This window comes from Lotus japonicus, chromosome 2, assembly GCF_012489685.1.
Source record: "Lotus japonicus ecotype B-129 chromosome 2, LjGifu_v1.2".
NCBI lineage: Eukaryota > Viridiplantae > Streptophyta > Magnoliopsida > Fabales > Fabaceae > Lotus > Lotus japonicus.
This window is the reverse complement of record NC_080042.1, coordinates 40,660,016-40,732,104: the sequence shown is the minus strand read 5'-3', so window position 1 is coordinate 40,732,104 and position 72,089 is coordinate 40,660,016. Positions and strand designations below refer to the sequence as shown.

Below are 72,089 nucleotides of genomic sequence, written 5' to 3'. Positions count from 1 at the left end.
TGAGCCGGACTGGGAGGGTAGGTTAGGTAGCGTCATTTTTTTGAGTAGAGCTCTAGTTCGTCTTACTTTTGGGACAGGGTAGGTTCCCGATGTGTGGTTCTTTTGATGAGGAATCACAGAGAGTCTGTCGGAGTATAGGGGTCTTTTGTTCAGGCCATTTTTGGAGCCGACTTTCTCTTGGATGACTGTACTTTTGATACTTTTACTTACATTACCGGTGCTGTATATATTTGCCTACGGGCACACTACTTTGGAGTCACTGCGAGTGCGCGTGACGTGGGAGTGCAGTTGAGGCTGTACATGTGTATATATTTGTATATCGGTTAGTTTAGTCGTTGGGTTATGTCTTTATTTTTCAATCGCTTTTATTAATTAAAACGAAAAAAAATTACCTGTTTTCCGCGTAAAGTTTATTTTTAGTTACTAAAGTGACACCTGGAAATCGGGGTGTTACATTGTGGTATCAGAGCTTAGTCGAGTCTTTCGGGAGTCTTTGGGGAATAGGTCTTCTGTGCTAGGTTGTGTGACTCTGCAAAGAGTGAAAATTGATTGTCTGCAGAACGATTTTTCGTTCTAATTGATTGCATTGTTACTTAATCATATGGAGTAGTGTTGGTGCTATCATACGATTTGGACTAATAATTTCTTGGGGGTAACAGACGATGGTGAACACGAATCAACTGGCGGAAATGATGGCCACTATGGCTCAAGCGATGACTAATCAAGCAAATGACAATGCTTTGAGGCGAGCTGCGGAGGAAGCGCGTGATCAACACCAGCGTCAGAGGAAGGTGACTCTGGATCAGAACAAGGGGTTGAATGATTTCAGGAGACAAGATCCACCTAAGTTTTCGGGAGGTACTGACCCGGACAAAGCGGATCTCGGGATTGAAGAAATAGAGAAGATCTTTGGTGTGTTACAGACTGCTGAGGGAGCCAAGGTGGGGATGGCAACCTTTCTGCTGTTGGGTGAAGCTGAGTACTGGTGGAGAGGCGCCAGATGTAAGACCTAGGTAAGATTAAGCGTTTAATTAATTAGATATTTATCGGCATAAGAGCGATAAGCGCGATTAAGCTTAAGATGATATGTTCTTTGTACCCTGTATGCTTTATATAAATTAAGTATTATTAATATTATTAGTATTTTCTCCCAAACTAGATAAAAAAGAAAGAAAGAAAACAAAGTAAAAAGAAAGAAAGAAAAAGATCACGTAAGGACCAATTCAATTTGTGGAAGAAGAATAGGAAATGATAAAAGAATAGTAAGAGACCAATTCAGTTTGTGAGGGAAGAATAGAAAATAAAAAGTAAAAGATAAGAAGAAGAATACTACGAAGTGTAAGAATAGATATATATGGATATCTAACTTGTTAACACTTCTACACTTGATCACTTAATTATGCTTAAAGTGATTTTAAACTATATCATATAGTTTCTCATAATTTTTGGTACAATAATATCTCATCCTTATATTTTTCTCTTAACTCTATGAGTTAAATCCTACACTATCCAAAATCATCTCATTATATATATATTTACCTTCATCACTAGTACCTTATTTTTATTTTTCTTCAACTTCTCCCTTGCGTGGCAGAGAACCACGGTCCCAAGGTGTCATTAAGCATGACACTTCCATTCCCATGCTGAATCATTTTTCTATTTAAGCATGACAATGCAATTCAAGTGCTGAGTCAATCGCTATTCTCTTAAAAGTCCTACACGTATGTAACTATCCTAACAGCTCATGATCTGTGTTTCCCTCGTAGACATCCAGTGCTTGCGATTTCTTCACCATTAAGTTTCATTATTTTATTAAATTTCAAAGCTTAAAAAAGGCAAACCAAGTCGTTAGTTTGAAATATCAACTTACTATGACTTGAAATGCTGAGAATGGAAAATACATGCCTTGTCCAACAAAAAATTAGTTTAGGCCGTGGGCACCAAAGTGTTTCTTCATTTTGGCGATACAAAGACTAAAGCACATTTTATCGGAACAAAGAGCTTAAGGAAAGCGAGCCGGTACGAGGGGCAAGGTCGTGATCGGTTTGAAGTCAGAACTTTGGGAGGAAAGCGGCGAAGGTGAGGGCACTTCGCTTCGGCTATTTACATTATTGAATATATTCTATGTGATTGTTATGAGCTATTCGCTTAGGCTATTTATATCATTGAATATATGTTATATGAGTGTTGTGAGAGCACTTTGATGCTAGCTACTTGATATAATGGCTTGTTGTGATGATGTCTATACTTCTATTGTGAATTTGATTATCTGTTGACGACATATTGTTTTTGTAACCGTAGGGTTTTTCTGAGTGTCGGTTAGAGGAGATTCTAACGATGTTTTTGATCTACTTAGGTTTTTGATTGAGAGGTTTTCTCAAAAAGTATTACACAGGGTGGGAGCTTTTATTTTCACCTATCAAAGTTTTCGAAAAAGAACAAACGTATTCATGATTTACTTATAAACTTCATCTAAAATAAATAATCGAACTGTACACATATTTTGAAAATTAAAAGAAAGTTTACTTGCAACGAAAAGCTTCTAAAGAATGAGAAAGATATTTTCAGAGGGGACTTCAATCAATTCTTTTTAGAAAAGAGAATTTCAATGGGGAACTTTATTTGATGATTTTTGAGAAAAGAAAGACGAGACTCGATGATACGGTTACTTGGAGTGGAGTGACCTGTCGTTGTGTAAACTTCTGTCACTTGGAGTGGAGTGCAACCGTTGATGTTGAATCTAGATTTGGTTTTCTAGTATGACCGTTTTCTTAGAGATAGACGTGAACACTGGAGAGGGTGTTCCCGTTTGTTTGGCTAACCATGATTCATATCATGCATGCATACATTTTGTCAGGATGGTGGAGTGGCCATGCCTGTCTTCAGAGGACGATGGAGTGGTCGTACCTTCAGATGTTGATAATGGAGAGGTTATCAACCATGTTGATACTGGAGTGGGTATCAACTAAGTGGCATTCACTAGTCAGAGGTCGATACTGGAGTGGGTATCAGACCGACTAAGTGTTGTCCCGCCGACCTCATGGAAAAGGCGTTTATATCCGGATCATTTGATGTGCCTATGTGGCATTGCATTTGCACGAGCATATAGACTAACCTTAGGGTTGTCGATTGAGCTTGATGATGAGGTAATATGTGCTATGAGTTTTGATATGCTTGAGATAAGCTAAATGTGATTTAACTGTTATGTGTGTGGGAGAGGTTTGTCATTGATAACCCTCGTATTTTACGTAAGCCACGAGATCGATAGATCTGCGTGAGTAAGCGTGAAATGTAAGTATGTGATTATGTGTATATTGTGTGACCTACTATTATATATATATATACACCTATATTCTAGAAGTTGACCCTCGCACGCCATTGTATGTATTGCTTGTGTTTGGGCGGCCGGCGACTGCCAGGTGATGGGTGCCAACATGATCAAGCACCATGCTTCTGGGAAAGTTGCTGTGACGCTGCTTATGAGGAGGATCCATGATGATCGGATGAAGTGTCATGTCTTTGCATTAGTTCGGTGAAGCGCACAGTAAGTCGTTCGTGGGATTGACTACATGTCTGCTGATGCCAGAACCTTGTTGCAGATCTTATGAGAGATTGATTGTTCGACTGTCGAGGAGAATCCCTCGGAGGAGGAATAGAGTCTTGTGTACGGCTTGAGCCTTTTGGGTAGAAAGCTTACCGTTATTGGTTGAAGCTTGTAGGATGATCATAGGAGTTTGTATTCTTTTGGCTTTAGAGAAATGGTAGGTCCTGATGTTTTGCTATTTTGTGGTCTACCCAGTATGGAGATCACAAGAAGCATGTTGGGCATAAGAAGTCTTTTGATATTTCTCTTTAAAGACTCAATTGTACCCATACTGTTGGATATAAAGTTATACATTATTGGGTAATTACTGTGCATTCGCTAGAGCATGTTTTGGAAAAAAAATACTTGGTTATTATTGACTTCGAAAGTTTAGTCAGCATATTTAGTTTTTGGAAAGGTTACTAAAGTGACCCTCGAGAAATCGGGGCGTTACATTGTGGTATCAGAGCTTTGGTTGAGATTACCAGAGCTTGTTGGGGAATAGGTCTGTCGAGCTAAGCTGTGATACTGGGCTTATAAGAGACCAATGAGGTGAAAGTTACAATGTCGCTTCCTTTGGGTTAAGGATATGTCCTGCATAGTATGTCAGGTTTTGATCGAGAGTCTAAGTGTGAATGAATCCTTGAGATTGATTTTGGAGGTAATGTGTTAAGGTTGGCAAGTGAGATTACTAAGTTGAATTAGGATCTTAGGGCTAAGATTGACCTTGTGAGTTGAGAATCATGTTCGAATAAGGGATTTCGTGGTTGTAGTTGTGACAATAAGAGTTGAATCTTTGAAGATTGAAGATCTGAGGATGAAATGTCAAGTTAAGTTCCTTTAGTTATAGTATAAGAGTGATCTTAAAGTAAATGAATTCTGAGTTGTTTAGAGTGTTAGGACTTGAGATAAGTCTGTAATTCGATTTGTAACTAAGTGGAAGATTAATTTATGGTTAGTATGAGGATAGCTTCAAAAAGGGAAATGACGTTAATGGATTGCTAGATTTTAAGATGATACTTTTGAGAAGTTGTTGATTGAATGATATCGGATTAGAGATTGTTGGCTAAAGAAGCCTTGTGATGAGTTTTGAATGGTGTTAGCATGATGATAAATGGATGTATGTTTCATGGTTGGGTTGTTGATGTGAGAGTATGACGACAACTACGAGACCGATCATGTAGGCGTTTGAGCTAGGATTTGGATCATGGTGCCTAGAGCAACAACATGACCGTGATATCGAGGCTTAATTGAAGATGATTGCTAGAGATGTAAGTGTTAATTTTATCTTGTATGTCACCTTAAGGTGAATTTGTTGTGACATCTCCTAGGTTTTGGGACGCATGCTAACGCTACTAGTGAGTTGGAAGGAAACCAGAGGGGGATGGTACTCCCAAGCTTTCTCTGACTCCGAGTTTCGAGGGCGAAACTCCCTTTTAGTGTGGTAGTAATGTAAGACCCAGGTAAGATTAAGCGTTTAATTAATTAGATATTTATCGGCTTAAGAGCGATAAGCGCGATTAAGCTTAAGATGATATGTTCTTTGTACCCTGTGTGCTTTATATAAATTAAGTATTATTAATATTATTAGTATTTTCTCCCAAACTAGACAAAAAAGAAAGAAAGAAAACAAAGTAAAAAGAAAGAAAGAAAAAGATCACGTAAGGACCAATTCAATTTGTGGAAGAAGAATAGGAAATGATAAAAGAATAGTAAGAGACCAATTCAGTTTGTGAGGGAAGAATAGAAAATAAAAAGTAAAAGATTAGAAGAAGAATACTACGAAGTGTAAGAATAGATATATATGGATATCTAACTTGTTAACACTTCTACACTTGATCACTTAATTATGCTTAAAGTGATTTTAAACTATATCATATAGTTTCTCATAATTTTGGTACAATAATATATCATCTTTATATTTTTCTCTTATCTCTATGAGTTAAATCCTACACTATCCAAAATCATCTCATTATATATATATTTACCTTCATCACTAGTAACTTATTTTTAGTTTTTCTTCAACTTCTCCCTTGCGTGGCAGAGAACCACGGTCCCAAGGTGTCATTAAGCATGACACTTCAATTCCCATGCTGAATCATTTTTCTATTTAAGCATGACAATGCAATTCAAGTGCTGAGTCAATTGCTATTCTCTTAAAAGTCCTACACGTATGTAACTATCCTAACAGCTCATGATCTGTGTTTCACTCGTAGACATCCAGTGCTTGCGATTTCTTCACCATTAAGTTTCATTATTTTATTAAATTTCAAAGCCTATAAAAGGCAAACCATGTCGTTAGTTTGAAATATCAACTTACTATGAGTTGAAATGCTGAGAATGGAAAATACATGCCTTGTCCAACAAAAAATTAGTTTAGGCCGTGGGCACCAAAGTGTTTCTTCATTTTGGCGTTACAAAGACTAAAGCACATTTTATCGGAACAAAGAGCTTAAGGAAAGCGAGCCGGTACGAGGGGCAAGGTCGTGATCGGTTTGAAGTCAGAACTTTGGGAGGAAAGCGGCAAAGGTGAGGGCACTTCGCTTCGGCTATTTACGTTATTGAATATATTCTATGTGCTTGTTATGAGCTATTCGCTTAGGCTATTTATATCATTGAATATATGCTATATGAGTGTTGTGAGAGCACTTTGATGCTAGCTACTTGATATAATGGCTTGTTGTGATGATGTCTATACTTCTATTGTGAATTTGATTATCTGTTGACGACATATTGTTTTTGTAACCGAAGGGTTTTTCTGAGTGTCGATTAGAGGAGATTCTAACGATGTATTTGATCTACTGAGGTTTTTGATTGAGAGGTTTTCTCAAAAAGTATTACACAGGGTGGCAGCTTTTATTTTCACCTATCAAAGTTTTCGAAAAAGAACAAACGTATTCATGACTTACTTATAAACTTCATCTAAAATAAATAATCGAAGTGTACACATATTTTGAAAATTAAAAGAAAGTTTACTTGCAACGCAAAGCTTCTAAAGAATGAGAAAGATATTTTCAGAGGGGACTTCAATCAATTCTTTTTAGAAAAGAGAATTTCAATGGGGAACTTTATTTGATGATTTTTGAGAAAAGAAAGACGAGACTCGATGATACGGTTACTTGGTGTGGAGTGACATGTCGTTGTGTAAACTTCGGTCACTTGGAGTGGAGTGCAACCGTTGATGTTGAATCTAGATTTGGTTTTCTAATATGGCCGTTTTCTTAGAGATAGACGTGAACACTAGAGAGGGTGTTCCCGTTTGTTTGGCTAACCATGATTCATATCATGCATGCATACATTTTGTCAGGATGGTGAAGTGGCCATGCCTGTTTTCTGAGGACGATGGAGTGGTCGTACCTTCAGATGTTGATAATGAAGAGGACGATCGGTATCAACTATGTTGATACTGGAGTGGGTATCAACTAAGTGGCATTCACTAGTCAGAGGTCGATACTGGAGTGGGTATCAGACCGACTAAGTGTTGTCCCGCCTACCTCATGGACAAGGCGTTTATATCCGGATCATTTGATGTGCCTATGTGGCATTGCATTTGCACGAGCATATAGACTAACCTTAGGGTTGTCGATTGAGCTTGATGATGAGGTAATATGTGCTATGAGTTTTGATATGCTTGAGATAAGCTAAATGTGATTTAACTGTTATGTGTGTGGGAGAGGTTTGTCATTGACAACCCTCGTATTTTACGTAAGCCACGAGATCGATAGATCTGCGTGAGTAAGCGTGAAATGTATGTATGTGATTATGTGTATATTGTGTGACCTACTATTATATATATATATACCTATATTCTAGAAGTTGACCCTCGCACGCTATTGTATGTATTGCTTGTGTTTGGGCGGCCGGCGACTGCCAGGTGATGGGCGGCAACATGATCAAGCACCATGCTTCTAGGAAAGTTGCTGTGACGCTGCTTATGAGGAGGATCCATGATGATCGGATGAAGTGTCATGTCTTTACATTAGTTCGGTGAAGCGCACAGTAAGTCGTTCGTGGGATTGACTACATGTCTGCTGATGCCAGAACCTTGTTGCAGATCTTATGAGAGATTGATTGTTCGACTTTCGAGGAGAATCCCTCGGAGGAGGAATAGAGTCTTGTGTACGGCTTGAGCCTTTTGGGTAGAAAGCTTACCGTTGTTGGTTGAAGCTTGTAGGATGATCATAGGAGTTTGTATTCTTTTGGTTTGAGAGAAATGGTAGGTCCTGATGTTTTGCTATTTTGTGGTCTACCCAGTATGGAGATCACAAGAAGCATGTTGGGCATAAGAAGTCTTTTGATATTTCTCTTTAAAGACTCAATTGTACCCATACTGTTGGATATAAAGTTATACATTATTGGGTAATTACTGTGCATTCGCTAGAGCATGTTTTGGAAAAAAAAATACTTGGTTATTATTGACTTCGAAAGTTTAGTCAGCATATTTAGTTTTTGGAAAGGTTACTAAAGTGACCCTCGAGTAATCGGGGCGTTACACCAGAGGGATAATGGAAGCAAATCATGTTGAGGTGAACTGGAATTCTTTTCGAACTGCTTTTGTCGAGAAGTATTTTCCTGACAGTGCTCGTGACGAGCGTGAATCACAGTTTCTGACTCTTAGACAAGGGAGCATGACCATTCCGGAATATGCTGCTAAGTTGGATCTTTGGCAAAACACTTTCGATTTTTCCGTGACCAAGTTGATGAGCCCTACATGTGCAAGCGCTTTGTGAGGGGACTGAGAGCTGACATTGAGGACTCAGTGAGACCGTTGGGGATCACGAGATTTCAAGAATTGGTTGAGAAAGCCACAGAGGTGGAATTGATGAAGAATAGAAGATTGAGCAGGGTTGGAACAGGAGGACCAGTGAGGTCGACACCACAGAATTTTCAGGGAAGGGGGAGATTTCAGGCGAGGAAGCCGTATCAACGTCCTGCGGGGAGAGGGTTTACCCCGGGATCTTACAAGCCGATGGCTGCTGCTGCTACTTCTGGAGGGTCGGGAAACCGTACCCCAAACCATGATGTGACTTGTTTCCGATGTGGAGCGGTCGGGCACTATGCAAACAGTTGCACAATGCCACCAAGATGCTACAACTGCAATAAATCCGGGCATCTGGCTGTGGATTGCAAGGCACCGAAGGCTGAACCGTCTGTGAATGCTGTTAGTGGGAAGCGCCCAGTGGCGAAGGGAAGAGTGTATACAATGGATGGTGAAGAGGCTGAAGGAGCGGATGGATTGATCAGAGGAGAATGTGAAATCGACGGTAATCTTCTAACTGTACTCTTTGATTCTGGTGCAACTCATTCTTTTGTCTCTAAGCATTGCGTATCAAGACTGAATCTGCCTATTACTACCTTGAGTTTTGATCTTATGGTAACTACACCTGCTAGGACCCTAATTGCTAATGCCCCATGCATGCACTGTTCAGTAGTATATAGAGATAGAACTTTTCATGCCAATCTAGTATGTCTACCCCTTAAAAACCTAGATGTAATCCTAGGGATGGATTGGTTATTCCACTACCATTGTCTGTTGGACAGTAGTCGAAAGAAAGTGGTGTTCCCAGACTCCGATCTTTTCGAGTATCTTTCTACTAACCACATTAGTGCATCGTTGAGCGAGGGCACTCTGAAGTACTTTTCATTGCTAAGTCTGGAGGGGAAGAAGGATTCGGATGTTCATGGTATTCCGGTGGTTCGAGACTTTACGGATGTTTTTCCTGGAGATGTACCTTGACTACCGCCAGTACGCGATATAGAGTTTGTGATCGACATTGTACCCGGAACCGGACCGATTTCGATTGCACCTTACCGTATGGAACCTGCAGAGTTAGTAGAGTTGAAATCTCAGTTGGAGGATCTTTCGGCAAAGGGGTTCATTCGACCAAGTGTTTCACCGTGGGGAGCGCCAGTGCTTTTAGTTAAGATGAAAGACGGAAAGTCGAGATTGTGTGTGGATTATCGACAACTGAACAAGGCGACGATCAAGAACAGATACCCGTTGCCGAGGATAGATGATTTGATGGATCAATTACGAGGGGCTGCCGTATTTTCCAAGATAGACTTGAAGTCAGGCTATCATCAGATCAGGGTGAAGACTGGGGATATACCGAAGACTGCATTCAGAACACGTTACGGACACTACGAGTGCCTAGTGATGCCGTTTGGAGTGACAAATGCACCTGCTGTTTTCATGGATTACATGAACCGCATCTTTTATGAATTCTTAGATCGGTTTTTGGTGGTGTTTATTGATGACATATTGATATATTCGAAGGACGCAAAGGAACATGAAGGACATTTTCGCCAAGTTTTACAAGTGTTGAGAGGGAAAAAGCTGTATACGAACCCTTCCAAGTGTGAATTCTGGCTGGAGGAAGTCAATTTCTTAGGCCATGTTATCTCAAAGGAAGGCATAGCTGTGGACCCAGCGAAAGTGGAGACTGTTTTGGCTTGGGAGCAACCGAAGACAGTGACAGAAATCAGAAGTTTTGTGGGTTTAGCTGGATATTATAGACGCTTCATTGCGGGATTTGCCAAGATTGTTGGACCTTTGACTCAACTGACGAGGAAGGATCAACCTTTTGCATGGACTGAGGCGTGTGAATCAAGTTTTCAGACTTTGAAGGAACGTTTAACGACGTCACCTGTGCTTATTTTGCCACAACCGGAGGAACCTTATGAGGTCTACTGTGATGCTTCGTATCAAGGCTTGGGATGTGTACTGATGCAACATCGGAAAGTGGTGGCTTATACTTCGAGACAGTTGAAGAATCACGAGAGGAACTACCCGACTCACGATTTGGAGTTAGCTGCCATTGTGTTTTCGCTTAAAATCTGGAGGAATTATCTCTATGGTTGTACTTTCACGATATTTAGCGATCACAAGAGTCTTAAATACTTGTTCGATCAGAAGGAGTTGAATATGAGGCAACGAAGATGGATGAAGTTCATCAAGGACTATGAGTTTACGTTGCAATATCACCCTGGGAAGGCAAATGTAGTTGCTGATGCTTTGAGTAGGAAGATGCATGTCTCGTCAATGATGGTTAAAGAGCTGGAGTTTGTAAGACCCAAGTTTTTATGCTTATGCTAAGTGAATAAAATTCTTATTCGCGATTAGGGTTGATGTATCGTGAAGGGAAACCTGAACAAGAGTTTACTAAATGAAATAAATTTGTGAAGGAGAATGTTCAGGAAAAGTCTAAGGATTTCATCAAAATCGATAAAAGGTATAGCACGATCGATTCGCTTAAACCTAGGATAAGAACCTTAGGAAAAGACTATGTTCCACCCTTGGAACACTATAGGAATAAAATTTCCAAAAATCTTCCACCCTTGGAACACTGTAGGAATTTAGTCCAAAAATCTTCAGAGAAATGTTAGAACTTCTCTTATTCCATATATAACAATCGTTTCGAGGCGAAACTCTAGGATCTACGAACGTCCGATTCCAATCATCGGAAGTTTGCCGAAACCAAAACCCTGGTATCTCAAAACCCTAGAATCAACCGACAATGAAGACTTTTTCTATTCGGAGCTTCAAATGAAGATTCCACATGCGTACACCCATTTCTCTTGATGATTTCAATCTTTCTTCAGAAGGAAGTTTTCTATTCCGACATTCGATGCAAAAAGTAACTTATCGGGTTAAAATAGTTTTACACCGACTTTGCATTAGTCACCTAAAATACCAGGAAACCTCTTTTGAGTTTTGGATTCTGTCGTCAGAACCTATCTTAGGATTCACGGAGAATGAAGCCGGAAAAATAGGAATCACTCTTATATTTTTTAACTCTATGAGTTAAATCCTCCGATATCTAAACAAAACTGTACCGGTTTACAAAATATCTTTTGAAAATATCTTTACAAAATATCTGTTCATCCTTATCCAATCTTTGATAAATATCTATTCATCATTATCCAATCTTTGATAAATATCTATTCATCCTTATCCGATCTTTGATATATATCTACTCATTTCTTGGTCAATGGATCATTTTAATTTGCTCAAAGTGATCATAATTTATATTTTACTATTTCATAAAGTTCCTCATAATTTTTAGTATAGTTATATATCCATTATATATTTTTCTCTTAACTTTGTGAGCTAAATTCTTCAGTGTCTAAATCAATTTATACCAGTTTACAAATATCTTTCCTAAATATCTAAACATCCTTATCCTCCCTCACTCACTCTGTCGTCATCCCTCTCTCTCTCATTACACTTTTTCATTTTCTTCCTTCTTCTGCAGACCCATTTCCTTCTTCTTCTTCTATAAATATTATGTACTCTTCTTCTTTTGTTTCTACTTCTTCTTCTGCCTATTTTCCAAAAGCTGCAGCACAAACACTTTTTCTATTTTCTTCCCACCACCAACATATATCAATTTTATCTCCATTCACCTCACAAAATATGTATCCTCACGCTGCTCTCTGTCTCTCGGACTCACGATTTCTTCTCCCATCATCACCAATATTTTCTTCTTCTTTCATTTCCTTTGCTGAAGCCACTTTGTTTCTCTACTTCGTGAACCACCAACCATCACCACGCAAGCTTCTCCTTCTTCACGTGAGCCTCCACCATGAGACCACCATCAAAATGGTTTTATCTTCTCCTTCAACGTGACCGCACCACAATCAACCACCATGGACATTTTCTCCACCCAAAACAGAGCAGCAACCATCACCACAAGTTTAATTCTCCATGGCCACAAACGAGAACGCCACGACCACCACCTCACCATCACGCGAGCCACACCGCCACGCACCACCTTCCACGCGAGCCACCACCTCTGGTTCAAGGTCACAAGCAATAGCCACCAACCGAGAGCACCATGGCGAGCTCCATGAACAAGAACAGAGGAAGCAAGTCGTGAAAACAGAGTATAACGACGCGCCGACGTCGCCGACGTCGTAAACTTCGACCTGCGATTCCGGTGTACTTGGACCTCCGCTCACAGCGAGGTTAGTACCGTTGGAACCCTTGCGACGTCCACAACAAAACCCATATTCTGGATCGCCATTCCGTCGTCGTCACCGCTACCGCCTTCGGGAGCTTTTTCCGATCAACTCCGGTGACCGATGGAAAAACGGAGGATACTGCTACGATCTTTGCCGTGAGGAGAGCAAAACCCTATCTTCAATTTCGTATTTGGGTCATTTTATTCGACGACCCCGACAACCACCGTCGACCTTCGGCTGAACTTTCTGGGCAAACCGTCGACTCTTTGGGGGAAACGGACAGCGCCGTTGAGTTTCTGGCCGCGAAAGGATGTAGGAACAACCTTCCTTTGTGTCTCCGGCGACAGTTCCTCCGTCAACCCCGTGAGCCGCAACTTTCTCTAGCGACTCTTCGCCGACAAGTTTCAGAAACTTGATTTTCGTACGATGAACGGAAGCACCTTGCATCGAAGCTACACAATGGGAGGAATCGAGCCAACATATGCAAATAAAGATGTAATCGGATCGGAGTTGCACCTTAGTATGGAAATTGGCTAAGGTGAGGGCTTCTCACTGAACTATTAGCTAATGCCTTAGGTGTCGACGCATTAGACTTGTTTTACTGTTTATGCACTTGTTTGTGTTTGATTGGGAAAATGTTTTCTGAGGCTTCGGCTGACAATGTAGATTATTCATCTACTAACTGTTTTTGAGTTTGAATTACATGCTATGTGCTAAATGGTTAATCTAGGATGTGTGATAATTGCTTATATGCTAAATGCTACATGGTTAATCTAGGATGTGTTGATATATGTGCCATGATTGTTGAACAGTGCTAATTGAACTATGCTATTACACATATATCTGTTATGCTTCATAGTGAGGATAACGGGCATGTCATGCCGATTTTATTTTGAGAGTTTTGAGAAAGTTTGATAGGACGAATGAGATTCGGGCCTTGTTATGGTTATGATGGATCGAGACATTCTCTGGAGTCATTTGGGATTTGGAGATCCCGGGAACTTATAAGATTCGCGATAAGATTAAAAGGATATTATTTTGTAAAGAAAACTCATAAGACATTAAACAACCTCTAAATCTTCAAATAATGATAATAAACTCGAAAGGAAGCTTAGGAGTCAAATCTTAGTTTTGGAAAACGAGAAGTGTCGTCGGATCCAAGTGTCGAGGAGATTGATAAGTTTGGAGTATGTTGATACTCTTGTGCTCTGGGAGCAGTTGTGTTGTGGGGCTATCCTGGGGATAAGTCCGGGAAATTGATAGTTTCCGAGTATGTTGATACTCTTTGCTCGTTGAGCAGTTTTGACCATCGGATGGAGATGAGTTGGATGATTTGGAGATCATCATGAGTTATGTGTTCTTGTAGAGATGTGTCTTTTGTCGCAGAATCGACTGTTACCTTAGGGTAAGCTTTTAGAGACATTAATTTAGCTAGAACACGTGGCGACGTGTCGAGTGAGATCGGAGACGTTGTTTGACTAATCATCCTGCATTCATGCAACATTAATGAGGTATTAACACAGGACGTACTCTGGACCTCGTCGGTTTCCAAAATGGTCATAAGACCCGGAATGCCGTGTAAGAGCGTTTGTAGACGACTCTTGTAGCAGACCTAAATGGCAGACCTACGGGTTACGGCTGATCTGACTACCGTTGTTGTTGGCGTAAGTTCACTTTAGTAACCAAAAGTAAACTTAATGCGGAAATACGTGAATATTTTTTTTTCGATATAATAACTAAGACAAGACTGAATTGAGTAAAACCCAAATGCGAAAAGCAATAGAACTAATATACAATATATAAACAGCCCCCGCTATAAGAAGCAACCTCGTCACGAGTGAACCTCCAGTGACGGGTAATAGAAGAGTAGCGCTCGTAGGCAAAAGTACAAACCAAAAGAAAAGGTTAAGTGTCCGCAACACTATCCCTCAAAATGAGAATAAGCTGGCCCATCGGCCTGAAACAAGACTTCCTAAGTCCAACCAACTCTCTGTGATTCCCGTAACGAAACCACACAAAAAGCTATAGGTGGGAAACTACCCTGTCCCCAAAGAAAACAAATGATGTTCAGAGCTAAGACTCTACTCCTACACTAATCCCATCTCGAGGAGCTCACACCAGCACTAAAACCTACATGCTAGCATGATCGTCGTCCGAATTCGAAATCCAGAACGACCTAGTCTATGTACACCATCTGTCCTCCGCTCGCTATCGCGATGCGCTCCTGTTCCAGCATCCCAACTCTAGTTTCCCCCGAAGGGTGAACCGTCGTGAACCAGTCCGCCAAAGACATCTGACAAAGGGCGTTTGTCCGCCAAAGCACACACAGAAGACGCGAGGGTCAACTCCAAAGAATTACATAAATAATAGCACCAATAGATATAGATAAGAGAATAGCCACTTAGGCTTATAGCTAGGGATAACATCCTAGGGTTGCATATTCCATAATGAACTTAACAGCAATAATAACAATTAACATGTTCCAAATAGGATTAACAAATAACAATCACACTCGACAACTAAATCAGTATGCATGAATGCAGGATGATTAGTCAAACAACGTCTCCGACTCTCACTCGACACGTCGCCACGTGTTCTAGGTAAATTAAAGTCTCTAAAAGCTTACCCTAAGGTAAAGTCGATTTCTGCGACAAAAGACACTTCTTCACATCAACATAGTAACTCATGATGATCTCCGGATCATCCGACTCATCTCAATCCGATGGTCACAACTGTTCAACAAGCAAAGAGTATCACATACTCGGAAACTACCGGTTTCCCGGACTTATCCCCAGGATAGCCCAACAATTTGGCATGTCAAGTCGATCCAACCCCTTGGGTTGAACATACGGACTCGCACACGCAACTCCCACAATTAGGCATGTCGAGTCGATCCAACCCATCGGGATGGACATACGGACTCGCACACGCAACAAATGACAACGCCAAGTCGGTTCACTCAAAGGAGTCGAACATACGGACGTTGCGCGTGTCCAATGACTATCGCCGAATCGATCCAATCCATCGGATTGAACATACGGATCCGCGCGTGTCGAAAAGTTGTCGCTGAATCGATCCAATCCCTCGGATTGAACATACGGATTCACGCGAGGTAAAATGGCAATCGCTGAATCGATCCAATCCATCGGATTGAACATACGGACTCACGCGTGCCTGAGTGACTACCGCCGAATCGATCCAATCCATCGGATCGAATATACGGATTCGCGCGTGTCAACAATTATTGCCGAATCGGCCCAACCCGTCGGGTTTGGACATACGGATTCGCGCCGCAAAGTCGAAGATACACCCAACAACATAGCTGCTCCAACAGCACAACCACAAAAGCTGCTCCAACAGCACAACAACAAACGCTGCTCCAACAGCACCACAACATCTACATACTCGAAGCCCCTCAACTTTCTCAATGCTGGGATCCGACGACACTTCTCGTTTTCCAAAACTATGATTTGCATCCAAAGCTTCCTTCCGAGATTATTACCATTACTTAAAGATTTAGAGGTTGTTTAATGTCTTATGAGTTTTCTTTACAAAATAATTATCCTTTTAGTCTTATCGCAAATCCTATAAGTTCTCGGGATCTCCTAATCCCCAAATGACTCCAGAGAATGTCTCGATCCATAAACATCATAACAAGGCCCGAATCTCATTCGTCCTTTCAAGCTTCCTCAAAACTCTCAAAATAAAATCGGCATGACCTGCCCGCTTTTCTCACCGTTCAGAAACTCAGATTCCAGTACAGAGCATATTCAATTCATCACAATCAACAACATGTCATATATCGATAAATCGCATCATAAACACTTAGCACTTAGCATATAAAGCATGCACCACACATCCTAGATTACCCACATAGCACATAGCATGTAAGACAATCTCAAAAACATTCAGTAGATGAATCATCTACATTGTCAGCCGAAGCCTCAGAAAACATTTTCCAATCACACACAATTCCAGTGCATAAACAGTAAACAATGTCGAAACATCGACCCTAAGCATTAACTAGAGATTCAGTGAGAAGCCCTCACCTGTAGATTCTCCAGGACGATCTCCTAACACTTGTTCACAATCAAAGGCTTGCTCCTCTGGGAATTCCTCAAAATCACCTTTAGAGCAAAACCACAGAAATACTATCAGAATCTATCGAAAACTAAGCTATCGATACTTACTAAGGTTACTCGAAGTAATCTATACTCTAAGGTACGATAATCTAGCGCGAAAGACAAGTTTTCGGAAAAAGGAAATTTCCTCCTCCCCCCCTAATAGGGCTCGGCCACTTTTCACAATTATGGGGCTCGATTTTTCTTCGATCAAACTTGGTTCCTATGCTATTATAAGCCGTAACTAAGGGTATTCTGAACTCAGAAAAATTATCGGATCAAAAACTGTCGCAGGGGTATTTTGGTCATGATTTTTAACTTAGAATTTTCAAAACTGAAATCCCAAAAATAAAATTTTGCAGGGACGTCACCAACGACGTTTATGACAACTAATCCTACTAGCACTAAGCTAAGGCGATAGTTTTCAGCCTAAAGGTTGAAGCTTTACACCAAAAACTCCAAAAATGGGTATTTTAGGTTCAAATTGATTCCGGCGGAATTCCGGCGACATAACGGAAAATCTAACCCGGCAGAAGTGATCTTGGGCACATAAGGAAGAGGTTTAGAATCAGAAATGAAAGATTCAGGATAGTTTTGCAAAAACCCATAAACTATCCGCTCAGAAAACTCTACAGAAAAGCTATGGAAAAAGCGATCAGAGGTAAGGATTAGCGACTATACCTCGAAACCTTGAAGTAGCAACTGATTGATTGACGATCACGCAAGAATCGAACAAAAGCTCTTCTTCCTCCTCTCCTCTCAAACTCGCGGCCTCCTTGGTGAAAATGGGTAAGATATTTGTTTTTTTCTCATTTCTTGGCTATATATAGAGGTTGGCAAAACGCGGTAAAATGAAAGTTTCGCGAATCTGATTTTTCTGGCTTCATTCTCCATGAATTCTAAGATAGGTTTTGGCGAAAGAATTCCAAAACTAAAATGAGGTCTCCTTGTATTTTTAGTGACTAATGCATAATCGGTATAAAACTATTTTACCCGATAAGTTGCTTTTTGCATCGAATGTCGGAATGGAAAACTTCCTTCTGAAGAAAGATTGAAATCATCAAGAGAAATGGGTGTACGCGTGTAGAATATTCATTTGAAGCTCTGAATAGAAAAAGTCTTCATTGTCGAGAAATTCTAGGGTTTTGAAATACCAGGGATTCGGTTTCGGCAAACTTCCGATGATTGGAATCGGACGTTCGTAGATCCTAGAGTTTCGCCTCGAAACGATTGTGATATATGGAAGAAGAGAAGTTCTAACATTTCTCTGAAGATTTTTGGAATTAACTGCCATTGTGCCTAAAAGTGAAAATTAGCTACATACTAGGGTTTCTGACCTAGGTTTAAACGTATAACGATCGTGCTAAAACTTTTATCGATCATGATACAATCCTTTGACTTTTCCTGAACTTTCTCCTTCATAAATTTATTTCATTTGGTAAACTTTAGTTCAGGTTTCCCTTCACAATACATCAACCCTAATCGTAAATGGAAATCTCTTCCACTGATCCTAAGCTTAAAATCTTGGGTCTTACAGTGGCTGGTGTTAGGGCTGATCCGTTTGATGTCCATCTGTTCCGGAATGCATTTGGAGCATGCTAATTGTTATTACTGTCGTTACATTCATTATGGAATATGCAACCCTAGGATGTTATCCCTAGCTATAAGCCTAAGTGGCTATTCTATTATCTGTACCTATTGGGTTTAATATTTACATAATTCTTTGGCGTTGACCCTCGCGTCTTCTGTGTGTTCTTTGGCGGACTACGCCCTTTGTCAGATGTCCATGGCGGACTAGTTCATGATGGTTCACCCTTCGGGGGGAACTAGGTTGGAGATGCTGGAACAGGAGCGCATCGCGGTAGCGAGAGGAGGACGGATGGTGTACATAGACTAGGTCGTTCTGGATTTCGAATTCGAACGACGATCATGCCAGTATGTAGGTTTTAGTGCTGGTGTGAGCTCCTCGAGATGGGATTAGTGTAGGAGTAGAGTCTTAGCTCTGAACATCATTTGTTTCTTTGGGGACAGGGTAGTTTCCCACCTATAGCTTTTTGTGTGGTTTCTTTACGGGAATCACAGAGAGTTGGTTGGACTTAGGAGGTCTTGTTTCAGGCCGATTGGGCTAACTTATTCTCGTTTTTTTGAGGTTTGTGTTGCGGACACTTCACCTCTACTTTGGTCTGTACTTTTTGCCTACGGGCGTTACTCTCTTTTACTTTCCGTCACTGGAGGTTACTCGTGACGAGGTTGGGTACTTACGGCGGGGGCTGTAATTATTAATGCATAAGTTCTATTATCTTTTGTCGTCTAGTTTTATTTCTTTCAGTTTTGGTTCTATTATCGACAAAAAAAAAATATATTCACGTTTTTCCGCTTTAAGTTTCTTTTTGGTTACTAAAGTGACGCCACCGAAATCGGGGTGTTACAGAGTTACTGGAACAATTTCGAGATATGAGTTTAGGTGTGACACCGTCTGAGGGAAAGTTGAAATTCGGAATGATCAGAATCTCCAGTGGACTGATGGAAGAGATTAGAGAGCAACAATTGCAAGATGCATTTCTGCTAGAGAAGAGGAACTTAGTAATGCAAGGGAAAGACCCGGAATTCAAGATAGGAACTGACAATATCCTACGATTCAAGGACAGAGTTTGTGTACCCAACAATCCAGAATTGAGAAGGCTAATCATGGATGAAGGACACAAGACCAAATGGAGCATTCATCCGGGAATGACAAAGATGAATCAAGACTTGAAACTGAATTTTTGGTGGCCGGGAATGAAGAAACAAGTGGCCGAGTATGTAGCTGCATGTTTGACTTGTCAGAAGGCTAAGGTAGAGCATCAAAGACCTGCTGGTATGCTACAGAGTTTAGACGTGCAAAATGGAAATGGGATAGCATATCTATGGATTTCGTGGTAGCTTTGCCAAGAACACAGAAGCGACACGATTCGATTTGGGTGATTGTGGAACGTCTGACTAAGTCAACGCATTTTCTACCAGTGAGAACTACCTACAATGTAAAAAAGTTGGTTGAGATTTATGTGGCTGAGATTGTGAGACTACACGGAGTTCCGACGAGTATTGTGTCTGATCGGGGTCCAAAGTTTACTTCGCACATTTGGGGAGCTCTTCATGATGCGTTAGGAACCAAGCTGAGGTTGAGTTCGGCGTATCATCCACAAACTGATGGGCAAACAGAGAGAACTATTCAGTCGCTAGAGGATTTACTACGTGCTTGTGTGTTAGATAACAGAGGAAGCTGGGATGATCTTCTGCCATTGATCGAGCATTGGGATGGCACCGTATGAAGCTTTGTATGGTCGAAAGTGTAGGACACCGTTGTGTTGGTATCAAGATGGGGAAAGTTTGTTGATTGGGCCAGAATTGCTGCAATAGATGACTAAGAAGGTTAAGCAGATCAGAGAAAAGATGAGACCTTCACAGAGCAGACAGAAGAGTTATGCTGATCAGAGACGTAGAACCCTAGAGTTTGAAGAGGGCGACCATGTGTTTCTACGAGTTACTCAGACTACGGGAGTTGGACGAGCTATTTAGTCAAGGAAGCTCACGCCAAAGTTTATTGGACCTTATCAAATCACTCGACGTGTTGGACCAGTTGCGTATCAGATTGCACTACCACCGTTTCTTTCCAACATTCACGATGTATTTCATGTGTCGCAGTTGAGGAAGTACATTCCAGACCCGACTCATGTAATCGAGCCAGACAACGTTGAATTGAAGGATGATTTGACCTTTGAGGCACCGCCAGTGAGCATTGGGGATAGAAGAGTGAAACAGCTGAGGGGGAAGCATATTGCGTTGGTGAAGGTGATATGGAACAACGATACGGGAGACGCTACATGGGAATTGGAAGACAAGATCAAGGAACTGTATCCCGGACTTTTCGCAGAACTCTGAGTTTCGAGGACGAAAATTTCTTTTTGGAGGGGAGTATTGTAAGACCTGGATTTACAGAGCAAGTTAATTTCCGACTCACGCGTAGAATCAGTGTAAGCGTGACCGGAGTTTGCTGTTCGAGAAAGATTAATGAAGAAGAAAGTTCAGGAATTGCTTGAGGAATGTTTCATAGTTGTTTTAGGAATTAGTGCGAGTCGTCTGCACACTTGTCTTACGGAGAGAGTGTCCAGAATAGGCTAATTTCGCTTTTAAAGCAACGTTTAAGTGAGGTTTCAAATCCTTGGGAAAATAAAAAGTTCTCTTTATTTTTCCTTCGACCATTGTTTCATTTCGGAACCCTGGACTGTACGCACGATAGTATTCACTTCTCGGAAGTCCGACGACGCTAATTTCTTTGCTTCGAAACCCTAAATTCAATCACTAGATGAAGACTTTTTCTATTCGGAGCTTTTAACGAAGTTTCCGTCCGCGTTGCCAGATTTGTTTTGATGTTTCCAATCTTTCTTCAGAACGAAGTTTTGTCGTCTGACCATCACAGCAAAAAGTAGTTTTTCGGGACAAATTAACTTACACCGCTTTTGGGATTTTAGAGATCGTTTTTCCCAAATGTTAGATTCGTTTTGAGTTCTGGAATTCTGTCGCCAGAATCTCTCTTAGAATTCATCGGTGAATGTGCTGCAAAAATCGGAATCGCGAAATTTTCATTTTCCCGCGATTTCACCTTCCTATAAATAGTTAAAAATTCAAAAATATCTTCATTTTCTTCCTTAGAGGCCGCGAGTTCAAGGAGAGGAAAGGAGAGAAAACATTTCGCCGAAAATTGACCGATCTTCGCGCAGTTCGTTCCTACTTCAAGGTATCGAGGTAACTAGCTTGATTCTTACCTCTGATCACTGTTTCTACTACGTTTCTTTAGCTGTTTCTGTGCTCAAAGAATTGATTCAAAACCCTTTTTGGCGCACATTTCGAAACTTTAATGTCGAAAAGTCGCAATCCGACTTCGTGCCTTTAGGATTAGTTGTTACGAATGTCGTTAGGAAAATCGCTGTCAAATTTGTTTTCCGAAGTGTTAACTTTGAGGTTTTGAGCTTTTATTTTGGTCCAAAACGCCCCTGATTAGCCGTATTTCGATCCGATCGTCCGAAAATTTTTCTGACAGTTTCTTTGCCTTAGTTTTACCCTAAAACTACCTTGTAAACATATTAGATCGAAGAAAAAGAGCCGGAGCTCTTTTCTCTTTATGGCCGAGAGCTATTTCAAGGGGGGGGGGAGTTTTTCGTTTTCGAAAACTTGTCTTTTCGTACCCGATTGTTGTATTCTGAAGCTTTAACGCTTTGTTTATCGTTAATTAGCTGTATTGTGATCGAGCTAATCGATTTTGTTTGGATTTTTGCTTTGTTTTCTCCGAGGTTCAGTTGAGGGAACTTTGGGTTTTTCAGAGCAAACGTGTGAAGGAAATTTAAACCACGAGGCTGGAGCAGCTCGAGGTTAGGGCAACTTACTATTAGCTATGACTGCATGACAGGCGTCGATAAATTCGACTTATGCTTTACTTTGATATTGATTATGATGATGAACTGATGTTATGATGTTTTCCATAACTTATGATGTTGAGATGTTATTGAATTGTGCGTTTTGACGCGACTTCGGAGTGGGGAGTCATTGAACTGGTGATATTTGATATTTCGGGTTGGGGGAAACAACCCTAAGCAAGTTCAAACGTGGGGTTTGAGACTTCACCATTCGTTGGTATTCGTTGATATACTTCGACTTTCCCCGGGAAATTTCTTTTGGTGGGTTTTTGGAAAACTTAGAATGAATAGGATTTTGAAAACTAAAGACTTTGGGAAACTTAGACTTCAAGAACTAAACTCATAACTTGAATAATTTGATTCGAAACATTTTTATTAACGAATAAACATAGGAAAACAAAAGGGGAAAATAATTGCGAAAGACGGGGAAAAGTCGACTTTTGTTGTGGGTTTTTGGAGAATTGCTGGACACCAAGGGGGGGGGTGAGCCACGGTGACGATTGAAAGTCACCGAGTACCTTTGTACTCTTGTTGTTGGAGTTGTGTTGTATTGACCGACACTAACTCAGGGTTTTGACATTGGGTCTTGTTGTTGGAGTTGTGTTGTATTGACGGACACTAAACTCTTGGGTTTTGAGATTGGGTTTTGGGCTAAACACTTGCGTTGGGAGGACGATTCGATGTTTGGCTAACCATATTGCATCATGCATCATGCGATGAAGAACGGGAATGCTTCATCAAGAGTGAAGAACGGGAATGCTTCACGAAGGTTGGGGATTGCCTTCATCGAAGAACACCTGGGTGTATCTTCGGCATAGCGGGCTGATCCGACTATGCATGGGTTTGTAAGCGACACCCGAGCGGAAATGGTTAAACACTAGGCCGGTGTTAGGACTGACTCGATGGTGCCCATCCCACTTGAACTATCCGGATCATATTGATTGCATTTCACGCATACATTCACTCTGACTGGAATTGTATGCTATTTGATTTATTGAAGCATTGTTAGAGCCATTAACATGCTAGGGTTATATATATATTATATATATCAACATATATATCTATACCCCTGTTACATGTTGAGTGTATAACTACTTATTTCCGTGAGTTGACCCTAGCGCTTGGGCTTTAGTTTCATGTGTGTCTTTGGGCGGTCGGCCTGCTGCCAGATGTCGATGGCGGACTGGTTTTCGATGATCTCTCCCTCGGGGGGGGATCAGGTATGAGTTGGTGGACCGTCATGCCCCCACCGCTTGGGTGATCTATGTTGCGGGTCATCGAGCGACGTACCGGGGAAGGGTCATGGAGGACCGGACAGACGAGCGTGGACGTTTGACGAGGGGAGTGCTACGACGTATGGAGCTGAACTTTGACTTGCCGCTTTCAGTTCGCTATGGACCAGGTACGGGTCGAGGACCACCTGCACCACCTCCGACTTCATCTTCTTCTGATGACGAGGACCCAGCTGAGATCGAGCCTGATGTTGCTGCACCTGTTGCGCCACCTCCTGCTACTGCTATCGATCCTACCGACGTGGCGTCGTCCTCGAGGCTCGTACAGCCGAAGAGGGAGTCTGTTGTCCCATCTGCCTCACGTCTCTTTCTTTTCACTCCACCGCGCAGCTACCGTGTGGATCCCCTGGTTCGGGTGGTGGAGGAGGATGTTCTTACTAGAGAGGTGGATGTTGAGACGGGCTTGACTAGGACGGTGCGCAGGACAGTTAGGAGGGAGGTCGTGGACTTGGACACCGAGATGATTACGGTGGATTCCAACTCGGACTCCGACAACAGTGGGGACAGCTACTCGCCGAGTGAGGAGGAGGAGGAGGAGTGTAACACCCCGATTTCCAGGTGTCACTTTAGTAACCAAAAATAAACTTTACGCGGAAAACAGGTAATTTTTTTTCGTTTGATTCCTTTAAATAAAAGCGATAAAGAAATAAAGACAAAACCCAACAACTAAACTAACCGATATACAATATAAACACATGTACAGCCTCAGCTGCACTCTCCCGTCACGCGCACTCGCAGTGACTCCAAAGTAGTGTGCCCGCAGGAAAATATATACAAACCAGCACTGTAAGTAAAAGTATCAAATATACAGTTATCCAAGAGAAAGTCGGCACCCAAAAATGGCCAGAACAAAAGACCCCTATACTCCGACAGACTCTCTGTGATCCTCCTCAAAAGAACCACACAAAAGGCCACACATCGGGAACCTACACTGTCCCAAAAAGTAAGACGATCAGAGCTCTACACAAAAAATGACGCTAGCCTTACCTACCCTCCCAGCTCAGCTCACCAGTCCTCCTCCTCCTCATTGCTGCTCGGCGAGTAGCTCTCCCCACTGCTCTCGGAGTCAGAGTCGGAATCCACCGTAATCATCTCGGTGTCCAAATCCATGACCTCCCTCCTAACTGTCCTGCGCACCGCCCTAGACGAGCCGGTCTCCACATCCACCTCTCCTGCAAGAACATCCTCCTCCACCACCCTAACCAAGGGGTCCACACGGTACCCGTGCGGTGAAGAGAAAGAAAAGAGACGTGAGGCAGATGGGACGACAGACTCCCTCCTCGGCCGCACAAGCCTAGAGGACGACGCCACGTCGGTAGGGGCAATGGAAGTAGCAGGAGGTGGCACAACAGGTGCAGCAGCAACAGCAGGCTCGATCTCTGCCGGCTCCTCCTCAACAGAAGGTGAAGTCGGGGGTGGTGCAGGTGGTCCATGACCAGTGCCTGGTCCACAGTGAACTGAGGGTGGCAAGTCAAAACTCAGCTCCATACGCCGTAGCACTCCTCTCGTCAAGCGTCCTCGCTCTTCAGTCCGGTCCTCCATGACCCTTCCCCTATACGTCGGCCGGTGACTAGCAACATCGATCACCCAAGCGGTGGGGGCATCCCTATCCACCAACTCATATCTGATCCCCCCTGAGGGAGAGACCGTCGAGAACCAGTCGGCCATCGACATCTGGCAGCAGGCCGACCGCCCAAACACAAACATGAAACCAAAGCATAGGCGCTAGGGTCAACTCACAGAATAAAGTAGATATACACTCAACATGTGATATGGGGTATGGATATATGTGGATATATACATATATAAGCAATCCTAGCATGTTATGGCTCTAACAATGCTTCAATAAACCAACCAGCACACAATTCAAGTCAGAATGAATGTATGCGTGAAATGCACAATATGATCCGGATTGTGACGCGTTCCCGTTCGCCCCAAGTGAAGCATTCCTGTTCTTCACTATGGATGAACCATTGCCGTTATTCATCCTTGGTGAACCATTCCCGTTATTCACCCTTGGTGAACCATTCCCGTTATTCACCGTGTGATGAACCATTCCCGTTATTCATCATTATCACATTGGTGAACCATTCCCGTTATTCACCAAAAGATGCACAGGTGAACCATTCCCGTTATTCACCCGATTGATGCAATATGGTTAGCCAAACATCGAATCGTCCTCACCACACAAGCGTTTAGCTCAAACCCAATCTCAAAACAACCCAAGAGTTAGTGTCGGTCAATACAACACAACTCGGAGTAAGTGTCGGTCAATACAACACAAATCCCACTACAATAGAACCCAAGATCAAAGCCAGAGTCAGTGTCGGTCAATACAACACGACTCGGAGTTAGTGTCGGTCAATACAACACAACTCCCACCACAATAGTACACAAGGGTTTATTGTCGGTCAATACAACACAACCCCAACAACAAGAGTACTTAAAGTACTCGGTGACTTTCAATCATCACCGTAGCTCACCTCAGTGGCTTTCCCCAATTCCAAAACCCACAACAGAAATCGACTTTTCCCCGTGTTTCGTAAATATTTTCCCCTTCAGTTCTCCTATGTTTCATTGTTAATAAAAATTATTTCAATTCAAATTAGTCAAGTTATGAGTTTATTTCTCAAAGTCTAAGTTTCCCAAGTCTTTAGTTTTCAAGACTCTATTCATTCTAAGTTTTTCCAAAAACCCTCCAAAAGAAGTTTCCCGGGGAAAGTCTAAGTATTCAAACGAATCCCAACGAATGGCTAAGTCTCAAACCCTACATTTGAACTTGCCTAGGGTTGTTCATCCAACCCGAATTATCAAATATCACCAGTTCAGAGGTTCCCCACTCCGAAATTGCGTCAAAACGCACAACCCAACAATAGCACAATATCACAAGTTATGGAAAAGCATCATAACATCAACTCATCATCATAATCAACATCAGATAAAACATAAGTCGAATTCATCGACGCCTACCATGCAATCATAGCTAATATGTAAGTTGCCCTAACCTCGAGCTGATCCAGCCTCGCAATCAAAATCTCCTTCACAGGAATGCCTTGAAACTTCCAAAGTTCCTTCAACTCAACCTCGGAGAAAACAAAGCAGAATCCAAACAAAATCGATTAGTTCAATCACAATACAACACATAAACGATAGACAAAGCATTAAAGCTTCAGAATACGACAATCGGGTACGAAAAGACAAGTTTTCGAAAACGAAAACTCCCCCCCCCCCCTAAAGGAATAGCTCTCGGCCATTAAGGAAAAAGAGCTCCGGCTCTTTTTCTTCGATCAAATATGTTTACAAGGTAGTTTTAGGGTAAAACTAAGGCAAAGAAACTGTCGGAACAATTTTCGGACAATCCGATCAAAATACGGCCGTTCAGGGGCATTTTGGTCCAAAACAAAAGCTCAAAACCTCAAAGTTATCAGTTCGGAAAACAAATTTGACAGCAATGATCCTAACGACATCCGTGACAACAAATCCTAAAGGCACGAAGTCAGATTACGGCTTTTCGACAATAAAGTTTTGAAATGTGCGACAAAAAGGGTTTTGAATCAGTTTTTCTGATCTTTGACAACTCGATCACAATCGGCGATTACTGACAGAGGTTTTAGACTCTTGGGAACGTAGGGAAGATAACCCAAGCAAGAAATCAAAGAAAACAGACAGTTTTACAAAAAGCTCAAAACTGTGAGCACAGAAACGACTTCAGAAACGTAGTAGAAACAGTAATCAGAGGTAAGAATCATGCTAGTTACCTCATTACCTCGAAGTAGGGACGAACTGCACGAAGATCGGTCAAGTTTTCGCGAAAAATCTTCTACCCCAAGCTCTCCTCAAACTCGCGGCTTTGGATGGATGGAAATGAAGAGATTTTTGATTTTCGAGCTATTTATAGGCAGGCGAAATCGCGGGAAAATGAAAATTTCGCGATTCTGATTTTTGCAGCACATTCACCGAAGAATTCTAAGAGAGATTCTGGCGTCAGAAATCCAGAACTCAAAACAAATATCTATGATTTGGGAAAAACGATATCCAAAATCCCAAAAGCGGTGTAAGTTAATCTGTCCCGAAAAACTACTTTTTGCTGTGATGCTCAAACGACAAAACTTCCTTCGGAAGAAAGATTGGAAACGTCGAAACAAATCTGGGAACGCAGACGGAATCTTCGTTAGAAGTACCGAATAGAAAAAGCCTTCATCCATCGCTCGAAACTAGGGTTTCGAAGCAAAGAAATTAGCGTCGTCGAACTTCCGAAAAGTAAATACTATCGTGCGTACAGTCCAGAGTTCCGAAATGAAACGCTGGTCGATGGAAAAATAAAGAGAACCTTTAAATTTCCCAAGAATTTGAAATCTCACTTAAAACGTTGCTCTAAAGCGAAATTAGCCTATTCTGGACACGCTCGCCATAAGGCAGGTGTGCAGATGACTCGCACTAACTCCGGAAGCAACTACGCAACATTCCTCAAGCAATTCCTGAACTTTCTTCTTCATTAATCTTTCTCAAATATCAAACTCCTGTCACGCTTACACTGATTCTATGCGTGAGTCGGAAATTAACTTGTTCTGAAAATCCAGGTCTTACAATACTCCCCTCCAAAAAGAAAGTTTCGTCCTCGAAACTCAGAGTTCTGCAAAAAGTCCGGGGTACAGTTCCTTGATCTTATCTTCTAATTCCCATGTAGCGTCTCCCGTATCCTTGTTCCATATCACCTTTACCAATGAAATCTGCTTTCCCCTTAGTTGTTTCACTCTTCTATCCCCAATTCTCACTGGCGGTGCCTCAAAGGTCAAATCATCCTTCAATTCAACGTTGTCTGGATCGATTACATGAGTCGGGTCTGGAATGTACTTCCTCAGCTGCGACACATGAAATACGTCATGAATGTTGGAAAGAAATGGTGGTAGTGCAATCTGATATGCAACTGGTCCAATACGTCGAGTGATTTGATAAGGCCCAATAAACTTTGGCGTGAGCTTCCTTGACTTAATAGCTCGTCCAACCCCCGTAGTCTGAGTAACTCGTAGAAACACATGGTCACCTTCTTCAAACTCTTGGGTTCTACGTCTTTGATCTGCATAACTCTTCTGTCTGCTCTGTGAAGCTTTCATCTTTTCTCTGATCTGCTTAACCTTCTCAGTCTTCTGTTGCAGCATTTTTGGCCCAATCAACAAACTCTCCCCATCTTGATACCAACACAACGGTGTCCTACACTTTCGGCCGTACAAAGCCTCATACGGTGCCATCCCAATGCTCGCATGAAAACTATGATTGTATGTGAACTCAATCAATGGCAGAAGATCATCCTAGCTTCCTCTGTTATCTAACACACAAGCACGTAGTAGATCCTCTAACGACTGAATAGTTCTCTCTGTCTGCCCATCAGTTTGTGGATGATACGCCGAACTCAACCTCAGCTTGGTTCCTAACGCATCATGAAGAGCTCCCCAAAAGTGCGAAGTAAACTTCGGATCCCGATCAGACACAATGCTTGTCGGAACTCCATGTAGTCTCACAATCTCTGCCACATAAATCTCAGGCAACTTCTCCACATTGTAGGTTGTTCTCACTGGTAGAAAATGCGCTGACTTGGTCAAACGATCCACAATCACCCAAATCGAATCGTGTCGCTTCTGTGTTCTTAGCAAAGCTACCACAAAATCCATAGATATGCTATCCCATTTCCATTCTGGCACGTCTAAACTCTATAGCATACCAGCAGGTCTTTGATGTTCTACCTTCGCCTTCTGAAAAGTTAAACATGCAGCCACATACTCGGCCACTTGTTTCTTCATTCCCGGCCACCAGAAATTCAGTTTCAAATCTTGATACATCTTTGTCATTCCCGGATGAATACTCCATTTGCTCTTGTGCCCTTCATCCATGATTAGCCTTCTCAATTCGGGATTATTGGGTACACACACTCTGTCCTTGCATCTTAAGATATCATCAGTTCCGATCTTGAATTCCGGGTCTTTCCCTTGAATTACCAAGTTCCTGTTCTCCAGCAGAAACGCATCTTGCAGTTGTTGCTCTCTAATCTCTTCCATCAGTCCACTGACAATTCTGATCATTCCGAACTTCAACTTTCCCTCAGACAGTGTCACACCTAAACTCATATCTCGAAATTGTTCCAGCAACTCCTGCTCTTTAACCATCATTGACGAGACATGCATTTTTATACTCAAAGCATCAGCAACTACATTCGCCTTCCCAGGGTGATATTGCAACGTAAACTCATAGTCTTTAATGAACTCCATCCATCTTCGTTGCCTCATGTTCAACTCCTTCTGATCAAACAAGTATTTAAAGCTCTTGTGATCGCTAAATATCGTGAAAGTATAACCATAGAGATAATGCCTCCAGATTTCCTGCGAAAACACCATGGCAGCTAACTCCAAATCGTGAGTCGGATAGTTCTTCTCATGAGTCTTCAACTGTCTCGAAGCGTAAGCTGTAAGACCTGGATTTTCAGAACAAGTTAGTTTTCGACTCACGCGTAGAATCAGTGTAAGCGTGACAGGAGTTTGATATTTGAGAAAGATTAATGAAGAAGAAAGTTCAGGAATTGCTTAAGGAATGTTGCGTAGTTGCTTCCGGAGTTAGCGCGAGTCATCTGCACACCTGCCTTATGGCGAGCGTGTCCAGTATAGGCTAATTTCGCTTTAGAGCAACGTTTTAAGTGAATTTCGAATCCTTGAAAAATTTAAAGATTCTCTTTATTTTTCCTTCGACCAGCGTTTCATTTCGGAACTCTGGACTGTACGCACGATAGGTTTCACTTTTCGGATGTCCGACAACGCTAATTTCTTTGCTTCGAAACCCTAGATTCGAGCGATGGATGAAGACTTTTTCTTTTTGGAACTTCTAACGAAGTTTCCGTCCGCGATGCCAGATTTGTTTCGACATTTCCAATTTTTCTTCAGAAGGAAGTTTTGTCGTTTGAGCATCACAGCAAAAAGTAGTTTTTCGGGACAGATTAACTTACACCGCTTTTGGGATTTTAGATATCGTTTTTCCCAAATGCCAGATATATGTTTTGGGTTCTGGAATTCTGACGCCAAATCTCTCTTAGAATTCTTCAGTGAACGTACTGCAAAAATCGGAATCGCGAAATTTTCATTTTCCCGCGATTTCACCTGCCTATAAATAGCTCGAAAAAGCAAAAATCTCTTCATTTTCACCATTCAAGTCCGCGAGTTTGAGGGAGCTTGGGGGAGAAAAGATTTTCGCGAAAACTTGACCAATCTTCGTGCAGTTCGTCCCTACTTCGAGGTACTGAGGTAACTAGCATGATTCTTACCTCTGATTACTGTTTCTACTGCGTTTCTGAAGTCGTTTCTGTGCTCACAGTTTTGAGCTTTTTGTAAAACTGTCTGTTTTCTCTGATTCTTGCTTGGGTTATCTTCCCTATGTTCCCAAGAGTCTAAAACCTCTGTCAGTAATCGCCGATTGCGATCCAGTTGTCAAGGATCTGGAAAACTGATTCAAAAGCCTTTTTGTCTCACATTTCGAAACTTTATTGTCGAAAAGACGTAATCTGACTTCGTGCCTTTAGGATTTGTTGTCACGGATGTCGTTAGGATCATTGCTGTCAAATTTGTTTTCCGAACTGATAACTTGGAGGTTTTGAGCTTTTATTTTGGACCAAAATGCCCCTGAACGGCCGTATTTCGATCCGATTGTCCGAAAATTGTTCCGACAGTTTCTTTGCCTTAGTTTTACCCTAAAACTTCCTTGTAAACTGATTTGATCGAAGAAAAAGAGCCGAAGCCCTTTTTCCTTTATGGTCGTGGGCTGTATCATTGGGGGAGAAGTTTTTCGTTTTCGAAAACTTGTCTTTTCGCATTCGAATGTTGTATTCTGAAGCTTTAATGCTTTGTCTACCGTTTATGAGTTGTATTGTGATCGAACTAATCGATATTGTTTGGATTCTGCTTTGTTTTTCTCCGAGGTTCAGTTGACGGAACTTTGGAATATTCAGAGCATTTGCTTGAAGAAAACTTTGATTACGAGACTGGATCAGCTTGAGGTTAGGGCAACTTACATATTAGCTATGATTGCATGATAGGCGTCGATAAATTCGACCTATGCTTTATTTGATGTTGTTTATAATGATGAGTTGATGTTATGATGCTTTTCCATAACTTGTGATGTGGTGATATTGTTGGATTGTGCGTTTTGACACGATTTCAGAGTGGGGAACCTCTGAACTGGTTAAAGTTGGTGTTTCGGGTTGGATGAACAACCCTAGGCAAGTCCAAATGTGGGGTTTGAGACTTAGCCCTTTGTTGGTACTTGTTGGAATTCTTAGACTTTCCCCGGGAAATGTATTTTGGGTGGTTGATCTTTGAAAACTTAGAGTGATAGAGCTTTGAGAACTAAAGACTTGGGAAACTTAGACTTTGAGAAATAAACTCATAACCTGACTTATGTGAATTGAAATCATTTTTATTAACGTTTAAGCATAGGAAAACTGAAGGGGAAAATATTTACGAAAGACGGGGAAAAGTCGACTTTTGTTGTGGGTTTTGGAATTGGGGAAAGCCACTGAGGTGAGCTAAGGTGATGATTGAAAGTCATCGAGTACTATACGTACTCTTGTTGTTGGGGTTGTGTTGTATTGACCGACACTAATTCCTTGGGTTCTCTTGTTGTTGGAGCTGTGTTGTATTGACCGACACTTAGCGCTCTTGTTGCTTGGGCTGTGTTGTATTGACCGACAGTAGACCCTTGTGTACTTGTTGTGGGTGGAGTTGTGTTGTATTGACCGACACTTACTCCGAGTTGTGTTGTATTGACCGACACTAACTCTTGGGTTGTTTTGAGTTTGGGTTTGAGCTAAACACTTGTGTGGGAGGACGATTCGATGTTTGGCTAATCATATTGCATCAATCGGGTGAATAACGGGAATGGTTCACCTGTGCATCTCATGGTGAATAACGGGAATGGTTCACCACTGCATATATGATGAATAACGGGAATGGTTCATCCAGGATGAATAACGGGAATGGTTCATCCATAGTGAAGAACGGGAATGCTTCACTTGTGGCGAACGGGAACGCGTCACAAATCCGGACCATATTGTGCATTTCTCATGCATACATTCATTCTGACTTGAATTGTGTGCTGTTTGTTTATTGAAGCATTGTTAGAGCCATAACATGCTAGGATTGTTTATATATGTATATATCAACATATATCTATACCCCATATCACATGTTGAGTGTATATCTACTTATTTCCGTGAGTTGACCCTAGTGCCTTGGCTTTGGTTGCACGTTTGTGTTTGGGCGGTCGGCCTGCTGCCAGATGTCGATGGCCGACTGGTTCTCGATGGTCTCTCCCTCGGGGGGGATCAGATATGAGTTGGTGGATAGGGATGCCCCCACCGCTTGGGTGATCGATGTGGCTGGTCACCGAGCGACGTACAGGGGAAGGGTCACGGATGAGCGAGGACGCCTGACGAGAGGAGTACCACGGCGTATGGAGCTGAGTTTTGACTTGCCGCCCTCAGTTCACTCTGGACCAGGCACTGGTCATGGACCACCTGCACCACCTCCGACTTCACCTTCTGATGACGAGGACGCGGCGGAGATCGAGCCTGCTGTTGCTGCACCTGTTGCGCCACCTCCTGCTACTGCCATTGCCCCTACCGACGTGGCGTCGTCCTCTAGGCTCGTACAGCCGAGGAGGGAGTCTGTTGTCCCATCTGCCTCACGTCTCTTATCTTTCTCTTCATCGCACGGCTACCGTGTGGACCCCTTGATGAGGGTGGTGGAGGAGGATGTTCTTACAGGAGAGGTGGATGTGGAGACCGGCTCGACTAGGGCGGTGCGCAGGACAGTTAGGAGGGAGGTCATGGATTTGGACACCGAGATGATTACGGTGGATTCCGACTCTGACTCCGAGAGCAGTGGGGAGAGTTACTCGCCGAGCAGCGATGAGGAGGAGGAGGATTGGTGAGCTGAGCTGGGAGGGTAGGTTAGGCTAGCGTCATTTTTTGTGTAGAGCTCTGATCGTCAGTTTCTTTTTGGGACAGGGTAGGTTCCCGATGTGTGGCTTTTTGTGTGGTTCTTTTGAGGAGGATCACAGAGAGTCTGTCGGAGTATAGGGGTCTTTTGTTCAGGCCATTTTTGGGTGCCGACTTTCTCTTGGATAACTGTATATTTTGATACTTTTACTTACAATACTGGTTTGTATATTTTTGCCTGCGGGCATACTACTTTGGATTCACTGCGACTGCGCGTGACGGGAGAGTGCAACTGAGGTTGTACAAGTGTTTATATTGTATATCAGTTAGTTTAGTTGTTGGGTTTTGTCTTTATTTCTTTATCGATTTTATTTAAAGGAATCAAACGAAAAAAAAAATTACTTGTTTTCCGTGTAAAGTTTATTTTTGGCTACTAAAGTGACACCTGGAAATCGGGGTGTTACATTGTGGTATCAGAGCTTAGTCGAGTCTTTTGGGAGTCTTTGGGGAATAGGTCTTCTGTGCTAGGTTGTGTGACTCTGCAAAGAGTGAAAATTGATTGTCTGCAGAACGATTTTTCGTTCTAATTGATTGCCTTGTTACTTAATTATATGGAGTAGCTTTGGTGCTATTCTACGATTAGGACTAATAGTTTTCTTGGGGCTAACAGACGATGGTGAACACGAATCAGCTAGCTGAGATGATGGCCACTATGGCCCAGGCAATGACTAACCAAGCGAATGACAATGCTTTGAGGCGTGCTGCGGAGGAAGCGCGTGATCAACACCAGCGTCAGAGGGAGGCGACTCTGGATCAGAACAAAGGGTTGAATGACTTCAGGAGACAGGATCCACCTATGTTTTCGGGAGGTACTGACCCGGACAAAGCGGATCTCTAGATTGAGGAAATTGTGAAGATCTTTGGAGTGTTACAGACTGCTGAGGGAGCCAATTGGGAATGGCAACCTATCTGCTGTTGGGTGATGCTGAATACTGGTGGAGAGGCGCCAGAGGGATAATGGAAGCCAATCATGTTGAGGTGAACTGGAATTCCTTTCGAACTGCTTTTCTCGAGAAGTATTTTCCGGACAGTGCTCGTGACGAGTGTGAATCACAGTTTCTGACTCTGAAACAAGGGAGCATGACCATCCCGGAGTATGCTGCCAAGTTAGAGTCTCTGGCAAAACACTTTCGATTTTTCCGTGACCAAGTTGATGAACCCTACATGTGCAAGAGATTTGTGAGGGGATTGAGGCCTGATATTGAAGACTCGGTGAGACCATTGGGGATCACGAGGTTCCAGGCATTGGTTGAGAAGGCAACTGAGGTGGAATTGATGAAAAATCGGAGATATAACAGGGTTGGAACCGGAGGACCCGTGAGGTCGACACGACAGAACTTTCAGGGAAAGGGGAGGTTTAAGGCGAGGAAGCCATATCAACGTCCTGCTGGGAGAGGGTTTACCCCGGGATCTTACAAGCCGATGGCTGCTGCTGCTACTTCTGGAGGGTCGGGAAGCCGTACCCAAAACCGTGAGGTGACTTGTTTCCGTTGTGGGGGAACTGGACACTATGCCAACAATTGCACGAGGCCACCAAGATGCTACAACTGCAATAAATCTGGGCATCTGGCGATGGATTGCAAGGCACCAAAGGTTGAACCGTCTGTGAATGCTGTTAGTGGGAAGCGCCCGGTGGCGAAGGGAAGAGTGTATACAATGGACAGCGAAGAGGCTGAAGGAGCTGATGGGTTGATCAGAGGAGAATGTGAAATTGACGGTAATCTTCTAACTGTACTCTTTGATTCTGGTGCAACTCATTCTTTTGTTTCTAAGGATTGCGTATCAAGACTGCATCTGCCTATTACTGCTTTGAGTTTTGATCTTATGGTAACTACACCTGCTAGGACTCTAATTGCTAATGCCGCATGCATGCACTGTTCAGTAGTATATAGAGATAGAACTTTTAATGCCAACCTAGTATGTCTACCCCTTAAAAACCTAGATGTAATCCTAGGGATGAATTGGTTATCCCACTACCATTGTCTTTTAGACTGTAGTCGAAAGAAAGTGGTGTTCCCAGACTCGGATCTTTTCGAGTATCTTTCTATTAACCACATTAGTGCAACGTTGAGTGAGGGCACTCAGAGGTACTTTTCATTGCTAAGTCTGGAGGGGAAGAAGGAATCGGATATTCATGGTATTTCGGTGGTCCGAGATTTTGTGGATGTTTTTCCTGGAGATGTACCTGGACTACCGCCTGTACGCGATGTAGAGTTTGTGATCGACATTGTACCCGGAACCGGACTGATTTCGATTGCACCTTACCGTATGGCTCCTGCGGAGTTAGTAGAGTTGAAATCTCAGTTGGAGGATCTTTCGGCAAACGGATTCATTCGACCAAGTGTTTCACCGTGGGGAGCGCCAGTGCTTTTAGTCAAGAAGAAAGACGGAAGGTCGAGATTGTGTGTGGATTATCGACAGCTGAACAAGGCGACGATCAAGAACCGATACCCGTTGCCGAGGATAGATGATTTGATGGATCAGTTACGAGGGGCTGCTGTATTTTCGAAGATAGATTTGAAGTCAGGCTACCATCATATCAGAGTGAAAACTGAGGATATACCAAAGACTGCATTCAGAACACGCTACAGACACTATGAGTACCTAGTGATGCCGTTTGGAGTGACAAATGCACCTGCTGTTTTCATGGATTATATGAACCGCATCTTTCATGAGTTCTTAGATCGGTTTGTGGTGGTGTTTATTGATGACATACAGATCTATTCGAAGGATGCAAAGGAACATGAAGGACATTTGCGCCAAGTTTTACAAGTGTTGAGAGAGAAGAAGCTGTATGCGAACCCTTCCAAGTGTGAATTTTGGCTGGAGGAAGTAAATTTCTTAGGCCATGTTATCTCAAAGGAAGGCATAGCTGTGGATCCGGTGAAAGTAGAGACTGTTTTGGCTTGGGAGCAACCGAAGACGGTGACAGAAATCAGAAGTTTTGTGGGTTTAGCTGGATATTATAGACGCTTCATTGAGGGATTTGCCAAGATTGTTGGACCTTTGACTCAATTGACGAGGAAGGATCAACCTTTTGCATGGACTGAGGCGTGTGAAACAAGTTTTCAGACTCTGAAGGAACGTTTGACGACATCACCTGTGCTTATTTTGCCGCAACCAGAAGAACCTTATGAAGTTTATTGTGATGCTTCGTATCAAGGCTTGGGATGTGTGCTGATGCAACATCGAAAGGTGGTGGCTTATGCTTCGAGACAGTTGAAGACTCATGAGAAGAACTACCCGACTCACGATCTGGAGTTAGCTGCCATTGTGTTTTCGCTGAAGATCTGGAGGCATTATCTCTATGGTTGCACTTTCACGATACTTAGCGATCACAAGAGCCTTAAATACTTGTTTGTTCAGAAGGAGCTGAACATGAGGCAACGAAGATGGATGGAGTTCATCAAAGACTATGAGTTCACGTTGCAATATCACCCTGGGAAGGCAAATGTAGTTGCTGATGCTTTGAGTAGAAAGATGCATGTCTCGTCAATGATGGTTAAAGAGCTGGAGTTACTGGAACAATTTCGAGATATGAGTTCAGGTGTGACACTGTCTGAGGGTAAGTTGAAGTTCGGAATGATCAGAATTGCCAGTGGACTGATGGAAGAGATTAGAGAGCAACAACTGCAAGATGAGTTTCTGCTGGAGAAGAGGAACTTGGTAATTCAAGGGAAAGACCCGGAATTCAAGATCGGAACTGATGATATCTTAAGATGCAAGGACAGAGTGTGTGTACCCAACAATCCAGAATTGAGAAGGCTGATCATGGATGAAGGGCACAAGAGCAAATGGAGTATTCATCTGGGAATGTCAAAGATGTATCAAGATTTGAAACTGAATTTCTGGTGGCCAGGAATGAAGAAACAAGTGGCCGAGTATGTTGCTGCATGTTTAACTTGTCAGAAGGCGAAGGTAGAGCATCAAAGACCTGCTAGTATGCTACAGAGCTTAGACGTTCCAGAGTGGAAATGGGATAGTATATCCATGGATTTTGTGGTGGCTTTGCCAAGAACACAAAAGAGACACGATTCGATTTGGGTGATTGTGGATCGTTTGACCAAGTCAGCGCATTTTCAACCAGTGAGAACTACCTACAATGTGGAAAAGTTGGCTGAGATTTATGTGGCGGAGATTGTGAGACTACACGGAGTTCCGACGAGTATTGTGTCTGATCGGGATCCGAAGTTTACTTTGCACTTTTGGGGAGCTCTTCATGATGCGTTAGGAACCAAGCTAAGATTGAGTTCGGCGTGTCATCCATAAACTGATGGGCAAACAGAGAGAACTATTCAGTCTCTAGAAGATCTACTACGGGCTTGTGTGTTAGATAACAGAGGAAGCTGGGATGATCTTCTGCCATTGATTGAATTCACATATAACAATAGTTTTCATGCGAGCATTGGAATGACACCGTATGAAGCTTTATATGGCCGGAAGTGTAGGACACCGTTGTGTTGGTATCAAGATGGGAAGAGTTTGTTGATTGGGCCAGAAATGCTGCAACAGACGACTGAGAAGGTTAAGCAGATCAGAGAAAAGATGAGAGCTTCACAGAGCAGACAGAAGAGTTATGCTGACCGGAGACGTAGGACCCTAGAGTTTGAGGAAGGTGACCACGTGTTTCTACGAGTTACTCAAACTACGGGGGTTGGACGAGCTATTAAGTCAAGGAAGCTTACGCCAAAGTTTATTGGGCCTGATCAAATCACTCGACGTGTTGGACCAAATGCGTATCAGATTGCACTACCACCATTTCTTTCCAACATTCATGATGTATTTCATGTGTCGCAGTTGAGGAAGTACATTCCAGACCCGACTCATGTAATCGAGCCAGACAACGTTGAACTGAAGGATGATTTGACCTTTGAGGCACCACCAGTGAGTATTGGGGATAGAAGAATGAAACAGCTGAGGGGAAAGCAGATTTCGTTGGTAAAGGTGATATGGAACAAGGATACGGGGGACGCTACATGGGAATTGGAAGACAAGATCAAGGAACTATACCCCGGACTTTTTGCAGAACTCTGAGTTTCGAGGACGAAACTTTCTTTTTGGAGGGGGAGTATTGTAAGACCTGGATTTTCAGAACAAGTTAGTTTTCGACTCACGCGTAGAATCAGTGTAAGCGTGACAGGAGTTTGATATTTGAGAAAGATTAATGAAGAAGAAAGTTCAGGAATTGCTTGAGGAATGTTGCGTAGTTGCTTCCGGAGTTAGCGCGAGTCATCTGCACACCTGCCTTATGGCGAGCGTGTCCAGTATAGGCTAATTTCGCTTTAGAGCAACGTTTTAAGTGAGATTTCGAATCCTTGGAAAATTTAAAGATTCTCTTTATTTTTCCTTCGACCAGCGTTTCATTTCGGAACTCTGGACTGTACGCACGATAGGTTTCACTTTTCGGATGTCCGACGACGCTAATTTCTTTGCTTCGAAACCCTAGATTCGAGCGATGGAAGAAGACTTTTTCTTTTTGGGACTTCTAACGAAGTTTCCGTTCGCGTTGCCAGATTTGTTTCGACATTTCCAATCTTTCTTCAGAAGGAAGTTTTGTCGTTTGAGCATCACAGCAAAAAGTAGTTTTTCGGGACAGATTAACATACACCGCTTTTGGGATTTTAGATATCGTTTTTCCCAAATGTCAGAGATATGTTTTGGGAATTCTGACGCCAGAATCTCTCTTAGAATTCTTCGGTGAACGTGCTGCAAAAATCGGAATCGCGAAATTTTCATTTTCCCGCGATTTCACCTGCCTATAAATAGCTCGAAAAAGCAAAAATCTCTTCATTTTCACCATTCAAGGCCGCGAGTTTGAGGGAGCTTGGGGGAGAAAAGATTTTCGCGAAAACTTGACCAATCTTCGTGCAGTTCGTCCCTACTTCGAGGTACTGAGGTAACTAGCATGATTCTTACCTCTGATTACTGTTTCTACTGCGTTTTTGAAGTCGTTTCTGTGCTCACAGTTTTGAGCTTTTTGTAAAACTGTCCGTTTTCTCTGATTTCTTGCTTGGGTTATCTTCCCTATGTTGCCAAGAGTCTAAAACCTCTGTCAGTAATCGCCGATTGCGATCCAGTTGTCAAGGATCTGAAAAACTGATTCAAAACCCTTTTTGTCTCACATTTCGAAACTTTATTGTCGAAAAGACGTAATCTGACTTCGTGCCTTTAGAATTTGTTGTCACGGATGTCGTTAGGATCATTGCTGTCAAATTTGTTTTCCGTACTGATAACTTGGAGGTTTTGAGCTTTTATTTTGGACCAAAATGCCCCTGAACGGCCGTATTTCGATCCGATTGTCCGAAAATTGTTCCGACAGTTTCTTTGCCTTAGTTTTACCCTAAAACTACCTTGTAAACTGATTTGATCGAAGAAAAAGAGCCGAAGCCCTTTTTCCTTTCTGGCCGTGGGCTATATCAATGGGGGGGGGGAAGTTTTTCGTTTTCGAAAACTTGTCTTTTCGCATTCGAATGTTGTATTCTGAAGCTTTAATGCTTTGTCTACCGTTTATGAGTTGTATTGTGATCGAACTAATCGATATTGTTTGGATTCTGCTTTGTTTTTCTCCGAGGTTCAGTTGACGGAACTTTGGAATATTCAGAGCATTTGCTTGAAGAAAACTTTGATTAAGAGACTGGATCAGCTCGAGGTTAGGGCAACTTACATATTAGCTATGATTGCATGATAGGCGTCGATAAATTCGACCTATGCTTTATTTGATGTTGTTTATAATGATGAGTTGATGTTATGATGCTTTTCCATAACTTGTGATGTTGTGATATTGTTGGATTGTGCGTTTTGACGCGATTTCAGAGTGGGGAACCTCTAAACTGGTTAAAGTTGGTGTTTCGAGTTGGATGAACAACCCTAGGCAAGTCCAAATGTGGGGTTTGAGACTTAGCCCTTTGTTGGTACTTGTTGGAATTCTTAGACTTTCCCCGGGAAATGTATTTTGGGTGGTTGATCTTTGAAAACTTAGAGTGATAGAGCTTTGAGAACTAAAGACTTGGGAAACTTAGACTTTGAGAAATAAACTCATAACCTGACTAATGTGAATTGAAATCATTTTTATTAACGAAAGACGGGGAAAAGTCGACTTTTGTTGTGGGTTTTGGAATTGGGGAAAGCCACTGAGGTGAGCTAAGGTGATGATTGAAAGTCACCGAGTACTTTACGTACTCTTGTTGTTGGGGTTGTGTTGTATTGACCGAGACTAATTCCTTGGGTTCTCTTGTTGTTGGAGCTGTGTTGTATTGACCGACACTTAGCGCTCTTGTTGCTTGGGCTGTGTTGTATTGACCGAAACTAGACCCTTGTGTACTTGTTGTGGGTGGAGTTGGGTTGTATTGACCGACACTTACTCCGAGTTGTGTTGTATTGACCGACACTAACTCTTGGGTTGTTTTGAGTTTGGGTTTGAGCTAAACACTTGTGTGGGAGGACGATTCGATGTTTGGCTAACCATATTGCATCAATCGGGTGAATAACGGGAATGGTTCATCTGTGCATCTCATGGTGAATAACGGGAATGGTTCACCACTGCATATATGATGAATAACGGGAATGGTTCATCATACGGTCAATAACGGGAATGGTTCACCAAGGATGAATAACGGGAATGGTTCATCCAGGATGAATAACGGGAATGGTTCATCCATAGTGAAGAACGGGAATGCTTCACTTGTGGCGAACGGGAACGCGTCACAAATCCGGATCATATTGTGCATTTCACGCATACATTCATTCTGACTTGAATTGTGTGCTGTTTGTTTATTGAAGCATTGTTAGAGCCATAACATGCTAGGATTGTTTATATATGTATATATCAACATATATCTATACCCCATATCACATGTTGAGTGTATATCTACTTATTTCCGTGAGTTGACCCTAGCGCCTTGGCTTTGGTTGCACGTTTGTGTTTGGGCGGTCGGCCTGCTGCCAGATGTCGATGGCCGACTGGTTCTCGATGGTCTCTCCCTCGGGGGGATCAGATATGAGTTGGTGGATAGGGATGCCCCCACCGCTTGGGTGATCGATGTGGCTGGTCACCGAGCGACGTACAGGGGAAGGGTCATGGAGGACCGGACGGATGAGCTAGGACGCCTAACGAGAGGAGTGCTACGGCGTATGGAGCCCTCAGTTCACTCTGGACCAGGCACTGGTCATGGACCACCTGCACCACCTCCGACTTCACCTTCTGATGACGAGGACCCGACGGAGATCGAGCCTGCTGTTGCTGCACCTGTTGCGCCACCTCCTGCTACTGCCATTGCCCCTACCGACGTGGTGTCGTCCTCTAGGCTCATACAGCCGAGGAGGAAGTCTGTTGTCTCATCTGCCTCACGTCTCTTATCTTTCTCTTCACCGCACGACTACTGTGTGGACCCCTTGATGAGGGTGGTGGAGGAGGATGTTCTTACAGGAGAGGTGGATGTGGAGACCGGCTCGACTAGGGCGGTGCGCAGGACAGTTAGGAGGGAGGTCATGGATTTGGACACCGAGATGATTACGGTGGATTCCGACTCTGACTCCGAGAGCAGTGGGGAGAGTTACTCGCCGAGCAGCGATGAGGAGGAGGAGGATTGGTGAGCTGAGCTGGGAGGGTAGGTTAGGCTAGCGTCATTTTTTGTGTAGAGCTCTGATCGTCAGTTTCTTTTTGGGACAGGGTAGGTTCCCGATGTGTGGCTTTTTGTATGGTTCTTTTGACGAGGATCACAGAGAGTTTGTCGGAGTATAGGGGTCTTTTGTTCAGGCCATTTTTGGGTGCCGACTTTCTCTTGTATAACTGTATATTTTGATACTTTTACTTACAGTACTGGTTTGTATATTTTTGCCTGCGGGCATACTACTTTGGAGTCACTGCGAGTGCGCGTGACGGGAGAGTGCAGCTGAGGCTGTACAAGTGTTTATATTGTATATCGGTTAGTTTAGTTGTTGAGTTTTGTCTTTATTTCTTTATCGCTTTTATTTAAAGGAATCAAACGAAAAAAAAATTACCTGTTCTCCGTGTAAAGTTTATTTTTGGCTACTAAAGTGACACCTGGAAATCGGGGTGTTACATAAGCCACTACTTTTCGATGTTGCATCAACACACATCCCAAGCCTTGGTACGAAGCATCACAATAAACTTCATAAGGTTCCTCCGGTTGTGGCAAAATAAGCACAGGTGACGTCGTCAAACGTTCCTTCAGTGTCTGAAAACTTGTTTCACACGCCTCAGTCCATGCAAAAGGTTGATCCTTCCTCGTCAATTGAGTCAAAGGTCCAACAATCTTGGCAAATCCCTCAATGAAGCGTCCATAGTATCCAGCCAAACCCACAAAACTTCTGATTTCTTTCACGGTCTTCGGTTGCTCCCAAGCCAAAACAGTCTCCACTTTCGCCGGATCCACAGCTATGCCTTCCTTTGAGATAACATGGCCTAAGAAATTTACTTCCTCCAGCCAGAATTCCCACTTGGAAGGGTTCGCATACAGCTTCTTCTCTCTCAATACTTATAAAACTTGGCGCAAATGTCCTTCATGTTCCTTTGTGTGCTTCGAATATATCAGTATGTCGTCAATAAACACCACCACAAACCGATCTAAGAACTCATGGAAGATGCGGTTCATGTAATCCATGAAAACAGCTGGAGCATTTGTCACTCCAAACGGCATCACTAGGTACTCATAGTGTCCGTAGCGTGTTCTGAATGCAGTCTTTGGTATATCCTCAGTCTTCACTCTGATCTGATGGTTGCCTGACTTCAAGTCTATCTTGGAAAATACAGCAGCCCCTCGTAATTGATCCATCAAATCATCTATCCTCGGCAACGGGTATCGGTTCTTGATCGTCGCCTTGTTCAGCAGTCGGTAATCCACACACAATCTCGACCTTCCATCTTTCTTCTTAACTAAAAGCACTGGCGCTCCCCACGGTGAAACACTTTGTCGAATGAATCATTTTGCCGAAAGATCCACCAACTGAGATTTCAACTCTACTAACTCTGCAGGTGCCATACGGTAAGGTGCAATCGAAATCGGTCCAGTTCCGGGTACAATGTCTATCACAAACTCTACATCGCGTACAGGCGGTAGTCCAGGTACATCTCCAGGAAAAACATCCGCAAAATCTCGAACCACCGAAATACCATGAATATCCGATTCCTTCTTCCCCTCCAGACTTAGCAATGAAAAGTACCTCTGAGTGCCCTCGCTCAACGATGCACTAATGTGGTTAATAGAAAGATACTCGAAAAGATCCGAGTCTGGGAACACCACTTTCTTTCGACTACAGTCCAAAAGACAATGGTAGTGGGATAACCAATCCATCCCTAGGATTACATCTAGGTTCTTAAGGGATAGACATACTAGATTGGCATGAAAAGTTCTATCTCTATATACTACTGAACAGTGCATGCATGCGGCATTAGCAATTAGAGTCCTAGCAGGTGTAGTTACCATAAGATCAAAACTCAAAGTAGTAATAGGCAGATGCAGTCTTGATACGCAATCCTTAGAGACAAAAGAATGAGTTGCACCAGAATCAAAGAGTACAGTTAGAAGATTACCGTCAATTTAACATTCTCCTCTGATTAATCCATCTGCTCCTTCAGCCTCTTCACCATCCATGGTATACACTCTTCCCTTCGCCACTGGGCGCTTCCCACTAACAGCATTCACAGACGGTTCAGCCTTTGGTGCCTTACAATCCATCGCCAGATGCCCAGATTTATTGCAGTTGTAGCATCTTGGTGGCTTCGTGCAATTATTAGCATAGTGTCCGGCCCCTCCACATCGGAAACAAGTCATCTCACGGTTCTGGGTACGGCTTCCCGACCCTCCAGAAGTAGCAGCAGCAGCCATCGGCTTGTAAGATCCCGGGGTAAACCCTCTCCCCGCAGGACGTTGATATGGCTTCCTCGCCTGAAACCTTCCTCTTCCTTGAAAACTCTGTGGTGTCGACCTCACTGTGAAGGTATGAAAAACGGTATAAAGGGGGGGGGGTTTGAATAACGTTTTCAAGATAAAACTTCCACCTTAAAGATTTTATCAAATCTTTTCGAGAACAAAGTGCTAAAGATGAGAGATAGAAAAGCACACAAGGATTTTATCCTGGTTCACTTGATAAATCACTCAAGCTACTCCAGTCCACCCGTTAAGGTGATTTCTTCCTTCTTAGAATGAAGGCAATCCACTAATCAGGTATGTGTTACAACTGCACTTGAAACCTACAAGTGACTAACAATACACTGACTTAGCTCACACTAAGATTCACTCTCTTAGTCTTCTCTAGGATCCGATCAACCTTGATCTCCTAAAGGAAAACTATACACCTGTATATGACGTTCTTGTTTACAAAGAAAGTGCTTCTAAAAAGCTTATAGTAAACACAATGAAATTCAGGATGAAAGAAAGCTTAGAAGGTTTTGAATATTTCTTGCGCGTATGTGAATGCTTCTAGTCGCTTCTTTCAATCTTCAGTCACTATTTATACTCCAAGGATTAGGGTTGAACGTTGCATGGAAATACTACCGTTGGAGGGCAGTTCTGGAAATTCCAGCTTCTGCTGTGGCTGAGGATGTTAGGTAGGTCATCAGGATAGTACACTTTGCTTTTGTACTTTGGATAGTGACTTGACCTTAACCTTGTAGACTTCTGATCAGAGGAGCGCTTCGTATAGGAACTTGTGAAGCTGATTGATCAGAGTCAGAGGGAAGCTTGGATCCTCTGACCGTTGTACCTTCTGATCTTCACTTCAGAGGATCAGTACATGGTCTTCAGAGCCAGTTGCTTCTGGACTTCAAAGTCTTCACTCTTCAGAGTCTGGATCGTCAGAGTCTTCTACACCATCAGAGCTTCTGAACCTTCAGAGTATTTTGGTTGTCAGATCTTCTGGATCATCAGAGCTTTAAGTGAGCTGAGTCCTTATCAGAGCTTGATTTACTTCAGATCTTCTGAAGCTTTTCCACTGTTCAGAGTGAACATGGATGTTGCGAAAGCGTTGCTTGGGTCACTCTTTAAGCACAGTGCTTCTGATTCGTGTGAGATGAAATAGAGGTCAGAGCCTGTAAATAGCACACTCAGAAAAACACGTTAGAGTACCACAATTGTTCATATCAAAAGGTTAACTTGTAATCATCAAAACATAGAGTTGCACTACTAGATCAAAACTTGATCTTACAATCTCCCCCTTTTTGATGATGACAAACTGAATTCACTCAGAGTTTAAGGATATAGAGTAAGACTTATCCTGATGTGAATAGTTTATCTTGCTCATTCTGAATTCAAGTCACATCTTGATTCTGAGCTTAGCTCCCCCTGAATCTAATACTTGATGAAAACGTTAGAAAAGTCTAGATTCTGAGCTAAATAATATAAGAGTTCAGAGTGAAAAACTTATGACATAGATGAAAATATTGTAATCAGAGCGCATAAGTATTCAGAGTCAACGGACAAGGTATTAGAGTCTTGGGTCAGAGTCAAACTAATATCACTTCAGAAGAAGTGAAATGTATTCCTTGTATTTGCCCAGTGGCACATCTATGGTCATAAAGGTGGAACTCTTAAATTCTCCAAAAGAAAAATAAATCACACTAACACATCTTACACATCAAAAACTGGGTTGTACTCCCCCTTTTTGTCATAAGCAAAAAGCTTGGGGTGTGAAAAACTTAGCTTGAAGTACAAGGTACTCCCCCTTAGAGAAGGTCTAAGTTTGAAAAAAAATAAAACGATGCATGAATCAGAGTTAGGCGAAATAAATAGAAGAGTTAATGCAAAAGAAGAACGTTTACCACCGGCCAGGGGAGTAAAGGAAGGGGTCAGTTACCAAGAACTTAACCTCGAGAAACTGTAGAAGCATTAACTTTCAGAGAGAAAGTGAGGCCTATATAAAGGGATGGAGAAAAAGGGTAAGCTTCACTACTCGAACAAATTAAAAAAAATGGCATCATACATGGAAGCACTTGAAGAGCTCAGATGGAAGGCTTTTGAGGAGGACTTGTTCCTGAACATAAGGCATCCAGAGGGAACAATAACCATAGCAGAGCTGACGAGGACACTGCTTGAGGAGGACCTTCATCCAGAGCTGAAGAATGACTTGAAGGAATTTCTTGCCTTCGTGGAAGAAGTTCAAGAGCTCAGCCAGTTAGAGCTGAGGCTACTGGAAGAGAAGGACACGATAGAAGGAAAGCTCAAGACAACAGAAGAAGTTCTGGAGAGGAACGAGCTGATTGTCAATCTCAACAACATCCAGTATACACTGGATCGTATGGAGAGGGAGAGATCAGAGCAGCGCCAAGAGTGCAGAAGAATGAGGAAGGATCCTCCATTCTAGATTTTAGGAAAAAGAAAATGTATGATGTAAACATAATGATTATGAATAAAAAAAAAAAAAAATTTGCAAACACAATATGACAAATATATATATATATATATATATATGCAAAGAGAAACAGCAAGTAACAAAGCAGAAAAGCTGAGGTAAGTTAAAAAAGTTAAAATAAAACTAAGTTAAGAAGAAAGAAAAAACGAAGAGTCCTAAGACTAGGGTTTATCAGTGCGACGCAGAAGTTCCATCATCATTTGCTTCATGTCCTGTAGCATAGACTCATGATTGTCAAGACGTTGTTCCATGAGGTCGAGTCTGGACGAGCTTGACGGTGTGGAGCTGGAAGGAACATTCTGAGCAGCTTGATGAGCAGTAGTGGAAGCAGAAGCAGCAGGAGTAAAAACCACGGGTGCAAGTCTAAGGGCTTCAGCTTCAGCTTTAAGTCGCTCTGCCTCTAATCTTGCTTGTTCAGCTTGAGTCGCGGCTTGACGTGCAACTTCTTCAGCTTCCTCTTGCTTTCTTCTGGCCTCTTCAGCAGCTTCAAGGAGCTTGTGTCTTTGTTGTTGTTCATGAAGAGTCACCCTTCTAGCAAACCTCTGCTTTGCAGCCTTGATCCTCTGATCCCTTTCTGCAGTCAGATGTTGCATCATAAGTGGAACCTGAGCTACTAGCCAAGTGCTCAGACTATTCCACGTATCAGCCACAGACTCAGCATCTTCACTCAGATCAGTCTGACCGTGCACATTGCGTAGCATCAAGGAGGCTTCACGGTTGAAAACATTGATGCACTCAACGAGAGAGGTGGGTCTGAGGGAAGTGTAGGGAACGATTGAGAGGTTGGTTTCTGGAGAGGTTGGGTGATTGCTGCTATGAGCTTCAGAGGTACCTTGGGGAGAGCCAATGTCACAGGTTTGGGCATGAGGTTCAGAGGCTCCAAGGTGTGGTTTAGAAGTGTCAACCAGAGGATTGGGTGATCTAACCGAAGAGTGGTTAGACACAGATTGTTCTGGGTCTGGTTGAACTGGCTCTTGTTGGACAGGGTCAGGTTGAGCTTGTTGAGCCAAAGGGTCTGCTTCATGTAAAGGATTGGCCAAGATAGGTTCATCTGGGTCAACTAGACGTTCAGGTCTAGGGCCAGGATATCTCCTAGGGCTTGGACAGGTGAGGTAATACTCTTCTAAGGTAGACACCTTTTCCTTTCTGACTTCCATGAATTTCCTAATTGATTCAGAGTTATTGGAAGGGGAGGAGTCAGCCACATTGGTTGGGAATGATACAGGTGTATAGACACTGGAAGAATCTGTATCAGTGGTTCTGGCAACAGGACGTGCTGATGCTCTAGGAACAGAGTGATCAGACGTTCTGGGGTCAGGTTCTGGTTGAACCGGAATTGTGAGTTCAGGTTCAAGAGTAAGGGGTTCAGATTCAGGATTGTATTGAATGGTGATAGGGGAGGTTGGATCAGAGGGTCCGGTAGGTTGGTTTTGAAGCATATTCCAAAGAGGTGCTTCATTTGGGGAAGGTTGAAAGAACGAGGACCTTGGTGAGTGAGGTGGAGAAGTGGCTTGAGTAGCTGGTTGGGATTCAGGAATGGGAGTGAGTGGGTTTGTGGATCGTTTGAGCATAGCAGAGATGGGGAGTGCATCAAATGAATTCAAATCAGCATCAGAATCAACAGCAGACTTACTTGATGATTGTGCTGAGAACCTAGTCACTCTGGAAGGAGTTCCAGTCCTTCTGATCACTTGTGCAGCTGGTTCCACCCTTGTAGGCTTCACCACAAGTCTGACTTGTTTCTTCTTCTTCTTGGGAGGAGAAGGACCACCATCATTATCACCATCATTACCATCATCTGGCTTGCTGGTTTCATCGTGTTTCCTCTTTGGCTGGTCAGCCTTCTTCTTCTTCGTCAGAGGGACATCAGATTCCTCAGAGGATTCTTCTAAGACCATCTTCCTCTGGGCTTTCCTCTTGGGAGGAGAGTCAAACTCTGGAGCAGGCGGCAGTCTTCTGAAGAATTCATCTAAGTCAATCTCAAAGCCTTGAGCCCTTAGGTCTTCAACATAGTGATGACCCTATTTTAGTAGTGTTTTTAGGGTCATTTCTTTGCTTATTTTGAGTCTTTTTGTGGAGTCTCATGTAGTGTTTCATGCATTCTCATGCATTTTTATGTTTCTTTGTGTCTTTGCTTTGTTTTAGTAATTTTGTGGTTTTATAGGGACTTTTCTTGCATTATAAGTAACTTTAGGACTTGCATGTGTTCCCTTTGATAATTGAGGCCCCTCTTTGCTAACAAAGCTCTTTGAGCTTCTGGATTTTCCTTGCCTTGTGTTTCAAGTTTTCAGATCAATAACTGAAGGAGAAGGAAGGTCAAGAGGCTTGGGATTAATGGAAGACTTGATGGAGCTTGAAGAGGAGTTAAGAAAGAAGTCAAAAAGACTTTTCCAGCGAGTACGAGCGCCTAGGCGCTTGAAATGGGCGCCTAGTGATGAGGACAAGGACAAGGACAAGGGTCATGGAGCACTAAAAGGACTTGGAGGACCAATGACAAGGGCTAGAGCTAAAAAGGCCAAAGAGACTCTTCAGCAAGTAGTGGCAACCATTCTTGAAGACAAAGTGGTAGAAGAGATGGAACCAAAAATCATGATGATCATTCAGGCCCAAGAAGAAGAGCCAGCCCACGCATAGGGGCTGCCATGTGATGTTTTGTTTTATTTTATTTCAATAAAAATGCAAAGGACCAATTGAATAAGTTGGATCCAAATGCATTATGTTGCTGAATTTTATTTTAGTGTGTTTAATCCACTTCAAGTGGTATGTGATTGCATGTGGCGCATGAAGGGCTTAAAGGGAGGGATCCATTCCTTTCTTAAAACTCTTTGAATGTGTTTGAATTTCAATAAGTTCTGAATGGAGGAGTTACATCAGCAAAGTCAAAGGATTGAAGAGCTTTCAAAGCCAAGAATGGAGTTACAAAGAAAGGGAAATTAAGTTCATAAAGAGCATTGAATGCTATATTCCCTGGTCAGAATAACAATCAAGAAAGGGAGTTACATGAAGCAATCAGCCACCAAATACACGTTCAGGGCTGAAGCAAATCACTATCTTCCTCTTTTAATTTGTAACTCCTAGCCTAGGATTCTTCTAGAGAAATTACACCTCATCATTTTTTGTAACAAGGCTGAATTTCCTTCTTCTTTATAAGGACCACTCCTTCAATGTAATAGACAGATTATGAATGAATTAGTATTTTCTTTTCTGAGTGATTCAGATTTGTGAGAGTGATTCTCATAGTTCTTGAGTGATTCAAGAATTAGGCTTATCAAGGGTTTGTCACCACCTTTGTGTGAAGTCTTCATCTTCCATTTCACTAAAACTTCCCCTCTTTTCTGTCCATTTCCCTTCCATCACGAAATTCTTCTTCTTCTTTCTCACATTTCAGAGTTCTCATCATCCAAGATCAATCCTAGACGATCCATTGCAGCCCTTGCATCAACTTGGGGCGTATCACCTAGGCGCCAGGCATATTATGGAGGGGATCTGGGGAGGGCGCCTAGGCGCTTATAACCAGCGCCTAGGCGCCAATTGCCTTCCAGAGGCGTGTTTTTGGGCTGGAATTGGCGCTCAGGCGCTCTGAATTGGCGCCTGAGCGCCCAGACTCGTTTGTTTTGCCTATAAATTGGTTTTTAGGCATTTCTCTTGGAACTTTTTGTCAAATTCACATATTGTAATAAGGTAGAAGATAGGGTTTTAGTTCTGGAGCTTGAGGAGCTTTCTCTAAGTCTCATGATCCAGGTTTTATCCTTATTTTCTTGTATGGATTTCATAGCCATGCTTGGCTAAACACCTTTTTGCTTTGGGTTCCTTGTAAGACTCTTGATGTTTTAATCTTATTTCCTTTTTCTTCACATGAATCTTCTGAGTAAACCCTTGAATTCCATATCTATGCTTTATGTTTCAAGTTAGATCATGAGCTAGCTTTATGCTTTTCTATAATATAATGGAAATTTGTTATAGATTAGGGACATGATATGGGATTACCTCTTCTATGCTTGCTACTAGGAATAGAGTAGGGGTTGGGGTTTGTTGGCCTGATTTGCATGCTTAGTGCCTTTAGCAAATGTTTAGGTTGTCAAGAAATTGAACCTATCTTTTGACTTTAGAGGATTGTCTATACAAGGCATTGATAGATGATTACATAGGCTATAACATCAAGGAGAGACTCAGAATTTTTGTGGGAAGAATAGGTTAATTTAAAACTAATTTAGTTAAGCAAGAACCCAAGGCAAGATCACCATTGTTATCACACACTTACATTTCTTAAGTTTGTCACTCAATCACTTGAACAATCAACCCTTAAAACTGAATTTTATTTGCTTTCCAACCGTGAACTCGAATCTTAAACTGAATTGCCACACCAATTCCCTGTGGTTCGATAATTTAAAACCGGGTGAATTCCGTACACTTGCGGATTAACCAACATGTTTTTGGCGCGGTTGCCGGGGAATTGTTTGTGGTTTTTGGTTTAAGTTTTTGGTTTGTGGTTTTATTTTCTGTTTTGAACTTTGCCTAGAATCGGTGCTACTAACCTTTTTCTGTTTGAGTGCCACAAATTTCAGGTCATGGGTGGCTTTATGACAGAGGAGGAGATGCAAGCCCACATAGAGGCACGAATCCAAGAGGGGATCACCCTCCGGTTACGAGAACAAGGAGTTATGAATGCCAACCGGTCTCTTCGGGAACTCACTTCAGCTACTATGAGTTATGACTATTCCGGGAGCATTGTCTTTCCCAAGGGAGTGGGAAACTTTGAGTTGAGACCGGCATTCATCAACTTGGTTAGCCAAAGCCAATATGGTGGAGGTGCTATGGAAGATCCTCACGCTCATTTGGAGAGGTTCATCCGGAATTGCAACACTTACCGTGTGAACAATGTTCCGACGGATGCAATTCGGTTGAGCTTGTTTCCATTTTCTTTGAAGGATGCAGCGGAGGAATGGCTGAATTCACAACCTCAAGGGAGTATCACTACTTGGGAAGACCTAGCAGAAAAATTCACAACAAGGTTCTTCCCAAAAGCTCTTTTGAGGAAATTGAAAAAAGACATCATGAATTTTGTGCAAACCACCGAGGAAAATCTCTATGAAGCTTGGGAGCGCTTCAAGAAGCTATTGAGGAAATGTCCTCAACACAATCTCACCCAAGCTGAATTGGTTGCAACATTTTATGATGGTCTACAATACCCTTGGAGGTTTGGCCTAGATGCAGCTTCAAATGGCGAGTTCGATGCTCTTCCCCCACAAGCGGGGTATGACTTAATAGAAAAGATGGCAGCGAGAGCCATGAACTCTGAAAATGATCGCCAAACCCGAAGGAGTATATTTGAAGTTGAAGCTTATGACAAGCTCTTGGCCTCCAATAAGCAAATCTCCGAAAAAGTGGCGGAAATTCAAAATCACATAAAAGTGACCAAGCTGGTCGGTGCTAGTGTAGCCAAAGTGGAGTGTGTGACTCGTAGAGGGCCTAATGTTAGTAATTCTTGTACCATGACTAATCATGGTTTCCAAGGTCAAAGCTCTGGACTATTTCAACAAGTCCAAGAGCAAGTTGATGTAAAGGATGGTGGCAAGAAGAGCTTGGAGGAGTTATTGGAGAGTTTCATCAACCGCTCAATGAACAACTTCAAGAACCAAGAGGCGGCTATAAAGAATTTGGAGAGTCAATTTGGCCAGCTGGCCAAGCAATTGGCCGAGTTACCTCGAGGTAAGTCTTTTTCCGACACTATTGTCAATTCTAATAAAAAAAATGCTTCTGTTGTTGCCACTAGAAGTGGTAGAATGTTAAGAGAGTTAGAAAAGAAAACAGAGGGAGGAAAAAGTGAGAAGATAGTGGAGGAGGAAGTGAGTGTTCCTATTAAAAATAAAGTGTTGAATGATCCTACTCCTGAGCTTAGCAAGATTCCATTTCCCAAGGCTTTGGTTAAGAAAAATCTGGATAAACAGTTTTCTAAGTTTGTGGAGGTTTTTAAGAAACTTCAGATCAATATACCTTTTTCTGAAGCCTTGGAGCAAATGCCTATCTATGCTAAGTTCATGAGGGATATCCTAAGTAAAAAAAGGAAGTTGAGTGAGGTTGATGAGACGGTCATGTTGACCGAGGAGTGTAGTGCAATCTTGCAAAGGAAGATGCCTAGGAAGAGGAGAGATCCCGGAAGCTTTACTATTCCGGTGGAGATTGAGGGGTTGTCGAAAGTGGATGCATTGTGTGACTTAGGAGCGAGCATCAACTTGATGCCGCTTAGCATGTTTAGGAGGTTGAACTTAGGAGAGGTCACCCCAACTATGCTCTCCTTACAAATGGCAGACCGATCCCTAAAGACACCATATGGGATCATTAAGGATGTTATGGTGAAGGTGGATAAGTATGTGTTCCCTGTTGATTTTGTTGTGCTGGACATGGAGGAGGATGCAAAGATTCCTCTCATCCTTGGCCGACCCTTCTTAGCCACTGCTAGGGCTAAGATTGATATTGATAAGGGTCAGCTCATTCTCCGAGTTGGTAAGGACAAGGTAAGATTTTCAGTTTTCAATCCTAATTTGCAAGCTAACCTTAATGATGGTTTTGTTTGTGATATGATTCAAAGCTTGTCCAGGTCTTCAAAGGAGACCCCCAAGGTAAGTGAAAAAGATGTTGAGCTTAGCCAAGCTCTCATCAAGCTTGTTAGTAAAAACAAGTATGGGGGGTCTAAAGATGAGAGTTTCAAAGACCACATGGCCCGATTCATTGAAGCTAGTCACCTTGGAAAGATGGAAGGTGTGACTAGTGATGAGCTCAAGGCTAAGCTCTTCCCTCACTCCTTGAAGGGGGGAGCAAGGATTTGGTACGATGGTTTAGATGATACCCTCTCTTGGGAGGAATTGTTCCAAAGTTTTTGTGCGAGGTTTCTACCTTGCACATGTGGAAGGAAGCTTGATGGTAAGGAATTTCCTTCCTAACCCCAAAGGAAGGAGAGTCCACCTAGGACTATAACTTAGGGCTTCTTGGGAGACAACCCAAGTCTTGTTTTATTTCGCTTGTTTGTTTGTTGCATTTTGCAGAAGGAGAGAGCATGCAACTCAATAGCGGGAGGCGGTTCTATAGCCTCCGTGCTTGACTTGGAGATGAGGTGTATCTCTTTCCTTTAGTTTAGCTCATGCATTTTTGGATATTTTTCTTTTGTAGCTTTTATTTTTCTTTTATTCATGCATTGTTTTGTTAGAGTCGTTTTTGGGTCTTTACTTCCCTATACTCACATGTTTTTGCCCGTAGTTATGCTCTCGTACTTGTGCTGGTTTTGGAAATGTTTTCATGAATACTTGTGTCTTTTGGGGATGAGTGATTGCATGCTTTGGGGAAGAGAGGAGGAGACTTCGGTCTTCCGATTGTTTCTTGAGAATGGAGTTGATGTGAGTCCATTAAGGGTCCATTCTTGACCCTTCACTATAAAATTTCCCTGGAGGATACTGACTCACTTGCACTTCTTGGTTCTGTGTTGATTTCACTCATAGCATGCTTGTGATACTTGCCTTATTCTTGAGACTTTTAGGTTTTGTTTGAGCTTCAGAGTTTGTTAACTTGTACATTTGTCCCTAGTTGTCCCACTTGAGCCTTATTGAAGATTTCCTTTGTTAGCCACATGGATGGGATGAAGGATAGGTTGGAACTTGGGAAGTGTTGGTCCTTGCAATGTTATGGAGCTGAAATAATATTGGAATTGTCTCTTGCCCAAAGTAAAAGAAAAAAAAAAGAGAAAAAAAAAAACTCCTAATCAAAGTTGGAGTGCAAAAAAAAAAAGGAGAAAAGAAACTTGAAAAATGGGTCAAGAGACATGTGCTAATGATGTTTGATGTTGAAGCTCCTTGTTTACTAGTTGGACCACACTCAATGTGCTTTGAAGCCTTAGCTTTCCTTAGGAACCAACCACCTTGTACTTTACCAAGCCAACATTACAACCCTTTTTGAAGTCTCTTTGAATTTATGCATGCTTGATCTCTGCTGCTCTTGAGTGAATGATATTCAGAACCTAAGAACTTGCTTGTGTGCTCAGTGCACTAAATATATATCTCATCCTAGGATTTTAGATCTATATGCTTCTCATGGATGGACTCTTCAATCTTCTTTGTTTTCGGAAGCATGAAGTAGGTTGTTGGATCTTTCTCTTGAAACCAGCTGTAGTTTCTCTCTCCCCCGGTTTTGTGTTAACTATTCCTTGTTGAGCACTTGTTTTGGGAGGATTTCTTGCGCTTGAGGGCAAGCGAGTGTTATTTACGCTCGAGGGCGAGCTGCCGTTGAGTATAGTGGTGTGATGACCCTATTTTAGTAGTGTTTTTAGGGTCATTTCTTTGCTTATTTTGAGTCTTTTTGTGGAGTCTCATGTAGTGTTTCATGCATTCTCATGCATTTTTATGTTTCTTTGTGTCTTTGCTTTGTTTTAGTAATTTTGTGGTTTTATAGGGACTTTTCTTGCATTATAAGTAACTTTAGGACTTGCATGTGTTCCCTTTGATAATTGAGGCCCCTCTTTGCTAACAAAGCTCTTTGAGCTTCTGGATTTTCCTTGCCTTGCGTTTCAAGTTTTCAGATCAATAACTGAAGGAGAAGGAAGGTCAAGAGGCTTGGGATTAATGGAAGACTTGATGGAGTTTGAAGAGGAGTTAAGAAAGAAGTCAAAAAGCCTTTTCCAGCGAGTACGAGCGCCTAGGCGCTTGAAATGGGCGCCTAGGCGCCAGGCATATTATGGAGGGGATCTGGGGAGAGCGCCTAGGCGCTTATAACCAGCGCCTAGGCGCCAATTGCCTTCCAGAGGCATGTTTTTGGGCTGGAATTGGCGCTCAGGCGCTCTGAATTGGCGCCTGAGCGCCCAGACTCGTTTGTTTTGCCTATAAATTGGTTTTTAGGCATTTCTCTTGGAACTTTTTGTCAAATTCACATATTGTAATAAGGTAGAAGATAGGGTTTTAGTTCTGGAGCTTGAGGAGCTTTCTCTAAGTCTCATGATCCAGGTTTTATCCTTATTTTCTTGTATGGATTTCATAGCCATGCTTGGCTAAACACCTTTTTGCTTTGGGTTCCTTGTAAGACTCTTGATGTTTTAATCTTATTTCCTTTTTCTTCACATGAATCTTCTGAGTAAACCCTTGAATTCCATATCTATGCTTTATGTTTCAAGTTAGATCATGAGCTAGCTTTATGCTTTTCTATAATATAATGGAAATTTGTTATAGATTAGGGACATGATATGGGATTACCTCTTCTATGCTTGCTACTAGGAATAGAGTAGGGGTTGGGGTTTGTTGGCCTGAATTGCATGCTTAGTGCCTTTAGCAAATGTTTAGGTTGTCAAGGAATTGAACCTATCTTTTGACTTTAGAGGATTGTCTATACAAGGCATTGATAGATGATTACATAGGCTATAACATCAAGGAGAGACTCAGAATTTTTGTGGGAAGAATAGGTTAATTTAAAACTGATTTAGTTAAGCAAGAACCCAAGGCAAGATCACCATTGTTATCACACACTTACATTTCTTAAGTTTGTCACTCAATCACTTGAACAATCAACCCTTAAAACTGAATTTTATTTGCTTTCCAACCGTGAACTCGAATCTTAAACTGAATTGCCACACCAATTCCCTGTGGTTCGATAATTTAAAACCGGGTGAATTCCGTACACTTGCGGATTAACCAACACATAGCACCTAATAGCTTCAGGGTTGTCTGCCTGTGTCCACAGAGGGTAGTCATTCAGAGGGACTCTTCTTTTTCTGATTTCAGAAGATGTGTCTTCATGAGCTGGGGTAATTTTCTTCTGGACTAACCCCATCTTCTTTAGAGAATTGGCAGTGAAGACATCACTGACAATGGTTGTCAAATCCTCTACGCATCCAACATTGACCAGATCTTGCACCAGGTTGCTCTCAATGAAGAGATCTGATAGCAACCTCCCAAAAGGGATATACTTGATTGCTGACTTGATGGAGGCAGTAGTTCTGGACTTCTTGATACACTCCTTCAAGTAAGAGAACAGGAAGTAGGGAAGGCAGATCTTCTGCTTGTCTTGGATGAAGAACAGCATCGCCTTCTGGCTGAAGTTGATTAATCTGGGGAACTGCCCTTAGGCCTCTGGTTGATACAGTGCAACAGAATCTTGTGCCAGATTCTGAGTTTGGGATGAAGATCCACCACCTTGTAATCAGACTTGCCCGGTTTGTATGTGGTGTACAGGGCCTTGTTGGTCTCATCCTTCGTTTTGGGTTTCAGCTTCGATTCAGTGAGTTGGAATCGATACCCACGTGCAGTCTCTGCACCCAGCAGATTCACGAATGACTTCTCAGTAATTATGATCCTCCTACCAGCAATGTGGGAGACCACCTGAGTGTCATCGCAGTCTGCGTGTTTCCAGAATTCCTTAACCAATTTGTCGTACACTGGTCCTCGAAGCCTGTTGAAGTAATTTTCCCAGCCTTGAACACGGACTTCAGGACGGAGATCATACCCATTTGCAGCAAGATTGTCGAGGTCGAATCTCCATTCTGCCAGTACTTGAAGTTCTTCAGGAGCGTACACACAGTGAACGGCACAGCCCCGTTCTGCAATCGGAATAACTTGCTCTGGACCTTGACCTTGAGCAGGAGCTTCAGGACCCAATTGGCCTGTAGCTTGACCTACTACCATGTGAGGGAACCTAGTTGCTTCGGCAGCTTCGTTTCTGGTTTGTCTCACCATTGTTGGAGCGGTTGAAGGTTTTGGGTAGAAGATGAAGTTGAAAGATGAATAGAGAGCGAGAGAGAGATCGTGGGTAAGCGGTTTTTGAAAATGCAGAAGAGAGAGAGTAAAAACCGAAAGTATAGGAGATCGTGTGTGTATAGTGGGTTTTGACAAATAACCGTTGTTGATTTAAAAAGCAGATTAAAATCAACGGTTAAAAATTAAAGACATCATAGTAACAGTAAATACACGTATCACACACAGGAGAGAAGCACATCTACACACGTTATGACAGACTGTCACAGGGGCACAAGGAACTATGCATCAGAGATACTGACACACGTGTTACTGTCTCAGCTTCAGAGTCAGCACAAATGGGTACATACACTCTGATGGAGTTACCTTCACAGGAATGCCTTGAAACTTCCAAAGTTCCTTCAACTGAACCTCGGAGAAAACAAAGCAGAATCCAAACAAAATCGATTAGTTCGATCACAATACAACACATAAACGATAGACAAAGCATTAAAGCTTCAGAATACGACAATCGGGTACGAAAAGACAAGTTTTCGAAAACGAAAACTCCCCCCTAAAGGAATAGCTCTCGGCCATTAAGGAAAAAGAGCTCCGGCTCTTTTTCTTCGATCAAATCTGTTTACAAGGTAGTTTTAGGGTAAAACTAAGGCAAAGAAACTGTCGGAACAATTTTCGGACAATCCGATCAAAATACGGCCGTTCAGGGGCATTTTGGTCCAAAATAAAAGCTCAAAACCTCAAAGTTATCAGTTCGGAATACAAATTTGACAGCAATGATCCTAACGACATCCGTGACAACAAATCCTAAAGGCACGAAGTCAGATTACGGCTTTTCGACAATAAAGTTTCGAAATGTGCGACAAAAAGGGTTTTGAATCAGTTTTTCAGATCTTTGACAACTCGATCACAATCGGTGATTACTGACAGAGGTTTTAGACTCTTGGGAACGTAGGGAAGATAACCCAAGCAAGAAATCAGAGAAAACAGACAGTTTTACAAAAAGCTCAAAACTGTGAGCACAGAAACGACTTCAGAAACGTAGTAGAAACAGTAATCAGAGGTGAGAATCATGCTAGTTACCTCAGTACCTCGAAGTATGGACGAACTGCACGAAGATCGGTCAAGTTTTCACGAAAAATCTTCTCCCCCAAGCTCTCCTCAAACTCGCGGCTTTGGATGGATGGAAATGAAGAGATTTTTTATTTTCGAGCTATTTATAGGCAGGCGAAATCGCGGGAAAATGAAAATTTTGCGATTCCGATTTTTGCAGCACATTCACCGAAGAATTCTAAGAGAGATTCTGGCGTCAGAAATCCAGAACTCAAAACAAATATCTATGATTTGTGAAAAACGATATCTAAAATCCCAAAAGCGGTGTAAGTTAATTTGTCCCGAAAAACTACTTTTTGCTGTGATGCTCAAACGACAAAACTTCCTTCTGAAGAAAGATTGGAAACGTCGAAAAAAATCTGGCAGCGCGGACGGAAACTTCGTTACAAGTCCCGAATAGAAAAAGCCTTCATCCATCGCTCGAAACTAGGGTTTCGAAGCAAAGAAATTAGTGTCGTCGAACTTCCGAAAAGTAAATACTATCGTGCGTACAGTCCAGAGTTCCAAAATGAAACGCTGGTCGATGGAAAAATAAAGAGAACCTTTAAATTTCCCAAGAATTCGAAATCTCACTTAAAACGTTGCTCTAAAGCGAAATTAGCCTATTCTGGACACGCTCGCCATAAGGCAGGTGTGCAGATGACTCGCACTAACTCCGGAAGCAACTACGCAACATTCCTCAAGCAATTCCTGAACTTTCTTCTTCATTAATCTTTCTCAAATATCAAACTCCTGTCACGCTTACACTGATTCTATGCGTGAGTCGGAAATTAACTTGTTCTGAAAATCCAGGTCTTACAAGGAGCTATGAGCAGGACTGGGAGGGTAGGTTAGGCAGCGTCATTTTTTTAAGTAGAGCTCTGGTTCGTCTTACTTTTTGGACAGGGTAGGTTCCCAATGTGTGGTTTTTTGTGTGGTTCTTTTGATGAGGAATCACAGAGAGTCTGTCGGAGTATAGGGGTCTTTTGTTCAGGCCATTTTTGGAGCCGACTTTCTCTTGGATGACTGCACTTTTGATACTTTTACTTACATTACCGGTGCTGTATATATTTGCCTACGGGCACACTACTTTGGAGTCACTGCGAGTGCGCGTGACGTGGGAGTGCAGCTGAGGCTGTACATGTGTATATATTTGTATATCGGTTAGTTTAGTCGTTGGGTTATATCTTTATTTTTCAATCGCTTTTATTAATTAAAACGAAAAAAAAAAATTACCTGTTTTTCGCGTAAAGTTTATTTTTAGTTATAAAGTGACACCTAGAAATCGGGGTGTTACATTTAGTGTGCATCTATGTGCTAGATTTCAATCAGATCCTAGAGAGACTCACTTAACAGCTGTTAAGAGGATCCTCAAATATCTGAAGGGCACTAACCTTGGCTTGATGTATAGAAAAACATCAGAGTATACACTTTCAGGTTTTTGAAATGCTGACTTTGCTGGAGACAGAGTGGAAAGGAGAAGCACCTCCGGAAGTTGCCATTTCCTTGGAGCAAATCTTGTCACTTGGTCAAGCAAGAGACAGAACACAATTGCTCTATCAACTGCAGAAGCAGAATATGTCTCAGCTGCCACTTGCTGCACACAAACCATATGGATGAAGAATCATCTGGAGGACTATGGTTTGTTTCTGAAGAAGATTCCTATCTTCTGTGACAACACAGCTGCTATCTCCCTCAGCAAAAATCCCATTCTACACTCAAGAGCAAAGCACATAGAGGTAAAGTATCATTATATTCAAGATCATGTTCAGAAGGGCACTCTATCATTAGAGTATGTTGATACTGACCATCAATGGGCAGATATCTTCACTAAGCCCTTAGCAGAAGATCGGTTTTTATTTATTCTTGAAAATCTGAACATGGACTTTTGTCCAGAGTAAGGTATTTTCAGAACCTCTGACCATGGTGCTTCTGAAGTCATCAGATGTTACCTATTCAGAAGGTACTCGATCAGAAGCACTTAACTCACCGGTTAAACTTCTGTGGTAGACAACAATACACGTGTCACTTCTTTTGTGACATAGTTCCTTGTGTCGCGTGGTGTATCTGCTATAATGATGATACCTACTCTCCTCCACTGTGCTATTTTCTGACTAATTATTTTACAAACCGTTGATCTTGCTTTTTGCCTTATGCTTCTTAAAATCTCAACGGTTACTATTCTCACGATCTCACATACGATCTAATCCACACACTTACTCAAACGGTTTTCAAAACTCTTGAGTGCATTGCATTTCATTCACTCTTCTCCCTCCAGTATTTCCTTTCTCTCTGAACCCTAAACCTCGCATTCCTGAGAATCATGGGCAAATCAAGGAAATCGAAGGCAAATGTTACTGCTTCTTCCAAGCTGAGTGTCGAAGAGCAAGAGAGGCAAAGATTCGAAGAAGCTCAGCAAATTCTGAACGCAGCCAATGCGGTCAACTGCGTCAAGAAGATCGAAGAACCGGTTGTGTGTAATGAGGCAAGAGTGGACTTTGATAACATGGCTAGACACGGGTTTGACATAAGGGATCAAGTCGATCTGCAAGGTTGGTTTGGCTATTTTAATCGGCTTTGTGGCCCTATCTATTACAAACTAGTTGTGGAATTCTGGAAGAATGCTATATGCAACGACTACTACGTCGTTTCTCATGTATTGGATAGGAAGATTGTTATCTCTGAGGAATCCATTGCAAAGTTGCTGGGAATGGAGTTCAAACAAGGCATTAGAATCAAGAATGTGGATGCTAATGATCCTGGCATGAGGAACTTAGTCAATCAAGCTATTTATGATAATTGGTCTTTGGAGAAGACAAAGTATGCCATAAAGGAATTGAAGCCAAAAATGAAGATCTGGCAGAAGATTTTCATGAACTGCATTCACCCCAGAACAGGAGGAACTGATTACCTCAATGCAACTCAGAAGGTAATCATGTACTATATATCTAGGGGTGAGCATGTGTGTCTTCCATTTCTGCTCATCAACTATCTGAAAGAATGCGTTGAGAAGTCAAGGACTACTGCAATTGAGACCAAGAGGTCTATCTCCTACATTCCTTATGGTAGGTTTCTCTCAGATATCTTCACTCAGAACAAACTGGTCAAGACTCTATATGACTTAGGCCTTCATGATGATCTGGCTATGTCCATTGGCGATGCTCTCAATGGAACTAAGTTGAAGAGAATGCAGATCATTGATAAAGTTCAAGTTGAACTTGAAGAAGAATCATCTGAAGATGTTCGTCAGAAGAACCACCCTGTTGATGACTATCCTCTCTGGTCTAAGAAGGATAATCCAGCCAGTATTCTGGAATATGTGAGAATGCTCAAAAGTGAAGGAGATTCAATCACTCTCGAGGAATTTATCAAAAGACTTCCTGATAGTCCTCCTGAGGTACCAACAAGGAAGTCTAAGAGAACAACTAGCAGCAAGCCTTCAGATTCCAAAGGCAAAGGGATTCTGATAGAGGAAACCAAGAAGATGAATGCTGCATCAAAATTTGTGGTCATGAGGGAACTAATTCCAGAACCCTCTCCTGAAAGAACTCCAGTTCAGTCACCTCAGAAATCTCAGTGTGATAGCTCTGAGAGCTCTATGGCCTCCTCCATTGGAACTCAAGAAGAAGATGATGACACCAACAGAGGAGGAGTTGTTCACTCTAACTCTGAAGAAGGTTAACTCAGAAGGAATGTCAAGAGGAAAGCTGTCATGGAAGAGTCTTCTGATGAGGAAACCGAAGATGATGATGTTCCTCTGACCAAGAGGCAAAGAGTTCAAGTAATTCAAGTTGAGGAGGAAGTTGAGCAGGATGATAGTGAGATTATTGGGAATGTGCTCCAAGTTATAAGAGAATCTCCAGAAGATGAAGAATCCACCGATTATGATGAAGCGCCCATAGGCAAGAGGAAGAAACTGCAGAAGAAGGAGCCAGAACCAAAGCAAGCATCTGAGAGTGCTTCACAGGTACAAAGGGAAAGGAGATCAAAGATAGCTTCTGATTCTGCAAGGACTTCCAGACTCATCAGATCTACAACCCTCGGAGGTTCAAGTAAGGCATCTACCCAAAGCATTAATTTAGATTCTGCTTTAGTAGTTATTCCTGAACAACCTGTACCTATATCTACCTCCCTGCCAACCTCAATCCAAACAGTTCCACCTCAAACAGAACCTCACACACAAACCGTATCTCAAATCGAAACACAAGCTCCCCACTTAAACATCCAAACTGCTACCACTTCCATTCCATCCATCCCAATTCAAACCTCTTCCACATCCACCACCACTGAGTCTGTACCTCTCTTTAATTCATTCATTAAGGGTATCGCTCAGAGTGAGGCCACCTTGAGGGACTTGGTTCAACAATTCACACCTAAGCCTCCATCCACCTCAAGAACCCTTCCGGTAACCGAATCTGGTGAGATTCCTGCTGTGGAAGACGAAGGAGATGAGGATGTTTAGATTCTAGAACCTCCTTTCAATGTGCAACCAATCCAGCAGGTAGCCTCCTATTTTGAAGATGTGTTCCTAGATGCTGCTGCTGAGTCTTCTTATGTTTCCTTGTCTCACTACTCCACAGTAAACTCAAGAGATTTGAGTTTCACCTCGCCTGAGAAGACAACCACATCCAGGCAAAGACAAGAGACTATTCCTGAGATTGAGCATATGGATGAATCAGATCATTCGGGACAAGAGAAGACTCGTGTGAATGAATCTGCACCTTCAGGGCAAATGAGAACTGAGAGTTCTAATGCATCAAGCTATAACGCAACCAACACTCCTCAGCCAATCATGGATTTGGCACCCTCCTTCAGACCACAAAGTCTTACTCAACTCATTCAGGAATTCTCTGATGAAGCAACCAGAAGACTGCAATGGCTATATCAGGTAACTGATAATCAACTTGATGCATCCTTGGTTGATGGTATGTGGTCTGCCTTCGGAAGATGGTCAGAAAGTAGGGCTTATGAGCTTGAGAAGCAGCTTAGCAGAGAGAAGCGTCTGAGAGTTCATGATACCTCAGAGAGAGCTTATGAGCAGAGGCAGAGGGTGTTACACAAGGTTTGTGAACCCATGAGAAGAGCAATGGCTGCAAGAACTCATGTTGTCTCTGAACGTACCTCAGAAGATGCTAAGATGATTCCAGCAGAGGTTGCAGAGGACAGTACTGAAGAGATCATCATTCATGAAGCTGCAGAGGTTGATGAAGTTCAGATGGAAGTACCTACTCAAGTTGAGGCAGAAGTTCAAGCACCTACAAATGTTCCTATGCAAGCTCCAGAACCAGCTCCACAGCCGGAAGTTGCTCTCCTGGCTGCCAGAATTGATAGGATACAAGATGATCAGCAGAGGCTGTTTCTGATGGTTGAGCATCAAGGCATCATTCAGAGTGAACAAAGTCGGCAGATTCAGGAATCTTCAAGCAGAATGGAGAATATGATGAAGTCTCTGATCGAGCATCTACCATCTTCATCAAAGCCTTGAACCCCTCCCATCTATCTTTCATGCATATTTATTCATCTCATTTGCCTGTGAACTTTTTCTATGTTTTTCTATGCTTTATTCTATGTGTTTCTGGTACAACTCTTTTCATGCGTTTTATCTGAGTTAATTCTCTGTTGTTATTGTTTTTGTTTTTCACTCTTTTTGCTTATGACAAAAAGGGGGAGTACATAAAATGTTTTTGATAAACCTTTAATTCTTTTTAAAATAAAAAATTCAGTTGAGGAGAATAAGTATCAAATACTTATAGCACATAGATATTGCCAAGCTTCCTAAACAAGGAATACATTTTGCCTCTGACGCCTTATCCCAATACATCTGGACAATACTCTATGTTTCCATGTTATCTACTGAACCACCAATTTCTGATGAGTATACATTCTTCTATGCGTATCTTCCGATCACCTCACAAGACTCCGAATCTAGACTCTTCATCATCTCATCAAGTCATAGATTCAGGGGGAGTCAGGGGGAGACCCCAGCTCAGAATCAGGTGCAATCCTAGATTCAGAAGGAGCAACATAAACCGTTACACAAGGATAAGTTTTAACTCTGATCTCTTCTCTCTTGTGTACTCAGTTTATTGACTAAGAATTGTTCATCAAAATACTTGTTTTGTCATCATCAAAAAGGGGGAGATTGTAAGATCAAGATTTGATCAGTGGTTGCATCTCTATATTTTGATGATTACAATTAAGGTTTTTGAGGATGAACAATTATGGTACTCTAACGTTTGTCCTTTTGAGTTGTGACAAACAGGTTCTGATTCTGACCCAAGCCGATTCCATCAGAAGAAGAAGACCCAAGGGTAACCAAAATATAGTTCTAAAGCTTACCATGTTCGTTCAGAACAGTGGCAAATCCTTCAGAAGTTCTGAAGATAGAAGCTCTCAAGAGGTACTGAAGAACTGGAGTCAGAAGTTCTGAAGACCAGATGTTCCAGAAGGAACGGTCATGAAGCAGAAGACTCAAGTTCTGAAGACCTGCAAGAAGTTGGCTCTGAAGACCCAAGCTATTCTAGCTCTGGAGTTCAGAAGTTCTGAGGAACATGTCCAGAAGCAGAAGTTGCAAGGTCAGAGGATCCAAGCTTCCGTCTAACTCTGATCAGAAGCTTCACCAACGTCCATCTGAAGCACTCCAGATCATAAGTCAGCTGGAGAAAGGACAGGTCGCTGTCATAGTACACATCGTACTGTCATAGCCTGTCCGCTACCTACCTCGTTTAGCCTGGCAGTCTGATATTACAAGATTGCCACTCCAACGGACAAAACCCAAGCAACGACTACACCATATGCCTTGGAGTATATAAGGGCTGAACATAGAAGAAAGAAGCTAAGAAACTTTGCTGATTTTCTTGAGTTCATTCTAACCTATCTCTTAGCAATATTTCTTCATTGTTCTTGAACATGTGAGTTTACCATTAGCTTTTCAGAAGCATTTCTTGTAAACCCAAAACATTTTACAAACACTTTGTAAAGTTCCTCAAGAGACCAAGTTTGGTCGGATCTTGAGAGGACTGAATCAAGTTTGGTTCAGTGTTTAGCTAGTCTTGAGAAGATCGGTAGATCAGCTTCTTGAGAGTATACTAGTGAGAAAATCAGTGTACGGTTACTCACTTTGCAGGTTGCAAGTGCAGTTGTAACATTCATTGATTTAGTGAATTGCCTTCATCAGAAGAAGGAAGAAATCACCTTCACGGGTGGACTGGATTAACTTGAGCTTTTATCTCAAGTGAACCAGGATAAAATACTTGTGTGCTCTACTTCATATTCTTTTGCACCTAGTTCTTATCCTTAAGTTTGTCAAAACTTAAAAAGGGGAAAACTTTTGGTTAAAAACTCTATTCAAACCCCCTCTTTCTAGTGTTTTTCGCACCTTCAACGGTTCTTCATGTTATCTGGAATGGCGACGTCTCGCACTTCTACAAAGAAAGGTTCAAACTCGGCAACTGCTTCGGCCTCGCGCACGCCTTTTGTAACGCCCTGATTTCTCGAGTGTCACACAGCAACCAAATAACCAATTTTAGTAAAGAATTTTCGTCGATTCGATTATTAATCTTCAATTAATGACAAAGGTTCATTTTGCGAAAACTCTTAAACATTAACTTTGATTAAATCCCAAACCATTTAAGACCGAACTCTTCCATTTGTTATCTTAAAATAAACCGTACATGCGTTTAATTGGAACGTTGAAATAAATAGAATCGGATAATTGAAATAGTACTTGCATTCAAAATAGAGAGAAATAGTATTCACACCCATGTGTGAAATTAATTAACCAAATACAAGTATTAAAATCCATTACGCCCGAAAGGAAACAAATGAAACCATAAAGGTAGTTCGACAAAATAGAAATTTAAAAGTTCGATGCAAATAACTCTCAAGCCCCCGAGGCAGAAATGCTCTCAATCTTCGTCTCCAGTGCTTATCTCGTATACCTCTTTTTCAAAGAAACCTCTGAGTTTACGACGCTTCTTGGGAATACCCATAACTGGCAGATCCTCAGCGTGATCCCATGCACAGCAAGCTTCAACCTCACTCCACCAAGCCGGTCCTGTAGGTACATGCCCACTCAATTCTGGCTTGTCCCCGTCCTTCAGAATCTCAACCTTGGTTTGCGTTGGAACTTTGGTCTGAAGGTATGAAAAACAATAGAAAGGGGGGGGGGGGGTTGAATACTGTTTTCACTCTAAAAACGTTTCCCACTTGAGATTTTAACAAATCTCTTCAAACACCGAGAATAAAAGTGCTAAGGTAAGAGTTTGAGGAAAGCACATAATGGTTTTATCCTGGTTCACTTGATAAATCCCTCAAGCTAATCCAGTCCACTCGTTAAGACTAAGAGAAGACTAAGAGAGTGAATCTTAGTGATAGCTAAGTCAGTGTATTGTTAGTCACTTTGCAAGTAGCAAGTGCAGTTGTAACAAACTCTGATTAGTGGATTGCCTTCATTCTAAGAAGGAAGAAATCACCTTAACGGGTGGACTGGATTAGCTTGAGGGATTTATCAAGTGAACCAGGATAAAATCCTTGTGGGCTTTTCTTAACTCTTATCTTAGCACATTTATCTTTGGTGTTTGAAAAGATTTGTTAAAATCTCAAGTGAGAAAGGTTTTAGATTGAAAACGCTATTCAAACCCCCCCCCCCCTTTCTATTGTTTTTCATACCTTCAATTGGTATCAGAGCACAAGTTCTGATTACCACACCTAACAGTGTTCAGTGATCCAGGCCGGTGTGAAAAACTAAAATGGCTGCCACCATTGAAGCGCAAAAAGATGTCTACAGTGCAAAGCCTCCTATGTTCGATGGTCAAAGATTTGAGTACTAGAAAGACAAGATTGAAAGCTTTTTTCTGGGCTTTGATGCAGATCTCTGGAATATTATAGTGGATGGCTATGAGCGTCCAGTTGATGGTGATGGCAAGAAGATCTCAAGAACAGAGATGACTGCAGAGCAGAAGAAGCTTTACTCACTGCATCATAAAGCTAGAACCATTCTTCTAAGTGCTATTTCTTATGAAGAATATCAAAAGATCACAGATCGTGAGTATGCTAAGGGTATCTTTGATTCCTTGAAGATGACCCATGAAGGAAACAAGGAGGTGAAGGAGTCAAAGGCATTGGCCTTGATCAGAAAGTATGAATCCTTCTAAATGGATTCCAGTAGGTCCATTGAGGACATGTTCTCCAGATTTCAGTTACTCATTGCTGGAATTAGACCTCTCAACAAGAGTTACACAACTGCTGATCATGTCATGAGAATTCTTAGAGGCCGTCCTGAAAGCTAGATGTCTCTGATAACCTCCTTGGAGCTCACAAGAGATGTAGATCAGATGAGTCTGGAAGAACTCATAAGCATACTGAAGTGTCATGAACTGAAGCGTGCTGAACATCAGGATCATAAGAAGAAGTCTATAGCCTTGAAATCCAAATCTGAGAAGGCTAAAGCTCTCCAAGCAGAAGAAGAAGAATCTGAAGAAAACTCTGAGAATTCTGATGAAGATGAGCTAACCCTGATCTCCAGAAAGCTCAACCGCATCTAGAAGCACAGGCAGAGCAAGTATAGAGGCTCTAGAAAGAATAAAGGAAAGAATGAATCTTCTTCTGGTCAGAAGAAGTCTTCATCAAAGGAAGTCACATGCTTTGAATGCAAAGAATCAGGGGACTACAAGAGTGATTGTCGTAAGCTGAAAAAGGACAAAAAGCCAAAGAAGCATTCCAAAGCTAAGAAAGGCCTCATGGTGACTTTTGATGAATCAGAGTCAGAGGATGTTGACTCTGATGGAGAAGTTGTTGAAGGACTCATGGCTATTGTCAAGAACAAGGAAGCAGAGTCAAAAGAAGCAACTAACTCTAAATCTGCTTAGAGGAAGATCTAGACTCTAATGATGAAAATGAGGTATTCTCTTCTTTCTCAACCTCTGAACTTAAATGTGCTTTGTCTAATATCATAGATAAATTTAACTCTCTCCTGACTAAGCATAAAAAGTTGAAAAAGGAATTTTCTGCTGTCTCTAAGACTTTTGTTGAACATGATAAAATTATTTCTGAGTTAAAAGAAAATAATCATGCTCTAGTAAACTGTAACTCTGTGCTTAAAAACCAGATCCTTAAGTTAGAAGAAGTTGTTGCTTGTGATGCCTCTGATGTTAAAAATGAATCCAAATATGAAAAATATTTTCAAAGATTCCTAGCTAAAAGCGTAGATAGAAGCTTGATGGCTTCAATGATCTATGGCGTAAGCAGAAATGGAATGAGTGGCATTGGCTATTCTGGACCCAGTAGAAATGAGTCTCCTATGCCTAAGGCCAAACCTCTGTATGAACATTTTGTACCCTCTGGTACTATTTTTCCTGAATCATTGCCTGCTAAAGTTGCTAAACCCTCTCGTAAAAAGGGAACTCCTTCTATGCTTAAATGTCATGCTCAAATCCCTTTACGTTATCATGTTGAGAAACCCAAGGTCATCAGAACCTCTGGGGTAACTAACAAGAAAGGACCCAGAAAATGGGTACCTAAGGATAAGATTATCTATGTTGCAGATATCCTTGATCGCTCCACTGAAACACCAATCATGGTATCTGGACAGTGGATGCTCGTGTCACATGACGGGAGAAAGGCGTATGTTCCAAGAGCTAAAACTTAAGCCTGGAGGCGAAGTTGGCTTTGGTGGTAATGAGAAGGGTAAAATTGTTGGTTCTGGTACTATTGGTGTTGATAATAGTCCATGCATTGATAATGTTCTATTGGTAGATGGCTTAAATCATAACTTATTGTCTATAAGTCAATTAGCTGACAAGGGTTATGATATAATCTTCAATCAAAAGTCTTGCAGGGCTGTAAGTCAGATCGATGGCTCTGTTCTGTTTAACAGCAAGAGGAGGAACAACACTAATAATATCAGATTATCTGAGTTGGAAACTCAGAAAGTAAAGTGCCTTCTTTCTGTTAATGAAGAACAATGGGTATGGAATAGACGGTTAGGGCATGCCAGCATGAGAAAGATTTCTCAGCTGAGTAAGCTTGACTTTGTCAGGGGCTTACGCATTCTGAAGTTCTCTTCAGATGCTCTTTGTGAAGCATGTCAGAAAGGCAAATTTACAAAAGTCCCTTTCAAGGCAAAGAATGTTGTTTCCACCTCAAGGTCGTTGGAACTTCTGCATATCGACCTTTTTGGACCAGTGAAAACAGAGTCTATAGGTGGCAAAAGATATGGGATGGTCATTGTTGACGACTATAGCCGCTTGACATGGGTAAAATTTCTATCCCGCATGGTTGAGTCTCATTTTGTGTTCTCTACCTTTATTGCCCAAGTACCAAACGAAAAGGCTTGCAGGATCATGCGTGTCAGAAGTGATCATGGTGGAGAGTTTGAGAATGACAAGTTGTAAGACCTGGATTTACAGAACAAGTTAATTTCCGACTCACGCGTAGAATCAGTGTAAGCGTGACAGGAGTTTGATGTTCGAGAAAGATTAATGAAGAAGAAAGTTTAGGAATTGCTTGAGTAATGTTGCGTAGTCGCTGTAGGAATTAGTGCGAGTCGTCTGCACATCTGCCTTATGGCGAGAGTGTCCAGAATAGGCTAATTTCGCTTTTAGAGCAACGTATTAAGTGAGATTTCAAATCGTTGGAAAATTTAATGATTCTCTTTATTTTTCCTTCGACCAATGTTTCATTTCGGAACCCTGGACTGTACGCACGATAGTATTCACTTTTCAGAAGTTCGACGACGCTAATTTCTTTGCTTCGAAACCCTAAATTCAATCACTGGATGAAGACATTTTCTCTTTGGGACTTCTAACGAAGTTTCCGTCCGCGTTGCCAGATTTTTTTCGACGTTTCCAATCTTTCTCCAGAACAAAGTTTTGTCGTCTGACCATCACAGCAAAAAGTAGTTTTTCGGGACAGATTAACTTACACCGCTTTTGGGATTTTAGATATCGTTTTTCCCAAATGTTAGAGATATGTTCTGAGTTCTGGAATTCTGACGCTAGAATCTCTCTTAGAATTCATCGGTGAACGTGCTGCAAAAATCGGAATCGCGAAATTTTCATTTTCCCGCGATTTCACCTCCCTATAAATAGTTGAAAAATCAAAATATCTTCATTTTTCTTCCATTTGGGGCCGCGGTTCAAGGAGAGGAGAGGAGAGGAAATTTTTCGCCGAAACTTGACCGATCTTCGCGCAGTTCGTTCCTACTTCAAGGTATCGAGGTAACTAACTTGATTCTTACCTCTGATGGCTGTTTCTACTGCGTTTCTTTAGCTGTTTCTGTGCTCAAAGTTTCGAGATTTTTGTAAAACTGTCCGTTTTTCCTGATTTCTCTGTTGGGGGATCTTCTCTACATGCCCAAGAGCCTAGAACCTTCGTCGGTATTCGCCGATATGGATCGAGTTGTCCAAGATCTGAAAAACTGATTCGAAACCCTTTTTGGCGCACATTTCGAAACTTTATTGTCGAAAAGTCGTAATCTGACTTCGTGCCTTTAGGATTAGTTGTCACGGATGTCGTTAGGATCATTGCTGTCAAATTTGTTTTCCGAAGTGATAACTTTGAGGTTTTGAGCTTTTATTTTGGACCAAAACGCCCCTGAACAGCTGTATTTTGATCCGATCGTCCGAAAATTTTTCCAGCAGTTTCTTTGCCTTAGTTTTACCCTAAAACTACCTTGTAAGCCGATTAGATCGAAGAAAGAGCTGGAGCCCTTTTTCCCTTATGGCTGAGAGCTATATCAATGGGGGGGAGTTTTTCGTTTTTGAAAACTCGTCTTTTCGTACCCGATTGTTGTACTCTGAAGCTTTAATGCTTTGTCTATCGTTAATTGGCTGTATTGTGATCGAGCTAATCGATTTTTTTTGGATTTCTGCTTTGTTTTTCTCCGAGGTTCAGTTGAAGGAACTTTGGGAGTTTCAGAGCATTTGTGTGAAGGAGATTTAGATCACGAGGCTGGAGCAGCTCGAGGTTAGGGCAACTTACTATTAGCTATGACTGCATGATAGGCATCGATGAATTCGACTTATGCTTTACTTTTATGTTGATTATGTTGATGAACTGATGATGTTGGGATGTTATTGAATTGTGCGTTTTGACGCGACTTCGGAGTGGGGATTCATTGATCTGGTGTTATTTGATATTTCGGGTTGGATGAACAACCCTAGGCAAGTTCAAACGTGGGGTTTGAGACTTAGCCATTCGTTGGTATTCGTTGGAATACTTAGACTTTTCCTGGGAAACTTCTTTTGGAGGGTTTTTGGAAAAACTAGAATGAGTAGTATTTTGAAAACTAGAGACTTTGGGAGACTTAGACTTTGAGAAATAAACTCATAACTTGGCTAATTCAATTCGAAACAATTTTTATTAACGAATAATCATAAGGGGAAAATGATTGCGAAAGACGGGGAAAAGTCGACAAGTCTTGAAGTTACTGGGAATTGGGGAAAGCCACTGAGGT

At 42.1% G+C, this 72,089-nt stretch overlaps 1 non-coding gene across 1 annotated transcript; it reads right to left on the bottom strand.

Annotated features, from left to right (window-relative positions):
* Positions 1 to 51,853: 51,853 nt before the first annotated feature.
* Positions 51,854 to 51,960, bottom strand: LOC130741507 (small nucleolar RNA R71). Its single transcript, XR_009020402.1, has one exon. It is a non-coding gene; the product is annotated as a small nucleolar RNA R71 (small nucleolar RNA).
* Between the last annotated feature and the right edge of the window lie 20,129 nt (positions 51,961 to 72,089).